The 72,089-nt window shown below is 44.7% G+C and overlaps 3 protein-coding genes across 3 annotated transcripts; 2 read left to right on the forward strand and 1 right to left on the reverse strand.

Annotated features, from left to right (window-relative positions):
* Positions 1,639–6,416, forward strand: LOC8060319 (kelch domain-containing protein 2). The gene is made up of 9 exons (XM_002455465.2): positions 1,639–2,004; positions 3,231–3,755; positions 4,323–4,388; positions 4,478–4,644; positions 4,748–4,895; positions 4,986–5,073; positions 5,180–5,535; positions 5,627–5,731; positions 5,829–6,416. The coding sequence occupies exons 1-9, from the start codon at positions 1,891–1,893 to the stop codon at positions 6,099–6,101; spliced, it is 1,842 nt and encodes a 613-aa protein (XP_002455510.1). The 5' UTR covers positions 1,639–1,890; the 3' UTR covers positions 6,102–6,416.
* LOC8060320 (pentatricopeptide repeat-containing protein At4g01990, mitochondrial) lies at positions 8,547–13,607 on the reverse strand. The gene is made up of 2 exons (XM_002457683.2): positions 13,183–13,607; positions 8,547–10,369 (listed from the first exon to the last, which is right to left on the reverse strand). Exons 1-2 carry the CDS (start codon positions 13,534–13,536, stop codon positions 9,131–9,133), a joined length of 1,593 nt encoding a protein of 530 aa, XP_002457728.1. The 5' UTR covers positions 13,537–13,607; the 3' UTR covers positions 8,547–9,130.
* On the forward strand, positions 35,389–38,581 carry LOC110433634. Its single transcript, XM_021456135.1, has 3 exons — positions 35,389–35,547; positions 37,466–37,724; positions 37,809–38,581. The coding sequence occupies exons 1-3, from the start codon at positions 35,389–35,391 to the stop codon at positions 38,579–38,581; spliced, it is 1,191 nt and encodes a 396-aa protein (XP_021311810.1).

The following is a 72,089-nucleotide window of genomic DNA, read 5'->3' on the forward strand; positions in this document are numbered from 1 at the left end:
TTCCTATATTGAAATGCTCACAAATTAATTAATTAAACTCAATTCATCTATTTTAAAGAAATAAAATTTTGGGTGTTACACTACAGTAGCCAAAAACTAAATTTTTTGCGAACTAAACAAGGTCTTAGATGTGAAAACTTTTTGGATTTCGCTATTGTAACACTTTCGTTTGTTTGTGGCAAATATTGTCCAATCATAGACTAACTAGAGTCAAAAGATTCGTCACACGATTTATAGGTAAACTGTGTAATTAGTTTTTTATTTTTGTCTATATTTAGTGCTGCATACATGTGCGAATGTACCGTAAAATTTGATGTGACGAAGAATCTTAAATTTTTTTTGATTTTGGTGAGAACTAAACCAAAAAATTTTCAAGATTCCTTGTCACATCGAATCTTGCAGCACATACATGGAGCACTAAATATAGACAAAAATAAAAACTAATTGCACAGTTTACCTGTAAATCGCGAGATGAATCTTTTAAGCCTAATTACTTCATAATTGGACAATGTTTGTTAAATAAAAACGAAAGTGCTATAGTCCTAAAACCAAAAGATTTTCGGAACTAAGGCCTCATTTAGTTCTAAAAAATTTTGAAAAATATTATCTAGATTTAATATTCCATGCATACGTCTAAAATTATTTCGTTTGTATTTGACAAATATTGTCTAATCACGAACTAACTAGGCTTAAAAGATTTGTTTCGTCGATTCCGACCAAACTGTGCAATTAGGTTTTATTTTTATCTAGATTTAATATTTTATGCATACGTCTAAAAATTCGATGCGACAAAAAAATCTGAAAAATTTTGCAAATTTTTTTTTGACAACTAAACAAGTCGCCGTATTTTCATAGCTGCAGTAGCATGCTGCCACTGTGCCTGGGCGTGCGAAAACCTGTACTAGTACATGGTCAGACCACATAGCGTAGCTGCCGCTGCCTTTGCATCGCGAGGTCACTCGTGTCCCCTCGCCTCCGTCCCCTCCTAGCAGCAGCAGGCAGCAGCTGTGTGTGTGCCGGTCGCCAGTATTGAGGCCTTGTTTAGTTCCAAAAATTTTGCAAAATATGAATAGTACCACTTTCGTTTGTATTTGACAAATATTATCTAATCATGTACTAACTGGACTCAAAAGATTTGTCTCGTCAATTTCAACCAAACTGTGCAATTAGTTTTTATTTTCCTCTATATTTAATACTCCATGCATACGTTTAAAAATTTGATGTGACGGGAAATCTGAAAAATTTTGCAAAATTTTTCGGGAACTAAACAAGGCCTCAGGCTTTGTTTAGTTCGTAAAAATTTTTAAGATTCCCCATCACATCGAATCTTTGGTCGTATACATGGAGCATTAAATATAGACGAAAATAAAAACTAATTGTACAGTTTATCTGTAATTTGTGAGATGAATCTTTTGAGCCTAATTACTCCATAATTGGACAATGTTTGTCAAATAAAAACGAAATGCTACGGTATCAAAAACGAAAAATTTTGCGAACTAAATGAGGCCTTTAGTTCCGAAAATCTCACCGTGCTGGTGGTAGGGCGGGCGACCCGCCGCGACTGCAGAGAACCAACCTGGGACATGAGTTGAGAGGCCCTATCTTTTCATGTCCACGTCCATCGAGCGGCCGAGCCAGCGACCGATTGATTGATGTGTGATGCCTCACTAGCTGTGGCAAATCTCATCAGCAACAGAGACGGCTGGTGTGACACCTTGTGAAAACGCTCGCTCGCCGCTCCGTCTCTCTCCCTCCTCCCTCCATTCTTTCCTTTGCCGCTTGCTGCTGTCTCCCTCCTCGTCCTCATCAGTCTCCACCACCCTGCTTCCTTCTTTCTCCTCCTCAGAGAGAGAGAAAGAGAGAGAGAAACTACAAGGAACCGAGAGAGGTATGGAGCGGCGGAGGAAGGCAATGTGGCTGTACCCCAAGGTGGTCGGCTTCAACCCGCCGGAGAGGTGGGGCCACTCCGCCTGCTTCTTCGAAGGCGTCGTCTACGTCTTCGGGGTATGTTTCCTAATCATCATTCATCAACCGCCGCGGGTTCTGTTTCACTTCATCCTCTTGATCCCTCCTTGTCTTCTCCGACCATGTTTGTTTTCGCTCTGAATTCTTCCACAAATTTCGCATCTTTCTTTAATTTGATTGATCCTTGCTATCCTAGTAGAGCTATACTTATATATCGCCTATATAATATGGAAGCTTAATGCTCAGAGATGGTAGCTGCGAACTACTAGTTCATCAAGAAGACGCATGCTCTGACCCCGCCTCTCCCGGCTGAGGGGAGGGCAGATTCTTTGTTCTTTTGGAGAAAAAGTTGTATCTTTTCTGGTGTTCGTCCTCTTGGAGCTGTGTTTTGTCCCGTTGCTCCTCCCACTGATGAGTAGCAACAAGTGAACAAGCAAAATGTTGTGCAGCTTTCACCAAAAGTGAGGTCCATGCTTGCTGTAATATTCCTCCATAATGAAAAAGTAGCAGCGGTAGCAAAGCAAAAGTACCTTCGCCTTTCGTTGAATTATTACTGTCAACAGGTCCGTTTGTTTGTCACCACCCCACCACACCTGCAATCCAGTTTGCTGCTACATTAGAATCTTGAGGCCTTACATCACAACAACTTGTTAATTTGAACTGAGATTCAGTGGTTTAGCGCCAAACGTACTGCAGCAGGACAGGACTAGGACGAAGAGCGGATGCCAAAAAAAAAAAAGAAGAGCCTTTTCGCTCTTGTTTCTCTTTCCCCTGTCCGCTTGGGTTTGGGAGGGTTGCAGTTGGAGCAGCTAGGACCACTCCGTCCCGCGTTTAAGCTTCCCCCTGATTGGTATGCGCTGCCTGCTGCTATGATGGTCAGTGGTCACGCAAAGAGAAAATGCATCCATGTTTAAATGCCAGCAAGCAACACTGACACCCGGCTCCGCCTCGCACCTCACATCTTGGATCGGTGCCTACTTACTGCACCGACCCAGACGCCGTCCTCGACGATCCGATCCATGGAGGAACGAACTCGCCAGTACACGACACATGGTTCCACTTGCACAGTGATCTTGATCAGATCGAACGAACAATCATCCATTCATTCTGCAATCTGTTTCTTTCTTTGTTCATTCATGTCGTCACTTTTCTTTCTAAGGTGGTAGCTAGCGCTAGCAGTAACTGAGTACTGGTGATTCGTCGCTGTGTCGCCGGAGTTGTACTGTCTGTAATGCGATTAACTAATTCTTGGGTGATCCCTCCAGGGATGCTGCGGCGGCCTGCACTTCAGCGACGTGCTGACGCTCAACGTGGAGACCATGGCGTGGAGCTCCCTGGCCACGACGGGGCAGCGCCCGGGCACGCGGGACAGCCACGGCGCCGCGCTGGTGGGCCACCGGATGCTCGTCTTCGGGGGCACCAACGGCGGCAAGAAGGTGAACGACCTGCACGTGCTGGACCTACGCACCAGGGAGTGGACCCGCCCGCAGTGCAAGGGCGCGCCGCCGTCGCCGCGGGAGAGCCACACCGTCACCGTCGTCGGGGGCGACCGACTCGTCGTCTTCGGCGGGAGCGGGGAAGGGGAGGGCAACTACCTCAGCGACGTGCACGTGCTGGACGTGCCCACCATGACGTGGTCCACGCCGGAGGTCAAGGCGCCGCCCGCGCCCAGGGACAGCCACAGCGCCGTGGCCGTCGGCAGCAGGCTCTTCGTCTTCGGCGGGGACTGCGGCGACCGGTACCACGGCGAGGTGGACGTGCTCGACGTCGACACCATGACGTGGTCAAGGGTAAGCGCCATGTCCTTGTCATGTAGGGTGGCCCCTCAAATTTGACAGCTCTGCCAGATGCACATGTTTCCGGACCTTAGATTGATTGCCATTATCTTTCGCTCTCCATTCCAAATGTGATGCTGACTTGCTAGGTTACATCTCTCAGTCACAGAGTAACGAGTACTCATCTGTTGATGCTGACTGCCACGATGCATGTTTAACTTAGGCAACTGTGCGTCTTTCACCTTGAAAAAAGAAGGGACATTCAGCCGGCACAAGAAATTTCTCAACCAGAGGCCTTGTTTAGATGCAAAAATTTTTTAGATTTTGACACTGTAGCATTTTCGTTTCTATTTGACAAACATTGTCTAATCATAGAGTAACTAGGCTTAAAAGATTCGTCTCGTGATTTACAGGTAAACTATGCAATTAGTTATTTTTTTATTTATATTTAATACTTCATGCATATACCGCAAGATTCGATGTGACAGGGAATCTTGTAAAGTTTTGAGTTTTTTGGGTGTATCTAAACAAGGCCAGAGTATCATCGTGTGTTGCTAACTTAACTTCAATGATTATTCGCAGTTTCCGGTTAAGGGTGCGTCGCCTGGTGTCAGAGCAGGTCATGCAGCTATGAGTGTTGGTTCTAAGGTAAGCATCATCAGCTATTTGAAATAAAAAGGAACAACTTTTGCGAGGAAATGCGTTTACTGGATCCTGAACAAAGCTCGTCTATGTAGGTCTATATTATTGGAGGAGTTGGTGACAAGCAATACTACAGCGATGTCTGGGTTCTTGATGTCACAAACCGTTCGTGGAGTCAGCTTGAAGTATGCGGGCAGCAACCGCAGGGACGGTTTTCTCATACCGCAGTAGTCATGAATACTGACATTGCAGTCTATGGAGGGTAAGTTTGCAGGGACAAATTTTTGTTCCTAGTAGATTCGAGATTATCAAAACACAAAAATTATAGTTGGCTAACAATTTTGTATACCTTGGAAATTTTAAAGATGTGGTGAAGATGAACGTCCCCTGAATGAGCTTCTCATTCTGCAATTGGGTTCTGAGCATCCAAATGGCCGTTACAACATTTCAATGTGCAAGGTTCTTAGCAACCATTGGAGCCAAGAGAAGAGGAAATTTCTCAGATCAGAAACTGTAAGTAGCTTAATTTACCTTGAGTACTGTTGATCTTAATTTGTTACACAAACACCAGTATATATGACTCATCATAAGACAACATGGCAGAAAGATGCTAGTGTGAGCAATGGAAAAATGGTTCAGAAACCTCGAGAAGCAGAAATCGAGCAAAGAAATCCATTCCTGCGTGGCCTAGGTAAGTAGTGAATGAAAATAATGAAAAGAAAAAAAACAAGATTTCTATTTTGCCGATGCTATATTTGTGACACATGTATGCATTGCTACATTGTTGGTATCTCCAGAGAATGGCCGTGCGAAACGAAGGAAAACCGGTGAAGTTCGCCCAAATGAGCCTGAATCAGAGCAAGAGGAGCACTCACTGTCTCTCTCCCAGCATTCGTCGCCGTCACAGTCAGATCAAGAGCAGAATGGAGCTCACAAACTCTCAGCCTCTCCCAACACATCGATTTCAGCCCTGCAACCATTTGTTCGTCTCAAGGCTAATGGCACTCTGAGGGCTCCTGGACCCGGAGGCATTTCTTCAAGGCCTCTGAAGACGGACCAGTTTCTCCGCACCATCGCACCACAACATCGGCAGGAAGTGCAGTTCCTTTCCTCCGATCATAAGCCTCAGCCCCGACCTCCTGGCCCACCCCTTGTATGCCATTCTTCACACACTAATTCATTCATCAGGAACAATGTGCAGGTGTTGATCATGCTTCTTAATAGCCACTGCTTTGCATCTGCAGATTGGCGCCGAGGTTCATGGGACAGTCGATGGAGCTTTCGATTCTGGATACCTCATGACCGCCGTCGTGAATGGGCAGCTCTTCAGGGGCGTTCTATTTGCTCCTGTAAGCAAACCATCCAGAAACAAAACATAGATGATAACAGGGCTCCCTCCATACTCGGTGTGTTGTTGATGTTTCTTGCCTTTGGCTCTCCTCTCAGGGGCCTGGAGTCACAGCTCCGAGACCGACGGTGCATCACCAGATCCTGACGAGCTCAGCCGTGCCTCCCCAGCAACAACGGCCACTGCTGGCGCACGCCATCCCTGTCCACACCCGGCCGGTGCCGCAGGCAACCGGCTTCGTGCTGCCGGACTGTGCCCACCACGCGAGGCAAGGGTTCCCGGCAAAGGCCGTCAAGTCGGAGCCGGAGCGAGGCAGCAGCGACCTGCACGATGTTGTGCTCACGCTGGGAGGGCCTGGAGGGGGCAAGTGAGCCCCTCAGCCTCACGGAAGGCCTCAAGAACGGTCGTGGTCCTGGCCTACTACTGCTGTTTGCCTCTTCTCTTGGATTGCTCTGTAAATTAGATGTTCTGGTTGAGGGAAAAATAAGAGTAGTAGTTTTCTGTCATCTTTCCCGGGTGATTCTAGGGTTCCTTAACCTGTGACTTTACATATATGAATATAGTGTTAGCTTCATGCAGCTAGTTTTGTTTTCAGCAGTTGGTGTGACGTGTTAGTATTTTCTGATGACACTACACGAATCGGCTTCAGCCTCTTGGAAAGGAACACTTTGCTTGAATTTCATCGATATCCGTTTGACAAGTCAAATTGAAAGTCCGGTGCACCAACTTAATCTGAAAAGACAGGAAAAGCCACGAGCAAGGTCCGATGTCTGTCACAAAGGGGAAAAAAAAACGTGTTGTCTGTTAACTGATCAGTAATCCACACCAGTTGGATCGGACATAGGCTGACACCATACATGTGCTTACGCCCCTTATACCTACTTATCTAAAAGTGACAAGAAAACCCATAGCTTTGATGTGTATCTTATATACGATAATATAGTAACACGAGGAAATTTTGTGACATCATGACATACATAAGGCTGTCTCCAATAGGAGACCTATTTGGGAACCCAAACCCAAAATAGGTTTCCAACACAATACCTATAGCCTCCAACAGAGTACCCATACAGAAGACCTATTTTAGGTATCAGAAGAGGCATAACCCAAATTGGGTATCCTCTCTCCTCGAGACCTATTTGCAAAGAGTGTTGTCTTTTAGGTCTTGTTGTTGGAGAAGACTAAAAATAGGTATAGAACCTTTTACCTGTAGCGCTACCCAAAGGACAAATGGGTCTTGTATTTTAAGTGACCATTGTTGGAGATAGTCTAAGAACACAACAAATTTACACATCTCTTGTCTAACATGGAAGAGAAATAAAGACGCCAACCCTAAAAAAGATAGGGCAATTTAAATATTTACCCTCGGTTCCTCCTCACTTACCTCTCTTATAAGTACAATTAAAGATTTGCTCCAAGTATTTCTTCAGTCCTACAGATTTGCTCATTTTAGCTATGTGGCAGTCCAATTCATTATACCAGCTTAGATCGGCTACGGAAAAAGACCGCATTGCCCCTCCCTTATGTGTATCGTGCGCGGGCGCGTTCGAGGACGAACCGCGGCGCTGGGCCGCGACACAAGGCGCAACCAAGACTGGCGAGCGCGATTGGCGGCGGCGACCTCCGGCTACGCGCGACCGGCGATGGCCATCTTCGGCCTCCCTCCACATCCGTCTGCCCCGGCTCCAGTTGCCTGCGCCCCCTTCTCTCTCCCCGTCCGCCCTCGGCTCCAGGTGCCCGGCGACAAGAAGAAGAGGCCTGGGGGATAGTGGCCGGCGACAAGAAGAAGAGGCCCGAGGGACAGTGGCTAGGAAGCTGTTCCTGTTGTCGATTTGTGGTAGAACCGTAGAACTTCTCTTCGCCCCATTTCGCATATTCTCTGGTATTGGTATTATAACTTTCCTTTTTTTAGAATTGTTTACTCCTGGATGCATGAATTATGAGAGAGGGGCAATACGGTCTTTTTCCGTAGCCAAACCAAGCTGGCATGATGAGGAGGACTGCCACATAACTAAAATGGATAAATTTATAGGACTGAAGAGATACCTAGAGCAAGTCTTTAGTTACACTTGGCCAAGTGAGAAGGAGCCATCCGTAAGAGAGGCAAATGTGCATGCCGACCACAGTAGCGACACATGTGGGAGTACTGGGGGATGGTGCAGGTGTATGAGACAGGGTAACGAGGATTACAAACATGCAAAAGCAACGAAGATTGAAGCGCATGGTGCAATTATAGAAAAGCCTTCGAGCCACAAGTTATCCAAATAACGATGGAATAAACATGCAAAAGCTATTTGAAATTCCTTTGTATACAAGTAAAACTCTTCTCCACGCCTACAAAAAAAAAAAGAGGAAGTATATCCGCTGTAATGTATGGACATATTCATTAGTGTAATAAAATATAATTATATCCACAACAGATAAAAGAACATTCAACAAAGGTCAATTTGGATACACATGAGTACATGACTAGTTACTAGTTTGGGCTAAATATTAACTCAAATTAGCTAAGGACCGCTAGCTAGGTGATTACCGACTAGTTGTACACAACTAGCTAAGGACGGCTCCTGTTTGAATGCACTGCTGTTGTCTTGGGTAGGTCACATGATTGTCGGATCCTCAATGTCGACAGCATATATTAGTCTAGTATAAACTGACAACATGCAAAATTGTTTTACGAAAACCATTCCTCATCTTTCAAAACCCCGCATAGTCGTAAGGATGTTCATGATAGTATATTTGACAACAAATGGTCACATGACAAAAGATGACACAATATAACTACTGTAAGTAGACTAACACGTTCAGCAACCGTATGCCTGTACCACCAAAAGAAAAAATCTCGATTTCAGGTTTCACCATTTTCACGGTTTGACACGACACAAGCCTAGGCACACCAGTAGACAGCTTTGGACCACCGTCCTGAAGGCAATTATTTCCAGCACGAATGGCTGCTCTGTTCACAGAGACCTATCCACACTACACTTCTCGCGAGCGTGCACAGATCACTGTCAGGACATCAACCTGATGGCACACTGACCACAAGACAGAGAAAGAGAAGCGGTTCTGTAGTAGGATTCGTGCTGTAACAGCAATTTCATTGACAAGAAGAAAAGTAGAACAAAGGAGTATCTCAAAAAAGCCTAGCTAGATAAGACCTCACGTTGCACTTGCAAGAATCTTATTGTTCCCCACTGCTTTTTGCAAGGGCACCAAAAGCTGGAAGGGCACCAGCCCAGGCATGAGCCATCCTTTACATGGAACAACGAAAGAACTGATATGTTTCCAATGCAGACACCCAAACCGTTGATCTACATTTGATTTCTGATGCTCATGGAAGGGATCAACAGAATTAACCACTCAAGCAAATTGGAATGAAGATAAGTACGTATCTGGTATCTCATCGCTCGTCGCCCAACCTCTTGAGTAGCTTCCCAATGTCGTAGCAGATCTCAATCTTATCATTCTTTATCTGTTGACGGAGTGAACAGCTTTTCTTACCGGCTGCCAAGTATGTGCGCAAGAGGGACTCATATGCTTTCCCGTCAATACACCCTAGCATCCTCAGGCAGTTGCAGAACCTCTCGGCACTGTCAGCATCCTTGTGTTCTTCAAAATACTTCTGGAACTTGTAGATCCTGTCCTGATCGAGTTTCCCTGCTTTCTTGGGGAGTTTGGTCATGTTCTCTACCCAGTTGAGTGCTGAGTTCATGTCACCCTTGCCCATGTAGTGATCAAGAAACAACTCACATGTTTTGGAGTCAAACTCCACACCTTTTTCCTTGGCCTTCTCCCTCAACGTTTCTGCTTCTTCGCTCATGCCAAGCCTCAGATGGCCACGAATCATCATATTTGTCAGTCTTACATCATAGGTTTGATAATTAGATTCCCACTCCATATAAATCTGCTTCATGCGGTCAATATCATTGAGCTTGTAAAGAGCATGAAGCATGCCGAGGTAGCTTATGTTGGTTACCGTGGAGAATTTGGCCTTTATCACATCCCATACCCTATTGATCTCGCTCAAATTGCCTAGTGAAGCATATAGGCTCATAAGGAAATCAAAAGGTTGCCTGCCATCTTCAGCACCAATAAGCCCCTCGAGTTTCTTCAGAGCAGATTCTGCTTTTTCAACCTGTCCGGCATTTACATAGATAGAAGCAAGTGTGCTATATGCAGACCACCCAAGAGACACATCTTTTTCTACCATTTCTTTAAGAAGTTCTTCAATGGCATCTATCTTGTTCGATGCTGCATAGCTGGTCATCAAAATGCAGCATGTGAGGCTATCTGGTTTAATATTCTTCACTTTCATCTCCTCAAAGAGACTATCAACCTTCCTATGCTGGTCTAACTTCATGTAAAGGGACATCAGATTATTGATGGGTAGTGTGCCGGACCAGAAGCCAAGTTCATCCATCTGGCGGTAGAGATATGTTGCTTTCTCTTCCATTTTTGCTGAGCAATAACAACTAAGAAGGGCACCATAAGTTCGATGGTTCTTGGCTGGATCAGGGAGGTTAGCAAAATAATTCTCAGCTGCCTCAAGGCCACGCACTTTATAGATGAGATCCAGACGTATTGCATGGTTAGTGATTGACATGTTCATACCCCTTGCATTGACCATCCAATCCATCACCTGCATGAAAACGATGGCACATTATAGATCAAGTAATACCAACCATAACTTAAGCATCAATAGTAGATGTACAAAGAAGAGCAATTGCATATTTGCTACTACTCTGACTCTCTAACTTGAACTGACACTCACTGTTATCGAATTATCTGATGAATCCTAGTCTCTAAGGCACCGACCAAATGATTAGTTGTCAACCAGCTCAATTACTTGAGCCTAGTCGTCCTGCATATACCACGACTGATATGATATATAGTATATAGTACAAAGCAAGCTGCAATAGTACAAAAACACCAGAACAGTAGATTCTTGAGAGATTTAATAGCTAGTAGAGCTAGAGCTGCTGCAGCAGTAGAGCAAGAGGCAAAGAGCAGCAACGGAGCTAGAAAAGGCAGGGTTGCGGATCAGAAATTAAAGTAGAGCAGATGTAGCAAGAAGATGGAGGACTGGAGGACAGAAGCTTCATCTTCAGGAAGGAAGAAGGGACCCAGTGGAAGAATCTGGTGGCGCTTGGCTGCTGCAGTGGTTGAGGGATGGGAACCTGTGGTGCTTGAGGAAGGGTGCTTGGCAGGAGCTGGTGGTGGCTTGAGGAAGGGATCCGGCGCAGGCAGCAAGGAAAGCGGACAGAGGCAACTGTGTGACAGCCAATGTTACAAAAGCCGTTAAGCGTTCTCTAGGCGGTTAAAGCCTAGGAGCACCTAAGCGAACCTAGTTGTTTGTATTATTCTATATACACACATATATGTTTAAAAAAGAAAAGAAAAATAGGAAATGAGTGGACCTCATTAAAGATAAAGGCCCATCAGACAGCCCAAAGCCCAAGTCTGAACTACTCCCACCCACCAAGACCCATCCCTATGTATTCTCCTTGCTCTGCTCGGCCTCTCCCACGTATCAGCCACCGCCGCCTGTTCCTCTCCCTCTCCTGCATCTCTCTCTCTCCATGCTGCCATCGCCGGTTCCTCTCCCTCCTACATCTCTCTCTCTCTCTCAGGCCATGCTCACCATCGCTGGTTCCTGTCCCTCTCCCTCATATCTCAGTCTGTGCCCGTCGCCGCCGCCCGACGCTCCTTCTCGCTCACCGGTGACCTCTGCCTGACGCCCCTTTCTCCTCCACTGCCACCAATGTTAGCGTCGCCTACAAGAGTGGATCTGAACGCATCTGTCGCCGCGGGGCTGGCACAGCCTATGGTACCGCCTACCCCCATAGGCAAGGCGATACCCTTCCACCCAGCACAGAGACGCGCCTAGGCAAGCACGAAAGAGTGCCTTTTTGAACGCTGGAGACAGCACGAGCTCGGGGAGACAAGAGCACTCCCGTCTGGCGTCTCCTCCCCGGACAGTGGAAGTCTGGAAGACTGGAGCCCATGTATAGGCCTAACACTAATGGGCCAATTTGGCAGCCCAAAAGCCCTCGCAGCCCACATGCACAGGCCCACCCAACACCGGTTATGCAACAATTAATCAGACAACTCAAAAGCTACTTGACCAAATCAGGTAAGTGGAACTAACAGGAGGCAGGGGACCGACCAGGCTGATTAATCATGATTTCGAGGGAATGCCACTTGAGGAGGACACACAGCCCCTAGCTGACCAGGTCATGTTCGGGGTTGCTGTTGTATCCAGAGGACCTGCATATGTATTGTTCAATGAAATGTCTCCCAAGGAAATGGCCACAACACATTTATATCAGGCTGCCTTCATGCCACCGATGATGTCTGATGGTGACGACCCCTAAGGTGTTGGCTGAAATTTCTGGATACGTTGTGTGGGATGAAATACCAGCTGACATTGGCACACAGCACGTTTTACTGCAGCAATTAACTCAAAGTGAAGATTAATTTGATGAAGAGAGGAAAGTACTGAACCAGCCATCAACGACTTGCTCACTCATGCCAATGACCATTTTTATATGTTGGCTATTGGTGTGGATTCTATGCATGATATGTTGCCGGGCGTCCATGAATATCAGGAGCAAGTGGAGTCTAAAACTGCAGCCATGATGAGCAGAAAATGCGCCAATCTGGACAAGCAGAAAATGAGTGGACCGAACAAGTGCAAGAAATTGCATTGTCTTGGCAATAGTGAGGTGTTAGCTCAAATGTATAGCAGAGTTGTGCGGGATTCCAAGATGCAATCTGACATGGACAGATATGAAGGTCGGTTACAACTTACAACGGCTAGCCTTTGGTGTGGATATCAAGAAGGCAATGTGCATAGTCGAGATCAATGCCCATGTATGGGCCCAGTTATCATGGGCTTTGGACCTTGTGGTTTTTAGCTGGCAGAACCGAGCGGTAGCTATATAGGAGAGAAGCTGGAGACAGAGAGGGCAACAAGAAAGAATTGAGAAGCAGAAGAGAGAAAGGGAGCCGGACTCCCTCCTCACATTATCAGGATCATCTGCTTATCTGTGATTTGCTGACGTCCATGTTTCGATCTCACTATGGGCAACGCGGGTGGTGACAATGCAGCAATTGCACCAACACCGCCTCCCGTCAATTGCCTAATTATCTTGCCAGCCACGCTGCCTCCCATCAATTGCCTATTTATCTTGCCAGCCAGCGCGCCACTGCCGTCCATCACAGAACCTACTGGCCCTCGGAAGCGAAGATAAACAGGGCTGGCAAACCCCAAGCCATGATTCCACCACCGCCATCATTGATCTGCAGTAACCACCGCCGGAGAGGAAAGGGTCCCTAACTAACGGCAAGTCTTCCTAAACCACAAATTGCCTAACCCTAGCTAACCAGAACTCGAATCGAATGGGCGCGCTTGGTTGGTACTTGGAAGGCAAGGCGGAGCCAGGCGTATACCTCGAGGGCGTGGGCGTGGCGCTTGTACTTGCGGAGCTCCTTGACATGCTTGACGAGTTCCTCGCTTCGCGGCGCGCCGCCCTCCCGCACCCACTTGTTCAGCACCCGCGACACACTCCCCTCCCCGGCTATTCCAAGCGCCGACAGACGACGGTAGAGGAGCTTCGGGTCCTTCTTCGCCGGTTTCGCGGCGGCGGCAGAGGCACTGGGAGTGGCGGCAGCGGTGGGCGCAGCGACACCGGAGGCGGCGGCAGGGGCGGTGGGCGCAGTTGTCTCCGCCGCTGCTTCGGTAACCGTAGAGAGCAGGCGGCGGAGTAGGAGGCGGGCGCCGGCGGAATGGGCCGGCGGCGCCATGGTTTAGGGTTTTGGGGTTTGATTGCTGGAGAGAAAGAGAGGGGACAAATCAGGGGTGTTGCGGGTACGGGATGCAAAATTTCACCGCTTCGATCGAATTCCAGCGAGGGCCCATTTCTCCCTGCTGGTAGACCTAGATTTTGCCGCGGTCTTGGGCCACGACCTGCGCCGACGAGCTCATTCAACAGGTCTGAGCGGGCCAAACCAACAGCAGCGGGAGCAGGGAGAAACAGGCCTGACTGCTCACCCTCCAGTCCATTCCTCCAAGGCCGAGCCCAGCGCAACGCAACCTAACCCAAGACTGGAATGGAGTATGACCTACTCAGTTTCCCTAAATAACAGCACAATCTTAGGCGCTAAACAAATGTCGACTACTATATCAAACTAGTATCTTGCCCGTGCTAATAATATGATAATATTAAAAAAAAGTTATAAAACAAAAACAAATTTTATAAAAGATAAAGCGATGTCTATAAATTTTCACATATTTACACGTTGAGATGGAAACACATTTGTTCGAGTTATGTCAAATTTCTAACTGCTTGTTCCTCGCCCTCCTCTCTAGAAATAATGGAAGGCTAAAAGAAACTCTAAATCATTGACATTATATTCAAAACATCTAAAAAAGGTTGAAAGAAACACTGAATGAATGATAGGCATCCATGAACGATCAGCAACTAAAGCATAAATTGTGGTGTGAAAAAATGTATATACTCCGAATTCTTAGCGAGCAAATGCCTAACTCAAACTAGGGGCGGATCTATAGTAGTAGCATAAGAGTATAGCTGCCCCCCTCCTTTTTTTTAAAAAAAACATCTAGTATATATACCCTTTAATAACATGTACATACATAATACATTGATATATATAATTGCTAGTGTGCTCAGCTCATATAATAACCTCGATACTCTACATTCACAACTATTTTATCACCATTTAGTAATCTAATTATATTTCAACTATGTTGATAAACTATATCGTTTTCATCTGTACTCCTATGATTAAAATCCTAAATCCACCGCTGACATTGACACAATCTATTACGCTTGGGGTGTCGTACGTTCTCTTGATCGTTATTAGGCATGGCATGCAGCCGCCGTTACGTGACTGATGCTCTGCCGGCCGTCCGCCACCCACTTGGCCACTTGTCGATTTTATTATCTCTCCCCTACCAGAACGTGCCGTGCCTTTTCTGATTCGCGCTGTCCTTTCCATATCCTTCCGTTGCCATCCATCACCAAATATTGTATTGGCCTTTCTACTTTAGGCAAGATCTAGAGCGATTTCTGCCAAGTAAGTCTGACACTAATGATAGTATCCGCTGAACCAAAACCACACCACTCGTCGTCACACACCTTTTTGGCGCCTTAAACAAATCTCATCCCCACTAATCATTTGACCAAGCAGTACGTTTGGATTGTGGACGCAGAGATCGCAACATCCTGTGGCGGAAAGGGACATTCTAAGGACACGTACGCCCCCCAAGTTACCATTGCTGTTAACCTCGGTCTTGTGTTTTGACCATTACTTTTAACCAGTGCACGGTCATCAAGTTGATCTATTTTTTTCTTGCATGAAACCATCAAAGTGCCCTCATAAATGTTTTATAGGAGGACGCTCACATAAGTCTCTTTGGATCCCATGATTTTTGAAACTAATATCTAGAAAATGCTTCTCATTTTATTATTAGATTATTTTTTTCAGTTCAATTACCACACTAGAATCACTTCAAAATCAATTCTCACCTCTCCGCTCTACTCCCACGAATCACTCTATCACTATCAAAGAATTAAGTGAAGCTAAAAAATCAGGAAGGAGAGCTTTGCCAACTGGTCCTTAATATAACTTCCTAATTATTTTTTAGAAAAAAACATTAATAGTTACTCCCTCCATACTTATAAAGAAAGTCGTTTTGGATAAAGTTTGGATCAAACGTTGAGAATATAAATCATGAGTAACTTTTAAGTTCTTGAGTTTGAAAATGTGAAAACCATATAAATAGATTTATCTTGAAAAATACTTTCATAAAAATAATACATATACCATTTCTTTTGATAAATATTTTTATATAAAAACAAAGAGTCAAAGTTAGGCTTTAGAGACTATGTCAATATCCTAAATAACTTTCTTTATATATATGGAGGGAGTATGTATCTAGACTTGGCAAAAAACAAACGCTTGGTAAATGTCACACCCATATTTTAAGAACAAAATAGGATGCATAAAAGACTCATATGTGCCCCAGAAAACAGTCGCACACATAAGTAGACAAATCTCAAATGTACCATTGCAGTGTTTATTACATAGCGGAATATAAAATATCACATAGTCTCATACAAAGATGATAACATAAAGTAAACAACGCTCTCGACGGAAGCTCCACACAGGGACAACATTGACTGGGTGACTCCAAACCTAGTACTCATAACGGTAATCCTCATTCCAGTCATCTTCATTATCATATCCTGAGGTGTTGGAAAATTGCAAGAGTGAGCACATATCGTACTCAACAAGTATAACCAGGGTTCATGAGGCTCAAATAGCTGACACTGGTTTGACTGCATTTAGCTTTTAATAGTGGATAGCATGTTCATAATTAATGAGCAATTGTCAAGGTAGCATAACTAATCCATTAATCACATGATCAAGTGTAAGCATAATTAATTCTTAGCACAAACGATAATCAAATGAACATAACAACTTAATAAGCTCATCGTCGTCGCAGCAAGAACCTCCAAGGCTGCTCATAACCGTGAGCACGGCTAGTATACTAGTTTTAACACTCTGCAGAGGTTGTACATCTTTACGCACGAGTCATGATTTACCCTTTCGCCCGAGGTAGCTAATCTCTTAACCCCCATCCAGGGAGGTCGGCAGGGATCACTATGAAGCCTTTCAAAAGTTTGTCTAACATGTTAGGGCCGCAAGGTTTCCTTTGCGCGCAGATATAGATACCCCCCTTCCGAATGGCACAATGACACGCAGCCTATACACATAGGGACAGGGGCTCGCACTATACCCAAAACGGTTCAGCCCCTCCGCCCTTTCGGATAACCTCTAACAAGCTAGAAAAGGGCTTCATACTGAGCTAAAGCCAGAGCCATTATAGCCCTCATGGTTGCACTGTTGTCCCGGTGATCACTTCCAGACAAGATCTCATATAGTTATTTGTCATCTTTTAACGTTCATTGCATAGCTATTAATCATCTTACAAGATCATGGATTATATCAAGCACTAGCACATCTACACCAAATGCATATCAAGTAGGTAACAAGGAATCCAGGTAACAATCATCTATGATTTTGCTAAGGTCATCAAGGTGATAGCATGCATATGATATATATGTAGTTATAAGTGACTAGGTAACAAAGATGATCCCAGGTTATACTTGCCTTGATCAAAGCTCTCCGAACCTGCTGGTCCTCAAAGGCTTGGTCTTGATCACCAACGTACGGCTCACCGTCTATTCCCAAACATCAATCAACAACACGCAATCCAATAGAGACAATCATACACAAAGCAAACAAGATATAATTAGAACATTACACCAAACAGTGGTAAAACAAATATAAAAGTTGATGAAAATATTCTACGCAGCGCTACGATCATACAGATGTAAAGTTCACGAAAATCGGAATTAGAACGAAGAAGTTATGCATTTTCTAAGATTTCCTATAGAGAAATAATTAATTAAATGTTACTACAGAATTAAAAAGTTTCAAAACAGTAAACTAATACTTCTAACATGTAGAGCTCATTGAAACGAATCTAACGAAATTTGGATGGACAAAAACGGAGTTAAAATGAGCATTTTATGGCCTAAACAAACTCAATGGCATTTTTGTAAATTCTGGAAAGCGCCTTTTCACCTAAACCGAACCAGAATACGTTTTTTTGAAAATGAAAGCGTAAATCAGAAAATACGCAAAGGGACCGCGGGTTGGTTTCTTAGATCCTGGGGGTCTCTTTAGCAAAAGCTACCCCGAAGGGGTATCTTCTAATCCTATCCTTTCATCCTCGATCGGACGGTCCACATTCGCTAGGGGAAAGCCAGCGGCGGCCGGCCGCCGGAGATCAGGCGCGGCGCGGCGGCGCCATGGACAGGCTCCCTGGAGCTCACCGTCCCTTGGATTCCGAGCACGAAAATAGGAAACAAAACCACTAGGCGGTGGAAAAACTCACCACGAACTCACCTAAACGCCTTGCTCGCACCGAGAGAGGACAGGGGAGGCTCACGGCGACAGAGAGTGCCCCCAAACTCGGCGAGATCCGACGGCGGCACTGCGGACTCGTTTAGGGCCCTAGCTTGCAGTAGATGCAAAACGAAACCTAGGTGGCGCACTTGGGTTTTATAAAGGCGTTCAACGCGCGCGCGAGGGCAACAAATCCTATCTAAAACGGGGAAGATTTGCTCGGATCGCGTGGGGATGTCCTGCTCGAACACGGCTTGAGGTAGGGGATGAATCGGCTGACATGTGGGCCCGGAGATCAGTGAGACAAGGAGGAAAGGAGGGGAGGCGCGCGCTGGGCTGGTCTGGTGGGCCGGAGAAAAACAGGCCGCGGGAGATGGATGCGGGTGGGAGCGTGGGCCACGGCCTGGTTCCAGGGAGGCTTTCTCCCCCCGTTTTTTTTCTTTTCTTTTTATTTTCTTTTTCAAAGAGAATTTTGAACATAAAGAAATGAGATAAAAACAGAAACAACAACAACACAAGAATAAATGCTATTCTCAGCATGAATGCAAAAGCATGTTGCTACCCTTATGATGAATTTTATTCTCCACAAAATAATTTATTTGCTAAATTCAATGCCCATAAAAATACTTAAATAAATCCAATTAAATCCTATTAATTGAAATTCAAATTTTGGGTGTTACAAACTCTACCCCCTTAATAGAATCTCGCCCTAGAGATTGAGGAGAACTTACTCAAACAAATATGAATATGATTTTCTCAGATCATCCTCTCTTTTCCAAGTTGCTTCCGCTTGTGAATATCGATTCCATTGCACTTTGCACATTCTAATAACCCGACTTCTGGTGACTCTCTCAGCTGTCTCCAATATTCTGACCGGATACTCTTCATAAGTGAGATCACCTTTAACAGAAAGCTCTTCCAATGGTATTTGCTCCTCAGATACACGCAAACACTTCTTAAGTTGTGACACATGGAACACATCATGCACACCAGATAAACTTTCAGGCAACTCTAACTGATACGCTACTTCTCCACACCTTTGCAAAACTTTAAACGGACCAACATACCTTAGAGCTAGCTTTTCTTTCATATTAAACCTCTTCACACTCCGCATAGGTGACACTTTCAGATAGACATAATCACCTTCCTCGAAAGCTAGTTCTCTCCTACGTGTATCTGCATAACTTTTCTGACGAGACTGAGCAACTCTCAGATTATCCCGGATAGCCCGCACTTGTTGCTCTGCATGTCTAAGCACATCCGTACCAAACACCTGAGTCTCCCCAGTTTGATTCCAAAACAAAGGTGTTCTACACCTACGACCATATAATGCTTCAAACGGTGCCATTTTAAGACTTTGCTGATAACTGTTGTTGTAAGAAAACTCTGCATATGGCAAACTCTTATCCCAACTGGTTCCATACTGCAAAGCACAAGCTCTCAACATATCTTCTAGTATCTGATTGATCCGCTCAGTCTGTCCATCTGTCCGTGGATGATATGCTGTACTAAAATTCAACTTCGTCCCCAAGGAATCATGCACTGCTTTCCAAAAAGTAGAGGTAAACTGAGTGCCTCTATCAGATACAATCTTCTTAGGCACTCCATGCAAACAAACTATCCGCTCCATATACAACTCTGCTAGTCGAGCTCCTAAATTAGTGGTTTTGACTGGCAAGAAGTGAGCAACTTTAGTCAATCGATCCACTATTACCCATATTGAATCATATCCTCTCTGTGTACGAGGTAAACCCACTATGAAGTCCATGCCTACTTCTTCCCACTTCCATTCAGGAATCTTCATTGGTTGCAACAGTCTAGCTGGCCTCTGATGTTCAGCTTTCACTCGCTGACAAGTATCACACAAAGCAACATACTCAGCTACATCTCTCTTTAAACCATACCACCAGTACTTCTGTTTCAGATCTAGATGCATCTTAGTGCTACCAGGATGAATGAAATATGTTGATTCATGAGCCTCTCTTAGAATCATATCACGGATAGGCTTCACTTTAGGAACACATATCCTTTTTCCAAACCACAATACACCATTGTCATCTATTCTGAATCCTGGTGCTTTGCCTAGTACCACATTCTGTGCTATCTCCTTCAGTTTCTCATCTTCCAACTGTCCTTTCAATATCTCTTCCTCTAGAGTAGGAGTGACCTCAATTTCCATAGCATTCACTACAATCCCCAAGTTTAAATATGCAAATTCAGCACACAGCTCCTCAGATTCAGGTGTCGCCCGAAGCTCATTAGCATATTTCTTTCTGCTAAGTGCATCAGCTACGACGTTCGCCTTTCCAGGATGGTAATGCACTTCCAAATCATAATCCTTTATCAGTTCCAACCATCTTCGTTGCCTCAAATTCAAATCTGTCTAGGTGAAGATATACTTCAAACTCTTATGATCAGTGTATATGTCACTCTTATGCCCAATCAAATAGTGTCTCCAAATCTTCAATGCATGAACCACAGCTGCTAACTCTAGATCATGAGTAGGATAATTCAGTTCATGTTTCCTCAACTGTCTAGATGCATAAGCAACAACTCTACCTTCTTGCATAAGGACACAACCCAAACCCAGACGAGAAGCATCACAATAGATAGAAAAACTCTTACTCAGATCTGGCAATACCAACACAGGTGCAGTAGTCAATCTCTTCTTAAACTCCTCAAAACTAGCTTGACACTTATCAGACCATACAAACTTAGCATTCTTCTCCAACAGAGCAGTCATAGGCTTTGCAAGTTTTGAGAACCCTTCAATGAATCTACGGTAATAACCAGCTAAACCAAGAAAACTGCGAATTTCACTTACATCTATAGGCGGTTTCCAATTCAGCACATCTTTCACCTTACTAGGATCCACTGCAATACCACCATTAGAAACAACATGACCAAGACAAGAAACTTCTTCCAACCTAAACTCACATTTACTACGCTTAGCATACAGCTTATGTTCTCTAAGTTTCTGTAAGACCAATCTCAGATGTTCAGCATGTTCTTCCTTGGTTTTAGAGAATACCAGAATATCAACAATAAAGACCACCACAAACTTATCAAGATACTCCATAAATACTTTATTCATCATGCACATAAAGTAAGCTGGTGCATTGGTCAAACCAAAAGACATAACTGTATACTCATACAACCCATACCTCGTTGTGAAAGCTGTCTTTGGTATATCTGATTTCCGAATCTTCAATTGATGATAACCAGAACGCAAATCAATCTTAGAGAACACACAAGCACCTCTTAGCTGATCAAATAAGTCATCAATCCTAGGCAAGGGATATTTATTCTTGATAGTGACCTCATTAAGTGATCGATAATCAACACACATCCTCTGACTACCATCCTTCTTATCAACAAAGAGAATTGGTGCACCCCATGGTGAAGAACTAGGACGAATGAACCCTTTATCTTGCAATTCCTTAATTTGTTTCTTAAGTTCTTCTAGTTCATTAACCCCCATTCTATATGGTCTTTTAGCTATGGGTGCAGTACTAGGTAGTAATTCAATAATAAATTCAATGTCTCGGTCAGGTGACATACCTGGCAATTCATCAGGAAAGACATCTGGAAACTCATCTGAAAGCCCAAGTTTGGTTTTGGTAATTAATGACGCCAAGTTGCTAATGCCTTGTGTTTAAGTGATTTGAGTTAGGCATAGCAACACATGTGATGAAGATGCATGGTGGCATGGAAAGGTGGCCACATGACTACAAAGAGATGAAGCTTGATGTGGAGATCATGATGATAGACAAGGAGCAATGTTATCAAGGCAAAGGTATAAACATAGGGTTTTACTTTTGCCGGTCTAAGATGAGTAGAGAAGTGATTGACCGGGTTTAGGATAGATAGCCGACTATCAAGAGGGGAAATCACGGTCATCTCTCGAATCAAGTGCTACTAGGTCCATATCTTAAGCATATGCATTAGGATCTAGTAAAGTGCTATCTTAACTCCTTTGGTGAAAATGTTTGTGAAAAGCTAACAAACATGCACTTTGGTGGTGGACACTTGTTGGTGTTAGCACTTTTACAAAGGAGGTGGAGTCCCTAGGGTTGAGAGGGGTGTGGGTTCCTGCGCTTTTGAGAAAAATAAGTGTATATTTTCTATTGCGCCGGTGGGAAATTTGGAGAAGTCGCGGGAGTGTTTTCTCACTAAGAAACACTCACCGAACGCTGAGTGCGGAGGCACCGGACGCTGGCCTCAGAGTCCGGTGTGCTTGACCCTGCTAGGGTTGAGCACCGGACGCACTCTGAGAGCGTCCGGTGGTTAGCGCCCGGTGTGCGGGTGTTTTGCGACCCTCTCTACGCATGGGTCCGGTGAGCACCGGACGCTACCGGTGCTTAGCGTCTGGTGACCCGCAGGTTTGCGGAACTCTCTGCGCATGAGTCCGGTGTGCACCGGACGCGTCCGGTGTGGACCTGCAGAGCGTATGGTGATCCGCAGGTGACCGTTAGAATCTGACACGCGAGATTCAGGACGGACTGTGGCCAACTCCAGTGCACCGGACGCAGGGAGTCGAGCGTCCGGTGCTCACTTAGTAGTGTCCGGTGCCCCCGTTTTTAGCCCAGTGAAAACAGCCAACGACTAGTTTCTTTGAGGGGCTTATAAATAGAAGGTGGCCGGCATTGGGAGGTTATCTCTTGCACATTTGATTACTTGAGACATACATTGAGCTAGAGAACACTCCTTCCACTCATCTCCTTGCTTGATTGCTCATCCTAGTGAGATTGAGTGAGATTCAAGTGCATTGCTTTGAGAGTTGCATTTAGTGGCACTTGATTCTCGAGTTTGCTGCGGATTTCTTGTTACTCTTGGGTGTTTCCCGACGCCCTAGACGGCTTGGAGCAGCGGTGGTGTTGAGCTCGTGATTGGAGATTGTTTCGAGCCTCACCAAGTGATTTGTGAGGGGTTCTTGAGCCTTCCCCGTGGGAGATCACAATTGGCTACTCTAGTGGATTGCTCGTGGCTTGGAGGATCCCCATCTTGTGAGTGGATGTGCGGAACCCGCTGAGGGTTTGGCTTTGGATTGCCAATTAGCTCGTGATCCATCAAGTGGGTGTATCGCCACAGCGAGGAGTAGCTTGCCGAGAAGCAAGTGAACCTCGGTAAAAAATATTGTGTCATCTCTTGCCGAGGTCTCTCTTGTGACTGTGTACGTGATTGATTGGATATATCTCATCTCTACAACGTCGGTATAACAATCACTCTCCTCTCTTTACATACTTGCCTACCTTGTTAGTTTAGCTTGTGTAGCTTAGTTCTTATTAGTATAGAGTTGTTGTGTTTTAGTGTGTAGCCTTCTTGCTAGACTTGTTTAGGTGGCTTGCAATAGCTTAGTTGTGCTAGTGCTAGAATAGCTTCGCCACTTATTTTACTAACTCACTTGTTTAGTAAAGTTTGTAGAATTTTAAATAGGCTATTCACCCCCCTCTAGCCATTTGGACCTTTCATCATCCACTACCAGATTCTAAGGATCAACATCATCATTTAGTTGGTTCACTTTAGCTGTGAGTGGTGCTTGCACTGCTACATCAACACTTATTCGTTCTCCCTTTGGTGTTGTCAGAGCCACTACTCTCTCCTTGCACTTAATATCTGTGTCATATTGCTTCATCCAATCCAAACCCAAGATCACATCTATGCCTGAAGTTCTCATAACCTTGGGACTGATAGGAAAATCTACCCCCTTAAAGAAAGACTTGCTGAGGGGCAACATAAAGAAACTGGTATAGTCCCACCCGGTGAATTTACTAGGATAGGGGTTTTCATTGCAACTAGTGGAAAGCTATGAACTCTAACAAATGCTTGTGATATGAATGTATGCGAAGCTCCAGAATCAAATAAAACTGTAGCAGGGACAGAGTTGATGCTGAACGTACCCATCATAATCTCTGGTCCCTCCTGAACTGTCTCCGTAGCCACAATATTCACTGTTGCCGCATAAGCAGTAGACTTCTGGTTGCTGTTCGGCTTGTTGAGCTTCTCCGGGCAATCATATGACATGTGTCCCTCTTTCCCACAATGGAAACACCTTGTAGGAGTGTTAGAAGCACTTCTTTTCATGGAGGTGGCATTTGAGTTCCCTGAGCGAGGTGTTTGCTGACCATGCTACTGTTGATTATGGTTACGTTGCTAGAATGGAGGACGTTGGTTCCCACTCTGTGATTGATTCTGGAAACGCTGAGGTTGCTGGTTGCGGTTCCACTGACTAACTGGTCCCTGGAACCTCTGCTGATAGCCTTGATGAGAACTGAAATGCTGACGGTTGTTGCTCCCAGAACATTGTGCCAGCATCCTTCTCTTCTTATCCTGACCCTTACGCATATTATCTAGCACGATAACACGATTCACCAGGGCTTGAAAGGTAGGATAAGTGTTTCCTGCCAGCGGTAACCTGAGCTCGCAGTAAAGACCTTTTCTGAACAGACGCTGCTTATCAGCATCTTCCCTAACATCGTTCGGAGCATAGCGAGCCAACTGTTCAAATGTGTCATGATATTCTGCCACAGTCATGGAGCCCATCCTGAGAGATCTGAATTCTTCTTGTTTGAGCTCCATCATTCCTTCATTTATATGTCGAGCTCTGAAGTCTCTACAAAATTCCAGCCATGTGATAGGAGGAGCATTGTTGGGACGAGCAGCTTGATATGACTCCCACCATGTCTGAGCTGCCCCTGAAGCTGTCCAGAAGCATACAACACCTTCTCCAAGTCATTGCACTGTGCTATGTCAATTGCCTCTCTACAGCACGTAACCAATCATCTGCCTCCATGGGATCAGCTGAGTGTGTAAATACCGGAGGTCTTCCCTTCATAAACTCCCCACGCTTATCTCTCACATGAACAGGTGGTGGTGTTGGTGGAGGTTGCTGCTGTAGGTGCTGCATGAAAACGTGCATCATCTCCTTTTGGGTTTGCATGAGTTCCTCCACAGTAATTGGGGCATTGCCACCATTGCCACTGCCACGGCCTCTGCCTCTGCCTCTTTCCCTTGCTGCCATCTGCATTCCAAGATATATAAACACATCTTAGTAATGTCCAACATGACAATTACAATAGTTAACGGAATCTAAAATTTTCTGGGTAACATCCAACATCAGCAGATTAGAAAATCAGTCATATCTCAAGTTCCAGAATTCAAAAGGATACATGCTGTACACCGTTGGAAAGATAAAGAAATTTTCTACAACTTTCATTTAGATCATATTAACAGATTCCAAAGTTAGGTTAATCAAAAACTGGGTACAACCAAAACTGTTCCAGAATTCCAGACTGCGCAGAAACCTCAACTTTAAACAGTCATAACTCACAGCTTATAATAGATAATATGGTCATTCTTGCGGCATTGGAAAGATATGAAAGTCTACTTGTTCCCAGAAAAATTTGATGAACATTGCACTGACAGAATTTGATTTATACCAGAATCTTTGCAGACTGCTCCAGAAAACAGCAAAGGACAGAAAGAGGATATGACCCCAAACCACTATTTATTCATGTTCTTACTTAAGGTTGGAACTTGTGGATATGCCCACAAGATTCCAGCACTCATTACAAAAATCCAAATCAAGCATAAGCATAATAACAAACCAAACCAAGCATCAAAAGTTCACACTTCAAGCATTGACTCAACTTGCGGTGCTAACGTTCTCTTCCTATTAAGGGTAAAGATCCTATAACTCCTATTTCAATGACGTTAGAAGGTGATGAGAAAAGTTCTAATAGCATATCAAACAAGAAGTGAGGATGAGAACATGTTTTTAAAATAAGCATCAAGGTGAAGATGAATAGCAATGAAAAGGATATAGTATAGGAGAAAATATCAAGGTTTATAGAACAAGGATTTTATAGCAATTTCAAAACCTTAAGACGGCCAATTTCTAACTAGGCTTGCGTCCGACAGTCGACAAAGCTTTGGTACCAATTTGTCACACCCATATTTTAAGAACAAAATAGGATGCATAAAAGACTCATATGTGCCCCAGAAAACAGTCGCACACATAAGTAGACAAATCTCAAATATACCATTGCAGTGTTTATTACATAGCGGAATATAAAATATCACATAGTCTCATACAAAGATGATAACATAAAGTAAACAACGCTCTCGATGGAAGCTCCACATAGGGACAACATTGACTGGGTGACTCCAAACCTAGTACTCATAACGGTAATCCTCATTCCAGTCATCTTCATTATCATATCCTAAGGTGTTGGGAAATTACAAGAGTGAGCACATATCGTACTCAACAAGTATAACCAGGGGTTCATGAGGCTTAAATAGCTGACACTGGTTTGACTGCATTTAACTTTTAATAGTGGATAACATGTCCATAATTAATGAGCAATTGTCAAGGTAGCATAACTAATCCATTAATCACATGATCAAGTATAAGCATAATTAATTCTTAGCACAAACGATAATCAAATGAACATAACAACTTAATAAGCTCATCGTCGTCGCAGCAAGAACCCCCAAGGCCGCTCATAACCGTGAGCACGACTAGTATACTAGTTTTAACACTCTACAGAGGTTGTACATCTTTACCCACGAGTCATGATTTACCCTTTCGCCCGAGGTAGCTAATCTCTTAACCCCCTTCCCAGAAAGGTCGGCAGGGATCACTGTGAAGCCTTTCAAAAGTTCGTCTAACATGTTAGGGCCGCAAGGTTTCCTTTGCGCGCAGATATAGATACCCCCCTTCCGAATGGCACAATGACGCGCAGCCTATACACATAGGGACAGGGGCTCGCACTATACCCAAAACGGTTCAGCCCCTCCGCCCTTTCGGGTAACCTCTAACAAGCTAGAAAAGGGCTTCATACTGAGCTAAAGCCAGAGCCATTATAGCCCTCATGGTTGCACTGTTGTCCCGGTGATCACTTAAAGACAAGATCTCATATAGTTATTTGTCATCTTTTAACGTTCATTGCATAGCTATTAATCATCTTACAAGATCATGGATTATATCAAGCACTAGCACATCTACACCAAATGCATATCAAGTAGGTAACAAGGAATCCAGGTAACAATCATCTACGATTTTGCTAAGGTCATCAAGGTGATAGCATGCATATGATATATATGTAGTTATAAGTGACTAGGTAACAAAGATGATCCCAAGTTATACTTGCCTTGATCAAAGCTCTCTGGAGCCTGCTGGTCCTCAAAGGCTTGGTCTTGATCACCAACGTACGGCTCACCGTCTATTCCCAAACATCAATCAACAACACGCAATCCAATAGAGACAATCATACACAAATCAAACAAGATATAATTAAAACATTACACCAAACAGTGGTAAAACAAAGATAAAAGTTGATGAAAATATTCTACGCAGCGCTACGATCATACAAACGTAAAGTTCACGAAAATCGGAATTAGAACGAAGAAGTTATGCATTTTCTAAGATTTCCTATAGAGAAATAATTAATTAAATGTTACTGTAGAATTAAAAAGTTTCAAAACAGTAAACTAATACTTCTAACATGTAGAGCTCGTTGAAACGAATCTAACGAAATTTGGATGGACAAAAACGGAGTTAAAATGAGCATTTTATGTCCTAAACAAACTTAATGGCATTTTTGTAAATTCTGAAAAGCGCCTTTTCACCTAAACCGAACCAGAATACGTTTTTTTGAAAATGAAAGCGTAAATCGGAAAATACGCAAAGGGACCGCGGGTTGGTTTCTTAGATCCTGGGGGTCTCTTTAGCAAAAGCTACCCCGAAGGGGTATCTTCTAATCCTATCCTTTCATCCTCGATCGGACGGTCCACATTCGCCAGGGGAAAGCCAGCGGCGGCCGGCCGCCGGAGATCAGGCGCGGCGCGGCGGCGCCATGGACAGGTTCCCCGGAGCTCACCGTCCCTTGGATTCCGAGCACGAAAATAGGAAACAAAACCACCAGGCGGTGGAGAAACTCAGCACGAACTCACCTAAACGCCTTGCTCGCACCGAGAGAGGACAGGGGAGGCTCACGGCGACAGAGATTGCCCCCAAACTCGGCGAGATCCGACGGCGGCGCTGCGGACTCGTTTAGGGCCCTAGCTTGCAGTAGATGCAAAACGAAACCTAGGTGGCGCACTCGGGTTTTATAGAGGCGTTCAACGCGCGCGCGAGGGCAACAAATCCCGTCCAAAACGGGGAAGATTTGCTCGGATCGCGTGGGGATGTCCTGCTCGAACACGGCTTGAGGTAGGGGATGAATCGGCTGACATGTGGGCCCGAAGATAGTGAGACAAGGAGGAAAGGAGGGGAGGCGCGCGCTGGGCTGGTCTGGTGGGCCGGAGAAAAACGGGCCGCGGGAGATGGATGCGGGTGGGAGCCTGGGCCACGGCCTGGTTCCAGGGAGGCTTTCTCCCCCCTTTTTTTCTTTTCTTTTTATTTCCTTTTGCAAATCTTTTCCAAAGAGAATTTTGAACATAAACAAATGAGATAAAAACAGAAACAACAACACAAGAATAAATGCTATTCTCAGCATGAATGCAAAAGCATGTTGCTACCCTTATGATGAATTTTATTCTCCACAAAATAATTTATTTGCTAAATTCAATGCCTATAAAAATACTTAAATAAATCCAATTAAATCCTATTAATTGAAATTCAAATTTTGGGTGTCTTACTCTTAATTCACAAGTATGCTCATGGGTTTTGCGTTTACTATCGGTTCGAATTAGCCCCCGCCGCTATGGTCCTCTTATTTTCCCTCCTCTTGCCACTTTTTAAGTTTTAGGAAACTAACTATTTGAGACCATAGGAGAAAAGGAAAAAAAATAGAAATCCCTATTTTTTGTGCTCACTTGACATGTTCATTAATTTACCAATTATTCTTAAAAATCTTTTTAGAGATACTCTAACCTTCTTTATGTAGATAAGATAGGCTCACCACAAAATCTAGGAGCTCCTCTGCTTCCAGAATCCCTCTTATATCTAGGCAGTATATCCAAGGATACTAAAAAATAACATATACTTATAGGGGTTAAAAACTATAATTCAAAAAAATATAGGCCATGTGTTTATGATTTTGAAAATTGAATCGATTCCTCTAAAGTTTCTACATAATTTATTTAAAAATTCTCTATCCAATTAGACTCATATAGATAAAAGATACAGAAACACTCTAATGTAGGCGACTGAGGATATGCTTATTCGTCAGTCACCCATGTTAAAACCCTCGTCCCCGCGTCAAAGCCTTGTCCTCCTCTCTCTCTCTCTCTCTACACAGTGACCAGATCTCCTTCCCATGCTCACTCTCTCTCTCTCCCCGGTGCCCGACAACCTCTTCCCTGCACGCTCCCATGCCATGGATGGCGGCTTCGGGGGGGATCCGATGAGTTAGCCTTCCTCCTACTAGATCTCGGAGTTAGGGTTTCAGCGAGCTCTCCCTCCCTTCTTCTCAAATTCTAACAGCCTTAAAAAGGAAAGAGGTTTCGGGAGGAAGACTAGCCATGCGGTGGGGATGTCGACGAGCGGTTTAGGAGCCTTGGTGACGACGGATGGCGGTCGGGCTAGGTCGGGGCGGTGTGCAGGAGGGTAAGAAGGCGGTGGTGTGGGGGGTAAGAAGGCAGTGTTGTGGGTGAGCTAGGGTTTTGTGGAAGCTCTACGGTTGTGGAGTTCTGGCAAAACCCTTCCTCACCGCGGCGGGGCGGTGGGTGGCAGCAAAGGCAAGGAGAAAGTCGGTGCAGACCCATGGCAAGAGAAGGAAGACCGTGCATCGCTGGACAGCTAGAGGAAGAAGAAGAGAAGGCACGTGCCATTGGATGGGCATCAGACGGCTCCCATCAGTGCTTAAGCAGGTGGTCAGGCACCAGCTGTGGAGAGAGACCCTAAAAGACATATATTGAAAACCATGCAAATCAATTATGACAAGTATTTTTTCTATAAAAGGTAGTATCATGCAAAGAACATGGAGATTGGTCAAAATTAAAGATTATGGTTCGACCTCTTCACCTCCACAACCCATTAACATTCGACCTCTTCACCTCCTCGCCTCCTCGCCAAGCTCTCCATCTGAGTGTCTGACCTCCATAACCTAGCCGCCACCACCAGTCTCTAGTCCAGACTCTAGAGATCGAGAGCCGACAGTCCAGACGAACTGACGGAGCGCGGGCGTGGGCATGTGGCCACGCGTGAGGGTGACGCCAACGCCACGACCTCAAGTCCTCGACTCCACCCTTACTCCCTCATCCACCTTTGTCCTCTACGGTCAGCCAGCGGCCCCCTGTCCCTCACTGAGCACCGCCGTTATAGGGACCCTTAGTCGCCCCGCTGGAAGATTGAAGGACGGTAGCCACATCAGAGTCGTCATGCAATGTATGTATTCCTAAATCCCTAACCCTATTCCCCTTAGTTTATTTTTTATTTGTGTAGTGTAGATGAAAGATGAATGATGAGTGCATATCTGCTATTTATCTATTCGATTTGGTCTGTGATTTAGTTCATAATATGGTGACACACTGACACTGAGTTGTTGACAATATGGTGATTTATTTATACTAGTATATTGCCCGTGCTAACGCTACGGAAACATTTTGTACATACACATCAAAATTAACCAAATGACTTCTTTCAATGAAATGATAAGCAGCTCCCTGCGTATTGGAGAAAAAAAAACTAACCAAATGACAATTGTGTTTCCATAGTTTAGAATAATTTAGTATAAAATGGAACATATAAGATTCATTATTGTTACATCATTGATGCCATCTTTTTTTCCTTTCTACAGTATTGTTACATTACCAATTTTAAACAAAAAAATAATAGGAAGTATGGATCCTGAATTCTATACAAATACAATAAATATTATCAAATTAGTTGTTTCTCTTACCTATCCTTTTGCCAGGAGCCAATTGTGCTTCTTGACTTCAACAAAAACTAAAGTATAGCACAACTAAACCATGAACTGCACTAAAGAAGTAAAGAATTAAGCTGGAAAGACAAAGTTACATAGATTTTAATTAAAAGTACTAAAGGATGTGATATCTGCAAGCCCAGTACCTTCACTACAAGGAAGAAAAAAAATCTCCTTTTCCATCACGGCCTATTAGAAAGTTCTGGATTTTATCAGTCCACAGCCCAGTACCTTTTTAACATTACTTTGCTCTCAAATCTTCACCATCTTTCCAATGTACGTTACAAATCACCACACTTGAAGCAAAGTGTGTTCTCATTTTTTTCCAATATATTTTATTTTATTTCTTAATTTGGCGTGTTTCCTAGAGTTTTCACTGTATCACCAATATATTCACTATGCTTCTGAAAAGGCGATTCAGTTGTGCAATTGATTAAAAATTGAAACTAAAGAAAATGTACATGTTTATTTGCAGCTATACCAGTTCCCCAGCATGTTATATCTATAGAGTATCCTTCTTTTATGGTCTGAATCACTGGTCCTAGAATCACATCAATGTCTCGAATACTTTGAGAAGAAAGGAAGTGTAATTGCCTAAATATATGAATACGTAGGAGGATCTAAACTCAGTCTCGAATGCTTGATCTCTTGCCAACTGTAAACTGAGAAGTGGAATTACAAGGAAAAGAGCCCCACATGGTAGGAAGGGTTATAACATCATGGTGTAGATCCTACTCTAAGGCTCACCGAAAGGCAAGTAGTCAGATGCCGCTCAAAGATCATTGCAATAGACCCGCAGGAAGCACGCATATATTTAGGATTGCATCGATAAATGCTTCACTATAGTTTTGAACCCTGAAAATAATTGTAGTTCAATGCGACGTACTTTTACGATTTACCATATATCCACACCTGATGAAATAGCATATCTGCTACTGGTGTTTGCAAAAAAAAAAGGCCACCCATTAGAAAGGAAAATAGTTCTATATATATACAACACAAAATTAAAGGAAATATTTGATTTTGTTTTGCCAAGTCCCAATAATGAACTCAGTTTACATCGATTTTGGCAAAATGTGAACCATTTGTTGAAGAAATAATTTAAATATTATTATGATAGACCCAACAACTTTAGCTTACCTTACCAAATTATTAGACATCCCTTGCTGTGTAAGTGACTGCACCTTTGCTGAGACATTGTCGGGATAGATATTATGTTTTGCTATTTTACCTAAGCTTAAAGACAGAACCTAAGGAGTTCTTCTAAAGGAAAGTTGTGGTGAATTTCATAAGTTTTCTAACGGTATAATCTAAAACTCTATTGGATTAATAGAACAAGAGTTATGTCTATTTTACTACACTGGTGGTTTTCATATCACGAGAAAATTTTAGGATACCTGTTTGTTCTCTTGCACATAAGTTCTTTGGGATATCAGAAGATTTTAAATGCTAGTTAACTTGTCTGAAAGAAAGTATAAGCTACCCTTCTTGTGTCCCCTAGTTGACCTTTTCTTAAGGGGGGGTAGCCTAGTTAAAGGAGTCACAAGGAGAAGTATTGGTTAATGTTGGATCATCTATAAGGACATCAAATGTTTGATATGCTTGGTTTTGTTTCAATATATCATCCACTTGGAGAATATCAATGGAGGTATATGTCATGGCTGATACTCATAGATTGAGAGTTGTGCTTATGAGGATCATATGACACCAAAGTCTACAGTGTTATATGTACAATGTGAGAGTGAAGCAACTTAACTGTGATAAAGGTACTAATAGTTGGAACTTAGTGATGAAGCCAACCTTGGATCAAGAGACTCGGTACAACGAATTTAAAAGACTATATGATGTGTAGTGTCTAAAAAGGTTATGAAGACTAGTCTCTAGTGTCCCCCAATCCATCTCGTCTTAAGGGGGGTAGTACCTTGATATCACCGGATGATGCGTTTTTAATTTATCTTGAAGTTAGAGTTGTCTCTTGAGATATTCTATGGTTATGATCATCTATCCTTGCCGTGTTACTGACGTTGGTCACTTGATGACAGGGAGTGTAGTGTCCCATGGATCAGGAGCCCAATATGATGCCTCTCATGGATATGTGGGAAGAACATAATTATTCTGCCTTTGAAAGATGTTATGAGTATGATAAAGCTGAGTATTATCAAAATAATAATATTGAAGATCGAGTTGACATTGAATCAAATCAGAACCCACAACGTCGGAAGTGCAAAAGGAAAGGCCGTAAGAAGCCTGCTCATGGAAGTAAGGTGCAATGAAACTATATGTTGGCGACGCTTATTATATAAAAATAAATATCTTTTTATAAATAAAAATAAATAGAAAATAGGGCTTTGATCTAATCTTTCCACGAGTTTTGGTATATATGCTATTTTCAGGTATGACACGTGGAAAAATGCAAAAGATACAAGAAATGCGCAATGCAAGAATTCGTATTTAGAAAAGACGCAAACCATCTCCAGTAGAGAAAAGCCCACAAAAGATGAACTGGACCCATCCGTAACCACGAGGAGGATCAGGGCCCAGAGCACAACCGACCACACAAAGGTGGTGGCCAGGGGGGCCCACCCAGGTTGCGGGCGCAACCAGGTGCGGGCGCAACCCTGGTGGCGGTTCCCCGGCCCCACCTTCTTCTGGCGGTTGCATGTCGGCATGCATAGGACGGTTTCACCTACTACTATATTTAGATCCCGCAAACCGTCCTAGTTGAGCTATAAATAGATGGCTCCCCTCTCATTTGTAACACACACCATCATTTGGAGCAACACACCTCACATTCTACACTTGTTCTCTTTAGTTTAGTACTAGTAGTAGAGCAAGGCAAAGCTAGCAAGGAGAGCTTGTCTCCTTGGAGGATCAAGAGTGTCTTGGTATGAATACAATTATGCCTTCCTCCATGAGCAAGTTCTTATATTCTTTATACAGTTATGCTTTTGATCTAGAGTATAGTCTTGTTCATATCCTGATCATAGTTTATGAGCTAGTTCATAGTTCTAGCTCTATGTTCTTGATATGTTCATCACAGTTCTTCATCGTTCATCAAGTTAATATGAATAGAGGAAGAACTAGGGATGAGATAATGGTTCTCTAGGCTGTAATGGTCACCCTTAGCCGAGCCTGTCAATCCGAAGGGTTGGGGTCCCGAGAGGCTAGGGGGTGTTTCCAAGTACACGGGCATGGTGCTCGGGTATGCAGAGACCCGAGGATATGCGGGTATCCCACGGGCAGAGGGGTAGGTGGCAGGGTGGTGACATCCCTGTCATCCTTCGTATTCCTCCATGTTCGGATATTCAGTAGGAGTCATGTAAAGTCTCTATTTGCTGGCAGACCAGCTATGGAGATCTCCCCAGTATCTCAGACTTAGCTCTAACTTGTTCTTATTAGCTAGATGACCTGCTAACAGATCTGTTGTATAACTTGTATACGACCATGCCTACTCGCGTAGTTGTTCTTTTATTCTTTGTTTCCCCTTAATTTATTCCTTGAGGTTGCTCCGATGTGTGTCCGCTATCAAATCAACTACATACTTACCCCTATTTATACTATGTCTACCATGCATTTCAATAAGTAATCATGTTTATAACCAAAGCTAGATACGTTCACAATGCCTTCCTACGTGAAATTATAAATACGACACCCCTGAATACTCACGGGTTGAAATGCTACAATGATAGTTCTGTGCGCTTGCAGAGTAATTTATTCCTATAACTGAGCTATCGATTGGCGTACCTAAGTACCTTTACTTAAGATTGTAATCCTTGTGCACCCACACGGCGCCGGGCCACAACTTTGCATATCGTAAGTAAGGATGGTTAGGAAGGCCAATCTGGCAATTCTAATCATCAGTACCATACTACACTGCCTAGGCCAGCACCGTAAAAGGCCTTGGTTTATCTTTCTGAAGTGATGGTGGTTAGGATATGCCAAGAACGTTTCTAGTGTTATTATTAAGGATGGACTAAAACTCTATCTTTAATAGTTTCGCTAAGAAACGCCAACAAGCATTTCTGGCGCCGTTGCCGGGGAAGGCAATTGAAAATGCAAAAGCATCTAGCATTGGCATAAACATTGATTACATAATAAGCATTGGTAGCCATAGTTTAAACAGGCTAATTTTGCTGTTTTCTTCCTCCTTTTTATATGGAACGAAAACAGATAGTGTATGAGCGATTTCAACCTGCCGGAAAATTTCACCGACAATCCAGAAGGACGCCTAAGGAAGAAGAACAAGAAGAAATTTGTTTCTTCCTCCGCTACTTCTCCGATAGAAGAACCGGTCACTTCTGCACCATCCACTTCAATCGTCATGGCCAAGTCACTCCGCGAGTACTCCACCCCCGCTGTTGCCAACGTGCCCGTTGGGCCCGCTGTCAATATCGGGACTGGAAACTTTGAACTCCGCACTGGCCTGCTGACAATGGTGCAGGCGAACCAATTCTGTGGCTCGCCAAGTGAGGACGTGAACGCACACCTGCAGAAATTCCTTGAGCTATGCGAAACCATCATCATTAAGGATGTCGCACCTGACAGCGTCAAGCTCCGTTTGGTTCCTTTCTCCCTCTTGGGGAAAGCGAAGCAATGGTTCTATCAAAGTAAGGAAGCAGTCGACACATGGAACAAATGCGCCGCAGCGTTCCTCGCCAAGTTCTTCCCCATGAGCAAAACAAATGCTCTTAGGGGAAAGATATCAAACTTCTAGCAATCTTCACTCGAGTCCATTCCTGAGGCTTGGGAAAGGCTCCGGGAATATATCTGGGCTTGCCCTCACCACGGAATGGAAGGATGGCTCGTGCTGCAGAACTTCTATGAAGGCCTCACGGCCATGTGCAAGGGGCACGTCGATGCCGTAGCTGGAGGTGCATTCCTCTCCCTTACCATCACTGAGGCCACAGCCCTCATCGAGAAGATGGTGGCTAACCAGAGTTGCGGAGAGGTGAAAGGTCCTAATATGGCTAGAGGGGGGGGGGTGAATAGCCTATTTAAAAATTCTACAAACTCACTAGAGCAAGAGGTTAGTAAATAACAAAGCGAGGCTTTTTGCTCTAGCTCTAAAAAGTGGTGTTTGCAAGCCACCTATCCAACAATTCTAGTTGTTAAGATCACTAGGCACACAAGAGCTATGTCACTACTTACACTAGAGAGCTACCTAAAGTTTCTATATAAGTAAGTAAGCTACTCTAGTTTGCGGGAATGTAAGAGAGAAGGTTTGATCTTTATACCACCGCGTATAGGGGATGAACCAATCAATAAAATGAAGTCCAATCACCGGGAGAAATCCAATGAACAAACACAATGGAGACAAGCAATTTTTCTCCCAAGGTTCACGTGCTTGCCGGCACGCTACGTCCCCGTTGTGTCGACCAACACTTGGTGGTTCGGTGGCTAAGAGGTGTAGCACGAACCTCGTCCTCACTAGGACACCACAAGAACCTACCCACAAGTGAGGTAGCTCAATGACACGAGCAATCCACTAATGTTGCCTTTGGCTCTCCGCCGAGGTAGGCACAAACCTCTCACAATCACCGGGAGATGGCCACGAACAATCACCAACTCGTGCCAATCCTCCTCCGCTGCTCCAAGCCGTCTAGGTGGCGGCAACCACCAAGAGTAACAAGAAAACCGCAGCTAGAACGATCCCCAAGTTCCACTAGATGCAATCACTCAAGCAAATGCACTTGGAATCACTCCCAATCTCACAAAGATGTATAATCTATGAAGGAGATGAGTGGGAGGTGTTTGCTTAGGCTCACAAGGATGTCTAGTAGTCAAGAATGCCAAGGGAGTGAGCCCCAAGCCGGCCAAACACGTATTTATAGTCCCTCAAACAAAATAGAGCCGTTGGCTCTTTCACTGGGCGAAAAACGGGGTCACCGGACGCTCAACACCAGCGTCCGGTGCTCCAACGTTAGCCGCGTGTCAGAGTCTAACGGTAACCTGCAGTGCACCGGACGCTGAGCAAGTTAGCACTGGACGCGTCCGGTGTACACCGGACTCATGCGCAGAGAGCTCCGCAAACTCGCACGGTCACCGGACGCACCCTGAGCGTCCGGTGCTCACCGGACTCATGCGCAGAGAGGGTTGCTAAACGCCCTCACACCGGACGCTAACCACCGGATGCTCAAGCCAGCGTCCGGTGCCTATCGTCCGGTGCCTTACCCTAGCTGGGACAGGCACTGTCTGCACCGGACGCTCAGACGCAGCGTCCGGTGCTCCAGAAGCCAGCGTCCGGTGAGTGTTCCTCAGCGAGAAACACTCCCGCAACTTATCCAAATTTCCCACCGGCGCAATAGAAAATATGCACTTCATTTTCTCGAAAAGCGCCGAATCCCGCCTCGCAAGCTCGGCGGGAGGGAGAGAGGAACCCATTCTCTCTCTGCCTTTGAAACTCCACCTCCTTCTCAAAGTGTGCCAACACCACAACATGTGTACCAACAAGTGCACGTGTGTTAGCATTTTCACAAACATTTTCTTTGAAGGAGTTAAGTTAGCTCACTAGGTTCTAAATGCATGCACATGAACAATGACACCTAGTGGCACTTGATAACCGCTTAGCCAAAGAATTCCCCTCTTTATAGTACGGCTATCTATCCTAAATGTGATCACACCCTCTATGGTGTCTTGATCACCAAAACCAAAACCCTAAGCAATACCTTTGCCTTGATCTCCATAAGGTTTTGTTTTTCTCTTTCTTCTTTTCCAAGTTGAGCACTTGATCATCTTGTAGTCATCACCTTCATCACCATGATCATCACTTGCTCCATCACTTGGCATGTACCAACCTCATTAAGTCTACACACACTTAGTATAGAGGTTAGTACTAGGGTTTCATCAACTATCCAAAACCAAACTAGGGCTTTCAAGAGGGACGCAAGACACAAAAAGGCATGCATACCGTCAAGGAGATGGATTTGCTTGCTGCAAAAATAGATATACTCATGAAGAGGTTGGAAGGACGTGCCACCGATCCAGCTACCAGCACTGTCCAGGCCATAGACTCACACATAACGTGTGAGGACTGTGGAAATGTTGGCCACATGGGGAACAATTGTCCTGAATCCCATGAAGATGCTGCATTCATCAACAACGGGTTTCGCCAACAACAACAGCAAGGTAATGGGTGGAACAACCAAAATCGCCCCCAAGGTAATTCCTCTTTTTACTTAGGCTTTAGTTCTTCCCAGCCTTCGCTTAAAGATCTTGTTCTTGGTCAGGCCAAGATAAATGAAAACCTTGTTAAAAAGCTTTCCTTTAATGATAAAATGTTTGAAAACATAAACACCAAGCTTGATGGCCTGACCACCTCGTTTAAAGAACAAGTGTCTTTCAATAAAAGAGTAATGTCTCAGATAGATCAACTTGGTTCTGCTGCTAAATCTGCTGCTGGTGTTGAAAATGTTAGTTCGGTGACCACGAGAGGGGGTAAGACCACTCGTGATCCACCAAACCCTAACCATGGTACAGCTAAGACTCCGTGTCAACAAGAACAAACATCTGCTGAGCCGGTTGATCCTCAAGACGAATCATCAGATGAGGAACCGACTCTAGAAGTTTATGGGGACACCACGATGCTTCCTTTCCCCACCAGGTGGAGGAAGAAGAAGAAGGACGGAGAAGAGCAATTTCTCCGCTTTGTGGAAATGGTCGAGAAGACAAACATCAGCGTCCCGCTGATGGATGTCTTGCACATACCATCCTATGCTAAGTTTATCAAGGATATCATCAACAACAAGCGACCATTACCCTCCGCAGAAGTCGTCAAGCTGACAGTAGAGTGTAGCGCAGCTATACTCAACCATCTACCTGAGAATAAGCAAGATCCTGGGTGCCCCACAATTACATGCTCAATAGGCACCCAACATTTTGATCATGCCTTATGTGATCTTGGGGCGAGTGTGAGCGTCATGCCGAAATCAGTCTTTGATAGGCTAAACTTCACCAACTTGGAACCAACCAACATGACACTCTAGGTAGCGGACTCGTCAGTTCGGTACCCAGCAGGGATTGCCCAAGACATCCCTGTCAAGATCAGAGGATATTACGTCCCCGTGGATTTTGTGGTGTTAAATATGGAACTCACCAAGGAGACACCACTAATCCTGGGAAGGCCATTCTTGAGCACGGCAAAAGCACAAATTGATGTGGGAGCCGGAGAAATTTGCTTCAATATTAATGGCCAAGAAGAGAAGTTCGAATCCAGGCCATGCCGTCAAGAATCCTGCAACATGATACGCATCCGCTACGGGCCAAATCCCCGAGGCATCAGGGGAGTTGAGATCCAGCCCCAACTTCTGAAAAACTTATCAAAAATATCAAAACAAAAGCCGGAGCTGAAGCTAAATGCGGCTCCTAAAAAGAATAAAAAGGAGTAGAAAAAGAAAGAAGCTCCCGAAAAGAAAATCCAAGAAAAGAGGGACGAAGTCCCCAAACCCTCACAAAAGAAGACAATGTGGAAGGTAAAAGAAAAAGTTGAACAAACCGCCACACTGCCCAAGGTGATCCACCTAGAATGGAAGCCCAAGAAGGTCCAACCATCTCCTCCTCCCAAGACGGATGAGCCATCATCAAGCAAACTGTGATGGGAGAAAAGTTCGGCTCCACGGACTATAAAGATGAGCCCTTGCCAAAGGTAAATCGGTATTTATCCCTTTTGTTTTCTAATAAATGTTTTTAATAAATCTTGTCCATCACATGTCTCTCAATATATATATATATATTTATATATATACTTAATAATAATAAAGATGGAGGCACGCTGATGGAAGTAAGGTAAAGAAAAGGTAAAAGTTTATCTTTGTTTTCTTTTGAATAAATAAAATAAAATGCCTTGCTGCATTTATGATATGACCATAGTGCCCCCATGTTTCATGCTGTTTGAATCCAAAATCCTTCATGATCATGGAAAATATTTTATCATAAATGCAAGATAGTGTGAATTTTGAATGTTTTCCTCTTTTCACACACACTATCACTCTGATACACTGTGAATCAAAATTGATCGTAAGTGGAATTGAAATCCACTTTGTCCAGAAAGAACTTGCCAAAAAGACACGGGCTGACTGGTGGGACCTAGGGTGCGGGCGCAACCCTGGCCCGACCAATTAGGCCTAATCTTTTTTTGAAAAGTTTCCTTTTTGTTCAAATATCAATTCCCCGCCTACAATCAAGTTTGTTTTTGTTTTTATGACCTCGGTAGAACCTATTTAAACAGCCCATGGCTCTGTCTTTTCTTCACACCAAGACTCTCTCTTCTCCCTTGTGCAAAAGTTTGCTAAGCTCTCCCATTCCCAAGTGCTAATCATCGCTAGCTACGCCCTCTCGCTGATCAACGCACCCAAGACCGTAGCAAACCTAGATATAGCACCCTACCAAGAGAATTCTTCTTAGGAGAAAGTCTGTCAGGAAAAGAGAAATCCTTTGGCCGCCCTACCAGCAAACCACAAAGCACCCATCAATAGTGCCACAAACATAACCACTGCTGCCCGTTCCACCATGTTGATGGTCCTTAAGTACCAAATATAATCATCAAATAAATAAAGAAAAGGATCCAAATGCAACCAACACCCAGACTTAGGGTTTTATCTGACAGAATTCCACGAGTTTTGGTGTTTGTCTATTTCTGCAGGGGGTTATCAGGAAATATGGAAGAAAGGCCCACACGTCGGGTTTACATAGAGATATTAACGTGCCGCGCAATTTTCTATCATCTAGAAGAGTCCAGAAGCCACGGGAACGAACGGGAAGGTGATCGGGCCCGGGGGCAGGGCGCCCGCCCTGACCTGGAGTCCAATCAGGACTCTCTTCAGGGATTATGCTCCACCGACCTAAAGGATCAAGGATAACCATTCAATCAATGTCGGTTTGATCCGACGGCCCATATTCACTTGGAAGGACTATATAACCAGACCCCCTGGCCCCTGGAGGAGAACAAGTTCATCATAGAGTTGAGAGGAGCCCTCGAAGGAATACCTCTCCTCTAAATAGACTTAGGGCTTAGCATCCAATGTGAGTAGAATTAGATCTTCTAGTTTCTACTAGATTGAGAGAGATAGAGTAGAGGTGTAGATCGGAGGAAGCCCGGCCTGTCGGTGTGTACTTCGAGGTTGTACATGCGGGATCAAGTTCTCCTAACCCGAGGCTTGCTCCTAGGATTCTTCAGTAATTCGACTTCTAAATTCTAGTAATTTCTTGTTTTATTGTTCTTTGGTTTATGAGGTTACTTTAATCTCTTCTGGTTGAGTTTAGAGTAATCATTGCTAGCGTAAACTTGGTGTTTGGGCTAGGGTGCTCATAGATATCCCCTGACTAGCTGGATCGTGGTAGTAGTGAGGAACGTGACATTTCTGAGTTACCTTTGAAGACCATATCCCGTTAGTAGGATCGATAGGGTTTATAGGTGCGGGTTGAACATCCTCTGTGGTGTCTAGATTCCGTAAGCTTCCCCAATAGAACAGTAGATCATCCTTACCAAGGTTAGAACGAGACTATGGTTGTAGTCTTCTCTATACATCGCTCACAGCGAATCACATTCTTTGTAGCCTAAAGGGTAGTAGCAATAGATTTGGTTAGTCAGATGCACGCTTTCTTCCAGTGGTAAAAATATAAATACGATACTCTGGATAACCTCCCGGGTGAAGTGCTCACCGATATCCATGCACTTGCGGATCATTTCCTGTTGGCGTTAACAAATATCAACAAGCATTTCTGGCGCCGTTGCCGGAGAGAAAGACGGTTTGCTGAGGTAACTTTTAGTCTTGCTATTATCTTGTATTATACTTTTATACTTTTATTCTTTTATCTTTTTATTTTTTCCATCTTTATGGATAACTCAAATTCCACACCTATTATTGAATTATTTGCACCTTCGGAGACCAGCCATAGACCATGGGAGTCAACAAGTCCTTTCTTTGCCCCTAATTATGATCTGTGTCCAGAGTTGATTGCAATAGGTCAAAACCAACCCTTTTCTATAGCTGAGGTCCTATCTTTTAATCAAGAAGATAATGAACTTTTAGCTACACCTAGGGAATCTTTTAATTTTTCTATAAATTCTGGTTTAAACCTAGCCCTACAAGACCATGTTTTTTCTCGATATTTTCACATTGGTCTTAATCATATAACCTTTAGTAGGGTTTTTCTTTCTTTATCTGTTAGTAAAGCAAGGTATGTCTTCATCCGTGGACATCCTTCTTGCACTAGTCTTCATAGAAAAATCCTAGAGAAGGAATCATCTCCCAGACAAGGAAAGGAAGTTTCAATAGCCGATTTCCAAACATTTCAATCCCCTGATTCGGCTATCCAACCCAAACTTGTAGTGCTTCAAAATCATCTTAGGGAAGAAGAAATTCTACCTTTGCAAATTCATTTTGGGATGAGCTTAAACTTCCTGCTCCATAAGAGACCTTTGAGGGCATATAGTCTGAACCTTCCTAAGAAGGGATCTCTTAGAAAGCATCTCAAATCCAATCCCTTTGATGGACATCTAGAAAGACTCAAGGATGGCATCTTAAGTGATGCAATAGAAGGAGAGCAAAGCCATTTGGAAAACAATCTCATCTTCTCCCCTTCTACGTGCACTTTTGATGACTCATTCGAACCTATCTTTAAACCCATCCTTGAGCCTAATAATTTCTACTCTTCTCTTTCTCTTGAACCTCCCGATGATCCTATGAATCTCTCTAAACATCCCATGCATAAGAGTCACCAAGACCACCAGGAGGATCGAGAAGAGCAACATCAATGGCTAGAGGGCATTAAAAATCCATGTGCTATCACCATTGAGTGGATGGACAAGGAAGAAGCCTTAATGGATTCTGACTTTGGCTCAATTTCAAATGGTGAGTTCTTGACTCCCTTTGAAGATGAGATTCATCCTACTACAGAAGAGGACATAGGCGAGACCAATCTAGGAGAAACTCCGAACATTCATATTGGAGACGAAGATAACATTAATGAGCATGGAATTTATTTCATAGCCACTTCGTTTACTCCATGCTCATATGCAACACCTTCCCAATCTATTGGTCTCTCCAACATCACCACATTTGAGATCTCCAACCCCCTCTTCCTTTTTTATAAAAACTTTAAAAGGGCGGTTGTCGATGTATATGTCTATAATAAATATTGCAGATCTTGTTGAGTTGATCTTGATGAAGGTCAGCGTTGGAGGGGAAACCACTTCGCCGACATAAATTGATGGTTTCCCAAGGACAAGCTTAGCGTCCTAAAACAAGCACTTATCAGATCATAACATGAATTTCTAACTATTTGCAACATTGCCTTGTGTATTGAGCATATAAAGATAATTTTAGAAAAATTCCGTCGGGTATTCGTGTCACTAACCTTTCTAGGATTGGAGCAAGAAGATCTGAGGAATGACAAGCGCAAGGTATGCCCAACCAATCATCATGCAACATTGAATTAAATTCATCCAATCTTGAATTTTGCAAAATTCAAGCTTGGGGGAGTACTTTACATAAAAACATCATTTGCCATGTTGCTATGTTGGTTGTCCTTACCTTTGAGACATGCTTAATTTGTTAAATACTAATCACACTACTTCATCTCCACTTGAGTAGATTTCTATAAATGCTCTCATGCTACCTTTATTTGCTTTAGTATATGTCTAGGTTTGGAGTAGTTTCATTTATCTCTTAATTAAGCATGGTGCTTAGTTTAGGAAAGATGATCTTACTTCCAAAGGATTTTTAAATTAAGCATGATGCTTAGGTTAAAATGCCCTCCTAAATCAAATTAGACATGGTGTCTAGGTTGATTTTTGAGCCGATAGTATGCTATAGTAGATATGGGATATTTTGCTGGACTAACCCCTACAGGAAAACTTTCAATATCAACCTGGGAAGTCCTGAGATACAAACTCATTGGAGATAAAGGAGACACATGAAGTTTAACAATTTGCACAAAAAGGACATAGCTCATTCATCATAAAGAGATGATCTATGGAGGGTGCCACAAACACGATGCACAACCGCTAAGAAAGGAAAGCTTCCACAAGGTGATACTGTACCATCACTCTTCAAGTAAGGTAACACCTTAAGGTACTTGACTATCACTTTTATAAGCTTCTCCTTGGTTCTAGCATACACATGAATAAAATAGACAAACATGTATGATTTGTAGCTCTAAATTAACCAACCCAATTAATTCAACATGTTTAGTCCTTTAATCTTTGTTCTTAGTACTACCTTCGTGATCTCACACTCCTAATCATATAAGCTAAAGTATTGCACATTTGATCTTTGGGAAGATATAAAGAAATACATATACATAGATAGATTATCTTTCCATAAGGTTGAGCCATCTGATCTGACAAATGTTTCAAATGCTACACTCATGATTCATCAACTTTGTCTTGCTCACTATGCTTAAGGATAGAGAAGAACAAATACACTTTTGGTTCTGTTGGTGTTTTGCACCAACAGGGCCCATGCACTTGATCTCTGCCTTGTCTCTATGAACAGGTACACTTCAAGCAAAACATGGAGGAGTTTTACAACTCCCAGACTCCACCAAGTGAAGGACCTGGATCTATGAGCACAAACACACTGAGCAAGATATTGCCAACACCGCACTTCGAACTGCTGGACAAACGAAGAACATGGGTGACTCCGTATCAAAAGGTGCAGACATCAAGGTCCACACCTAATCAAATGATGCACCTAAAGGATGAAGACGGTGAGAAGTCTTGTCCAGAAGACTTAAAACATTGGATCCTTGTCGGAGGAGGTCAAGATCGTTGACTCAAGTCGCCTTTCCTGATCAAGAAGGACGACCCTGGTGTTCCAAGAATCGAGTGCACAATCAATGGATACTCTCTTCAGAAAACACTCTACGACACCAGATCTGACGACAACATAATGGCCGCGGTCACTTATCAGCTCCTGCATGGAACCATGCCTCTACAACCAATATACATTCAGCTCCAGATGATTTTCAGGTCATTGACATGGGAGAAGACGAGTACGATCCACCCACCATCCTTGGAAGACCGTTCCTCAGCACCGTTAAAGCAATCAACTATATTGGAACCAGAAAAGTCCACATACACTTCCCCTCTGAGAAGGTACGCCGCTGTTTTACTGACCCTAACTATATAGTTGAAAACTCTAAGCAGGTCAGGACAAGAAGAAGACAACGCAACTGCAACCAGAGGAGGCAAATCATCAAGGACGGATGGGCAGACTATGAAGGAGAAGTGGTAAGGTCTGAAGACATACAGCTTTAACAGAACTGTCCTGAGGAGACCGTAGCACCGAGTCAGGTGTAAAGAGAGAAGATAGTTATACATGAAGAGGAGGCGCCGCCGGAACCACCGACTACGCCATCCAGCGAATCCCAGGACGACTAAGGAAACGAAGAGTCCCGTTCGGAGGACTTAAAAACACCGAACGCCTTGCCAAGAGGTAAACTTGGTAGTTATCCTTTTCCCTTCAATTATTTAAAAATAGTTTGCTTAGTTAATCAGGTTCATATCATCTCGAAAAGAAAATAAAAATGTTAAAAATAGTAAGCTCCATGTGAGTATGCTCATGGCATAAAACCCATAGGTACATTCACTATGGTGGCATAAAATAAATATGTTTTCATCTTACAATAAAAATATAAAAATAATAAGTGCATGATCCTACTAAATAAATAACATTTATTGAGGAGGCTCAACATGATAAAGGCTAGATATTTATGCTAACACTTAACCAGTTCCACAAAGCTTTGTTGTCTATTTGAGCTCCACAGAATTCAAGGATCAAAGAAGGCTTGCAGACGGAGGACATCCTAATCGCTGTCAGGGTGCTGCCAACATTCAAATACACCTTCGTCACTTGCTAGCTACATTAGAAGAAATTACGTCAAAATCCAGCTTGGCGGAGAGCATCCCCATTTATCCAGCTAAGAGTTTCTACTCACGTTTATACTTTACTCAAATAATAAAAAGATGCATAAGCATAAAAACCCAAATAAAGATTTTGTGCTTGTATATATATCTTTGCTTAGTTTGCTAAATAAATAAATAAATAAAGTGTCTAGTCCAAACTGAACTTAAATGATAAGCTCTCACATGGAAATGATGAATAGTTGCTCTGCCATGACTAGTTCTTAAAATTGAAATCTCTCTCAAGTTTAGGCATAACTGTTATAATTTAAACCTGCTCTAAACCTGATCTTGTGGGAAGAGTACTTGATCTGAAGTCTAAGTTGTTAACGGATATGATATAGGAAGGTTGAGCTGCTGTTTATCTGTTCCTAGAGATGCTAGAATTCTGGAGAATTTTATCTTTGAAAATCTTTAAAATAACACATGATGTGTTCCTGTATGATGAGAGTTTAAATTCCTACCACAACCATATATACATGCTTATTAGACTATGAACCATATATTTACTTTTTACTGCTTATGAGCATTGAGTGTGGTCAAGCTGTGTAGACCCTTAGGAGCTTGTCATGCGGTTAAAATCAAGATCCACTTGCACGTTCACTCATATATGCTACTTCTACTCCGGAAGTACGCATCCACATACATCCACTCATTTCCATCTCCAGATTCACCCAAAATTATTCTACTCCTATCCAGGAGAGAATAGCCAAAAACATTATCCTATCCTTGTTATTCCCCATGAAATAAATGCTCAAGATATTTTGGTTACTACCACTTGCCACATTATTCTAGGAGGATGAGTGCTCTAAAAAAAAGTGAAAGAATACGAGGAAATAAAAAGGGGCAAGTGCCCGGAACCTCGAAGCAAAGAAAAAGTGAGACAAGAGGTAAAAATGGACAAGTGTCCGACAGTAGAATTAGGGGTACAAGATACCCACCTGAGAGGAAAGAAAAAGAAAATATAGAGCATCTCATTCTCCTCAAAAAGTTTCAGAAGAGCAAGAAAGGTATGTATCCCCTTAAAAGAGCAAAAATTAGAATTAGACTTTCACCATTGTTTTCACCATTATCACCATACACCATTTCATTCGCCACACATGCACATCTTGATTTGACTTATTGACTTGTTCTCCTAGATCCATGGTTTGACTATGCAATAAATGTCTTGTAAGTATGTATTATCTGTCTCCCACCTATGGGCTCCAGATATCAAAACCTTATTAGAGTAGGGTGAGAGAGAAGGCAATATCACTATGCCTCATACAAAAAATACCACATACTTTGAGAGAAGGCATATACCATTACTGCCTTGAAAAGGATCCAGAAATACCACAAAAGAGAGATTTGAGAGAGTTTTACAAGGAATCTCTGAGTTTTATTTGAAAACCTGCAAAAACTCCAGAGGTATAGCTGATCAAGAATAAGAGACATGGTGCTTGTCTAGACTGTTCTATCTTTTAACTGCTCAAGACACAAGTGACGGTTGCAAGCCCCATGGTGAAAGGTGACATGAGTAAGTTTTAAGTCTTAACAGTTTATTCTAACTCAGAGATGAGATCTTGCTTGAACGCATGTGTACTCTTAAGGCATGAAACCACTGCAGAAACTCTTAAGTCCATCCTTGCTTAGGGACGAGCAAGAGGTAAGCTTGGGGGAGTTGTTGACGGTCCTTAAGTACCAAATATAATCATCAAATAAATAAAGAAAAGGATCCAAATGCAACCAACACCCAGACTTAGGGTTTTATCTGACAGAATTCCATGAGTTTTGGTGTTTGTCTATTTCTGCAGGGGGTTATCAGGAAATATGGAGGAAAGGCCCACACGTCGGGTTTACATAGAGATATGAACGTGCCGTGCAATTTTCTATCATCTAGAAGAGTCCAGAAGCCATGGGAACGAACGGGAAGGTGATCGGGCCCGGGGGCAGGGCGCCCGCCCTCCACCCTAGGGCGCCCGCCCTGACCTGGAGTCCAATCAGGACTGTCTTCAGGGATTACGCTCCACCAACCTAAAGGATCAAGGATAACCGTTCAATCAATGTCGGTTTGATCCGACGGCCCATATTCACTTGGAAGGACTATATAACCAGACCCCCTGGCCCTTGGAGGAGAACAAGTTCATCATAGAGTTGAGAGGAGCCCTCGAAGGAATACCTCTCCTCTAAATAGACTTAGGGCTTAGCATCCAATGTGAGTAGAATTACATCTTCTAGTTTCTACTAGATTGAGAGAGATAGAGTGGAGGTGTAGATTGGAGGAAGCCCGGCCTGTCGGTGTCTACACCGAGGTTGTACCTGCGGGATCAAGTTCTCTTAACCCGAGGCTTGCTCCTAGGATTCTTCAGTAATTCGACTTCTAAATTCTAGTAAGTTCTTATTTTATTGTTCTTTGGTTTATGAGTTTACTTTAATCTCTTCTGGTTGAGTTTAGAGTAATCATTGCTAGCGTAGACGTGGTGTTTGGGCTAGGGTGCTGATAGATATCCCCTGACTAGCTGGACCGTGGTAGTAGCGAGGAACGTGACATTTCCGAGTTACCTTTGAAGACCATATCCCGTTAGTAGGATCGATAGGGTTTATAGGTGCGGGTTGAACATCCTCTATGGTGTCTAGATTCCGTAAGCTTCCCCAATAGAACAGTAGATCATCCTTACCAAGGTTAGAACGAGACTACGGTTGTAGTCTTCTCTATACATCGCTCATATCGAATCACATTCTTTGTAGCCTAAAGGGTAGTAGCAATAGATTTGGTTAGTCAGATGCACGCTTTCTTCCAGTGGTAAAAATATAAATACGATACTCTGGATAACCTCCCGGGTGAAGTGCTCACCGATATCCGTGCGCTTGCGGATCATTTCTTGATGGCGTTAACAAATATCAACACACCACAAATAACATAGAGCGCAAGAAGAAAAATCCTAGTGGTGAAGGATCTAGCAGTCGTGCTGGTAGCCGAATGGCTGGCAAATCAAAGGAGGCCGAATCCTCCAGTGCTCTCCCTAGGATTAGGAGGCATTTGCCCCGGCCATCCATCAAGCGTCGTACAGGACAGTACGAGAGCAGCGATGAGGAGGATGATCTTAGTATCCTTGCTGATCTTAAATCCGAGCAAGCTAGCCTTCGCTCTGTCCTAAGGGTTTTAGAAGACGACCTAGAAGAGAAGCATACTGAGATTAGGAACCTCAGCGACGATATCAATAGGTTTCGTTTCAGGTTCAACAATAAGCTGAGGAAGGTCGCTGAAAACCTAGGTGTTGGTCGCCTCATGGAAAATCTTTAGACCACATCTGCTGCACGCTTCTCTTTGTTTAGGCACAAGCATGATCTTCTTTGTTGCTTAATTTATTTCCCTTCAATAATGTAATGTGCCTTTTCAAAGTTATCAATAATATTTCTAAGTTATCATGAGCACTTGTTTTCTTTATATATTATGACTAACCATGACAGAGAAGAAAACAAGTGTGGGAGAGGGAATCTTCGAGAACTCGGTTTGCACAACCTTCTCCTGTCGACGAAAGCTAGTCGGCAGTCTACCTTGGGGTATACCCACGGTAGTAGTTTATCGGTAGACGGTGCACAAACTACGAACTCGATGGTAACACAAGACACGGACAAGGTTTTTATAAAGGTTCGGCCGCCGTGTGGGCGTAATACCTACGTCCTGCGTCTGGTTGTATTGAATTGTGTTGAGATAATCTGTCCTAGGGGGGGTCCCTTGCCTCTCCTTATATAGTCCAGAGGGCAGGGTAACAGATCTGGAAACTAATCCTAGTCGGTTACAATCGCCATAGATAGCACAATATCAATTCCTATTCTAACCGACTAGAATCCAGCTTGATCTCCATATCTTGTTTTCTTGTGCGAAACACCGAGCAGTTGGATCAAGCCTCAGACTGTCTTCGTGATGGGCCAAGCCTCCTAGCCCAAGTCTAGCCGTGAGGGTATAGGGGTTTATACCCCCACGCTTAGTCCCCGAGCACCATGTATTGTGATGTAACATGCCGTCTTGAGCTTCTTCGACCAGCAAGACTTGACATCTTTGACAATCAGGAAAGTCACTCGAACAATTTGACCAATCTTGAAAACCAGTTGACCAACATTAACATCGAAGAAGGAGGTTATTCGAAGAATGCATGGTAGTCTTAATCAAAAAAAATTTCTTTCCTGATGAAGTGTGCCCACTTTACTTTTCTAAGAAGTATAGTCTTTCAAAAAGCAAGCAAATTCACTGCAAAGTGAAGTGTGCCCACTTAGTCCCCGAGCCTAGTAGTAGGTGACATAGGCACGTGGTGCCAGGGTCTAAAGAGAAAAAACCACATAGAAAATCTGATACTGAAATGCATCGCCAGATGCATCGTACCGATGTAGTCTCCGAGCTTGCTGGAAGGCGAAGTATGAGCCTTGTAGCAAGGTCTAAAAATTAAAATTATCCAGTCCAATTCATATGTAACTAAGAAAATCAGTCCCCAAGTTGTGGTTGGAGAGTAATCGAAGCAAGTCTCGAGCATAGCGTAGGGAGTGATTGATGAGTCCTCGAGCACGGTTGGTAGTCAGCACAGTCCCTGGGCATGCCATAGAGCATGATCGACCAGTCCCCGACCATGGTTGGGAATCTTAACGTACTCGGTACAGTCCCCAGACCTTCAAACGAGTGTACTAATCGGCCAGTCCCCGAACATACCACATACGGTGGTCGGTACAATCAATCGAGATATCAGATTTAGCAGACTGATCAATCAGTCCCCGAGCATGTCATGCTCGGTGGTTGGTGTAGTCAAACGAATTGTCGAACGAACAGACTGGTCGACCAGTCTCCGAGCATGTTATGCTCGGTGGTCGGTGCTTTCAACCGAATTGTCGAAAGAACAGACTGGTCGACCAGTCCCCGAGCATGTTATGCTCGGTGGTCGGTGCAGTCAACCGAATTGTTGAAAGAACAGACTGGTCGACCAGTCCACGAGCATATTATGCTCGGTGGTCGGTGCAGTCAACCGAATTGTCGAAAGAACATACTGGTCGACCAGTCCCCGAGCATGTTATGCTCGTTCCTCCAACAGACCCACTTGTTTTTGAAAAAAGCATATCACCGCATTAATGCGCGATTGGTGAGGTCGTTGTCCCAATCTTCATGACGTAGGATAACTAGCTGAAGATCAGCCGATAACTTGCTGCAAGCAGCGAGGATAACTAGTGCAACCTGACGACACGCACAAGGAGCCAACCACCGTCTCTATACGGCAGCCTGAACCAAGGATTCGTCCAACCACACTCTTAAAGAGCCAACCTACGCAACCTGAACTCGAGGATTAGGAGCACGGATTGGGTGCCGATGACGCGGCCGCTTCTGTAATCTCCGCGAAGGAAAACACAAGAGCAAAGGGGTAGAGATCTCTCTCTGAATTTGTTAGCACACAGCTGAACAAAGTGGTTTGTATTCTCAATATCATAAGTCTCAGATTACAATGAGTCTTAGGGGGTATTTATACTAGCAACAGCCCTGCTAGATAGGTATGAAAACGAAATAGAGTTTCTGAGGGAAGGCAATGTGAAAGGTCCCCTCGAAATGGATTCCCGAAGTGGCTTCGCGTGACTGTTGGCCTCCAGAGCAGTTTCCAATAAACTGACCATAACTTTTTATTAGGAAGTCCAAATGACGTGCAGTTTGTTGCAACGGAAAGTTAACTTGATAAGCTTTCACTCCATGTGCAGCATGTACCACGAAACCTGGTAGATTGGTACAGTTTTGCACGGAAACTTGAACTTCATACAGACTGATGACTCGATGACCAGTGTCGACTAAAACAGGTCGGCAGCTTTACTGGCGTCACCAAACAGGTCGGCACCAGTGGCATTAGAAAGTACACTCGAAGAGCTTTCCAACAAGTGCTCATGGGCCTTCATAGCATCTCGGAAGTGAAAGTTATGATCTTTTCTTTCAACATGTCCGTTCTGCACCGCACTGGTCCGATCTGCCCTTCTTTCAACTTGTCCGTTCTACACCGTGTTGTTCCAATCCTTGCGGGTCACCTCCCTCATCATGTGTATACTTAAGCACAACCAAAGTAGAACACTTAGGTAATATAATATTCTCATTAACATTAATAGAACTCTCACAAAGTAGCGCGTTCACCTCTTGTTGTAGCTTCTTGGCTCGACTACGTGTAATTGCTCCATCAATGGCTTGGGCTGGTGCCGGCGTAGTCGGTGTAGAGGTTGGCGTGGAATTAGAGGGAGCATGCTTGGTTGGGATGTCCTCATCATCCTCCCCCTCTTGAAAAGGAGTCGACCTCGACTCTGATTCTTCTAATCCGAAGAATGGTGTTAAGTCAGCAACATTGAAGGTTGTGCTAACACCATAATCTTCCGGAAGCTCAATCTTGTAGGCATTATCATTGATCCTGGACAGCACTCTGAATGGACCATCTCCCCGTGGCATCAACTTGGATTTACGCTTCTCAGGAAAGTGGTCTTTGCGAAGATGTACCCACACTAAATCTTCGGGCTCAAATATCACCTTCTTGCGATGCTTGTTTGCCCAATCAACATAGTACTTGGACCTTCTTTCGATTGCTTCTTTGGTCTTCTCATGAATCTTCTTGACATATGATGCACGCTTGGATGCTTCCATGTTAATCCTTTCCTGCAATGGTAGAGGCAACAAATCGATCGGAGCAAGGGGTTTGAATCCATACACAACTTCAAAAGGACACATATTAGTTGTAGAATGTACTGCCCTGTTGTAAGCGAATTCCACATGTGGCAAGCACTCTTCCCACTCCTTCAGGTTCTTCTTTACCAGCAAGGGGGCTTCGGATAGCCTCTTCTTCAATTCTTGGAATGCTCTCTCTTGTGGTTCACCCCATTGGAAGGCAATACCTTTCTTTGTTAACTCATTCAACGGAGCAGCTATGGTGCTGAAATCTTTCACAAATCTCCTATAAAAACCAGCAAGTCCATGAAAACTTCTCACCTGACTCACATTTTTAGGAGTTGGCCAATCCTTGATTGCTTTCACCTTTGATTCATCAACCTGAATTCCTGAACCTGAAACAACAAAACCAAGAAACACAACCTGATCTGTACAAAATGTGCACTTCTCAAGGTTAGCAAATAATTTTTCTTTTCTTAGCACATCCAAAACTTGCTTAATATGATCAACATGTTCCTCCAATGTCTTGCTGTAAGTTAGAATATCATCAAAGTAAACAACAACAAACTTTCCAATGAATGCTCGCAAGACATGGTTCATCAATCTCATGAACGTACTAGGGGCATTGGTCAAACCAAAAGGCATAACTAACCATTCATACAGCCCAAACTTTGTTTTAAAAGCAGTTTTCCATTCATCTCCAATCTTCATTCTAATTTGATGGTAACCACTTCTCAAATCAATTTTAGAAAACATCATACAACCACTCAATTCATCAAGCATATCATCTAGCCTAGGAATAGGATGACGATAACGAACGGTGATGTTGTTTATGGCTCTACAATCTACACACATCCTCCAAGAACCATCTTTCTTTGGCACCAAAATCACAAGAACAGCACAAGGACTTAAACTTTCTCGCACAAATCCTTTATCTAAAAGTTCTTGTACTTGCCTTTGAATCTCCTTGGTTTCTTCCGGATTGGTGCGGTACGCCGGACGGTTTGGAAGTGCAGCTCCAGGGATGAGATCAATTTGATGTTCAATACCGCGCAAAGGAGGAAGTCCAGCAGGTGTTTCCTTTGGAAAAACATCGTCGTAGTCCTACAAAACACGTGCAACAACACTAGAGACAGATGTTAAGTCATTAGCTGAAAGCAATGTGTCCTTGCACACAAGTACAAATAGTACTTGATCTGGGTTTTTCCTCACATCTTTCATTTCAGATTTGGTGGCTATCATCACGAAGTTCTCTCCCTCTCTTTTTCTATCATCTCTCATGTTTGGCTTGTGGCTCTCACTCACTGATTTGTGGAGGGCACTCAAATTATTTTTCTTTCCTTCTTTTGCACTCTCATTCCTCACTTCAGAGCTCTTTTGCAAGAGCTCAGCTAGGATTTGCTGCGGTGTCATGGGTTTAAGAATCAACTCCTTGTTCTTCCACTTGATGGTGTATTGATTGGTTCTACCACAATGTAGAGACGATCGATCATATTGCCATGGTCTTCCCAACAACATGTGGCACACTGTCATAGGCGCCACATCACACTCTATAGTGTCAATATATTCACCAATCTTGAATGGAACTTTCACTCTTTGTGCAATCTTAATAGAACCTGAATTATTAAGCCATTGCACATGATATGGATGGGGATGTTTCAGCAGCTTCAACCCAAGCTTTTCAACCATTTCTTTGCTTGCAAGATTGTGGCAACTGCCACCATCAATGATCACTTTGACAACCTTATCTTGCACATTAGCTCTCGTCTGAAAAAGATTGTGCCGCTGTCCATTTTCAGCATCGCTCATTTGTACACTCAAAATCTAAGTTACAACAAGAGCAGCACCAGATTCAAATTCATAGATGTCCTTCTCAAGATTACTCTCACTTCCACTATCTTCTTGTTCTTCCTCACTAGCAGATTCATACTCCCCTTGATCATTCACAATGATGGTTCTAGCGTTTGGACACTCTCTTGCAACATGACCACAACCACCACACTTGAAGCACTGAATTCCACTACTCTTGCTGGAAGAACCCACTGAGTTTGCTGATTTGAATTTCTCATTTTGAGCAGCCAACTCTTTGCTACTAGAAGAACCAAGGTTGCTAGATCGTGCACCACCGTTTGAGCTGGAAAATGTACCTTTACTTCCACTTCCTTTGGGTGCAAATTTACTTCCACTTGCTGCACTCTTTGTGCTGAAAGATACTCCTCTAGTGGACTTCATATCCTGCTGCAATTGCCGCTCAGCTTTGCTAGCTTGATGCACCAATTCAACAAGATTACGATATTGCTAAAATTCAACAATGCGCTAAATATTCCGATACAGCCCTGACATAAATCTTGCAATTGTTTGCTCTTCATCTTCAATTACATTGGCTCTAATCATCGCCTTCTCCATCTCTTTATAATACTCATCAACACTGAGGCTTCCTTGCTTCAGATTCTGTAGCTTATCAAATAAATCACGGCGATAATGTTTGGGGACAAATCTTGCTCTCAATTCTCTCTTCATTTCAGCCCATGAACGAACATCACCTTGACCAGCTTCTTCTCTTTCATTCAACATTTGCTCCCACCAGATTAGAGCATACCCATCGAACTCAAGAGCAGCCATGGCAACCTTCTTTCTCTCAGAATAATTATGCACACGAAAAATTTTATTCACCTTCAACTCCCATGTAAGATATGCTTCAGGATCAGATCCTCCTTCAAACTGGGGCATGGTGAATTTTCACTTGCCAAACCTCTCTTCATTGTGCTGATTACGCCTACGATTTCTTCGGTGACGATGATCATCATAATGGGGTTGTTCATCCTCTTCTTCAGTTTCACTTTCTTCCAATCCAATACCTCTCCCATGTCCATGACCAGCACCTCTACCACCATGATCACATCGTGGAAAAGGAGGTCTTCTTGCATGGGCAGCAGCTCGCTCTCTATGCCGTTCCCTTGCACGACGAGCAGCTTCTCCTTCGCTTTCTTCAACTTCATCTTCATGGTGACTGCCATTTGCATTATCATGAAGATGAATTTGCAACCAGTTCATGAGTGCTTGAACATTGTTTGTTAGCGTCTCCATGCTTTGTTTCATCTCATTGAATTGTGCCATGGTGACACAATCATCAATCTCCGGATGCTCAGACATCTTGCTGTAAAAAATTAGTGAAGGCAAAGCAACAATATATGTAGAATAGGGAATTATATGTGGAATCTCACAATCTCATCTCTCTTACCAACCAAAGCTCATGTGAGTTCCCCGCAGATTACAACGGCCAATGCGAGGTGGTAACCGAGAATGATGGTTGGGAGAATCCAGGATCAGTATTTTCCTATGACGGTGGGTTATTTGTGGAGCTTGGTGGGGATATATTTCACAAGGAATGCAGTCTGAATTCTTGATATTGTAAAGTTAAACCATAATCCAAACTAGAAGTTCAATGCCTAGTGCTGACCACAAGATATGAGTGATGTAAATAGATCAAACACACGCGCAAAGATAATTCAGATTTGATGCAAACAAGGAGTATGCCTAGGATGCAAGTGTTGCAATCAAACCCAAGCAAAATTTTGCACCAAAGATGGATAATGACTGATTGTGTGACTTGATATAAAATTCAGAACTTGAGCACATAAACAGAGTGAACTTTCTACTCTTTCTTCACAACTTTTCTTCCTCAACTCTCTTTTTTTTTCACTTTCCTTTTTTTTGATACTTTGTTTTTTTATAACTAAGAACAAGAGCAGATATAACACATACATAGACTTCTTTTGAAACAAGACACAACCGTCAGCGTTCTAACTTGATAGGCTCAAAGTTTACGCGAAGGATGATACCAGTTTCAGATTTTCTTTTGGGATTTGTAGATATAAAAGAGGCTCAAAGGACACACAAAGGATATGATGATCAGCAACTAAACAAAACTCTAATGGACTGAAACTTAACCAAACTCACAAGAAAAACAGATTGAAACAAAGGGCAAATGCAAATTTTTTTATGGCTTTTTGGTGGATAGGACAAACAAGATATATATATGTAGCTAAGGGTAAAAATCCTACCGTGGAAACTTGAGCTTTGATACCAGATGGTGAGGTCGTTGTCCCAATCTTCACGACGTAGGATAACTAGCTGAAGATCAGCCGATAACTTGCTGCAAGCAGCGAGGATAACTAGTGTAACCTGACGACACGCACAAGGAGCCAACCACCGTCTCTATACGGCAGCCTGAACCAAGGATTCGCCTAACCACACTCTTAAAGAACCAACCTACGCAATCTGAACTCAAGCATCAGGAGCACGGATTGGGTGCCGATGACGCGGCCGCTTCTGTAATCTCCGCGAAGGAAAACACAAGAGCAAAGGGGTAGAGATCTCTCTCTGAATTTGTTAGCACACAGCTGAACAAAGTGGTTTGTATTCTCAATATCATAAGTCTCAGATTACAATGAGTCTTAGGGGGTATTTATACTAGCAACAGCCCTGCTAGATAGGTATGAAAACGAAATAGAGTTTCTGAGGGAAGGCAATGTGAAAGGTCCCCACGAAATGGATTTCCGAAGTGGCTTCGCGTGACTGTTGGCCTCCAGAGCAGTTTCCAATAAACTGAGCATAACTTTTTATTGGGAAGTCCAAATGACGTGCGGTTTATTGCAACGGAAAGTTAACTTGATAAGCTTTCACTCTGTGTGCAGCATGTACCACGAAACCTGGTAGATTGGTACAGTTTTGCACGACAACTTGAACTTCATGCAGATTGATGACTCGATGACCAGTGTCGACTAAAACAGGTCGGCAGCTTTACTGGCATTATCAAACAGGTCGGCACTGGTGGCATTAGAAAGTAGACTCGAAGAGCTTTCCACAAGTGTTCATGGGCCTTCATAGCATCTCGGAAGTGAAAGTTATGATCTTTTCTTTCAACTGGTCCGTTCTGCACCGCACTGGTCCGATCTGCCCTTCTTTCAACTAGTCCGTTCTGCACCGTGTTGTTCCAATCCTTGCGGTCCAGGTCACCTCCCTCATCATGTGTATACCTAAGCACAACCAAAGTAGAACACTTAGGTAGTATAATATTCTCTGTAACATTAATAGAACTCTCACAAAGTAGCGCGTTCACCTCTTGTTGTAGCTTCTTGGCTCGACTACGTGTAATTGCTCCATCAATGGCTTGGGCTGGTGCCGGCGTAGTCGGTGTAGAGGTTGGCATGGAATTAGAGGGAGCATGCTTGGTTGGGATGTCCTCATCAGCGATGTGACAGAACATCCTAACACACTTTCAGGCTGTTGCGTAAAAAGGTGCGCCTGGTAACTGTGCAGCCGCTCTTTGCGCGGTTCAAGAAAAGGAAACCACCAATTATACAGAAAAGCCACCATATTAATTGACGGTAATTATTGAAAACCGAAACGCTGCATCCGCCGCAGGATCCGCCCACTTCCCTAGAATGCGGGAAGTGGTAGAGGCGAGGCTGTTGTTATAAGGTCGTATCCTTGTTTTTTACCCAGCAGTTGCATACTATTGCTAAGCCTCCATCTTTCTCAACACCTTTGAACCTCAAAGCCGAGCTCGAGACTTTTTGAGAGTTGAGATGGCGAAGAGTGATGCCAAGAAGAGGGCCGAGATGATGGCCAAGGAATGGAAGAAGTCCCGGAGCAACACACGGTCCTTCAATGACCTCGTCGAAAAGGGGCTCCTGCATAATCAGGAACTCGGAGGATGGAGGGGACCGGATGGGGAGAGCTACCCCGACCCCCGCGCCGGTGAGATTGTAGTCTTCGAGGATTTCTTTAAAAGGGGTTTTGGGATTCGCGTGCATCCTTTTCTCTAAGGTCTTCTCCTCTACTATGAGATCGGGATTTGCAATTTGCACCCAAACTCTATTCTTCTTATCTCCACATTCATCCATCTGTGCGAGGCCTATGTTAGAATAGAGCCGCACTTCGATCTTTTCCGCTATCTTTTCTATCTGAGGAAGAAAGGAGCAGTTGGAGGCTCCAAGATTGTAGGTGGAGTATACCTCAATCTGCGCGACGGGATGAAGAACCGGTACCTCAGCTGCCCATGGAACACTTCTCTCACCGAATGGTACAAGAAGTGGTTCTACATCAGGGAGGAGCCGGGCAGCGCCACGTTCTACGACGTGGGCTACATCCCCGAGAAGAGGGTCAGCTGGACAGACCGTCCAGAATTCACTGGGCAAGTGGCAGATCTGATGAGCCTGATCGACTGGTCCCGCTTAGACGGGCCAGGAGTGGTCGGGAACTTCCTTGTGCGTCGGGTGATGCCTTGCTAGAGGAGGATACACTCGGGTACGAGTACGCGGGGAGCCAAGACCCGACCAGGATGTGCCCGGATGGTCTGGAGAAAGCAGAAGTCCAGCAGCTGATGAACGAGTTATTCAACTTGTCGGATGATAACTTCGTTCGAAGTGACGATCGGATGCATGCCTTCAAGCTGGGGCAACCAGCTCCTAAGGTAAACAAGTACCTTTTTTGATTTGCATTGTCACGCAAACAATGTAGTCTCTTTATTGATGACTTGCCTTTTACTCTATTGTAGATAGGAGACGTGGACCGGTGCGCAGTGTACGTGTCACTGGCACCTGGGTTGGAGAATCTCGCAGGGCTGGACCCGCCGGAGGAGGATGCTGCTCGGTGTCCTCAATACACCAGTAGTGAGGAGGAACAAAATCGCCCCGCGCCGACCACTGAGGACAGGGTAGCGGGGAAGAGGCCGATGGCCGTAGAGCCATCCCGAACGGAGGCACTGCCGGCAGAGACCAGCCAGGCCCCAAAGCGGCGTCAGCTCGTGAGGATCTCCGACGACGAGGAAGAAGAGGACGAAGCTGCTCCATCTCTGGTCCGAAGGCCGCGCAGTCAGCCTGACGTCGCGCCGATCGATACTGGTCGGGTGACCAGTGATCCCCCTGCCCCGCACACCGAGCTGACCCGACTTGGAGGAGCAGAGGCGGCGGCGACTGGTAGGACCAGGAGGAGGTTCTTCGCAGCGACACATAGGAGCTCCGACCTGTAAGTTCCACAACTTGGCTTCTGCACTTCCTTCCGTCTTGTTTTTTTGCGAGTTTTGACGTCAGTATAATGTCTTATTTTACCAGCGCGACGTCAGATGTTGATTTGGGCAACATCGCCTGTCATAGAACGGCCGAGCCGACGGTTGTCATTGAAAACGCCACCGAGCAGACCACCCAGGAGCAAACCGAGGAGCAGCCCGCGGTTGTGACTGTGGCGGAGACTGCCGAGGACAACCCGGCTCAGACGAGGACCGGGACGAGCACCCCGACAAGGGATGATGAGGCTGCGAGGACGCCTCGCCCGACTTCCCCGCCAGCTGGAGAAAGGAGGACCCCGACTCCACCCCGAGCAGAAGCCTCTTCGCCAAAGGGCTCCCCTAGCCGGGGTAAGGGTCCAGTGATACCCGTGACCACGGCTGAGGGTAGCGCAGAGGGCGAGGAGACCCAGGCAGCCTCCGATGACGAAGTGGAAGAAATCCAGGGTCGCCCCCATGATGGTCGCCAGCATGTTTACGTGGGAACTGTAACACCCTAGGTGTTAAGCATGCATTTAGTCCCCTCACAACATGCATAAGCATCCTCATCAATCATAAGCATCATGAGCATGACACTCTTGTCAAATTATGATTTTAGGTGCTTCATTTCATGTGTTTTAAATATGATAAAAATATGATACTTGCTTCTAAAATTGTGAGAATTTCAAATTAGGTTGATTTATGTGTGAGAAGAATTTAGAATATTTTTGTGCAATTTTTGGAGCTATGGAATTTGAGAAATGGAATTTATACAAAAATATCCAAAAAGAATTTAATTAAAACCTAGAACTGAGTTTTAACTTGTAATTCAAATTCTGTTTGGAATTTGGTTTTGCTTGTTAAAACAAAGTGGTAGAGTTTTTGTTTTGGAACAACTTTGTTTTTGGGAGCAAGAGGTGAAAATGATTTTAAATTGGTCCAAATGAATTTAGAAAGAATTTGGAGAAAAGAAATTTCAAAAAAAAAAAGGAAAGGGGGCAGGCGCTGCTGGGCCGACCCGCCTCCCTTCTGGCCCAGCTGGGCAGCGCGGCCCGCTCCCCCTCCCCTCTCTCCCGCGCGCGCGGCGCCCGCCTTGCTCCACCCGGCGCCGGCCACGTGGCGGCCGTACGCCGGCGTTGGACGCGCCGCGGCCGGCCTCCAACCCCCCCTGGTCGGGACGCCGGCGCTGGCTCCCAGGCCATTTCGTCCATCCTGTCTCCCCCGCTCCCTCCTTCTCCTTCCTCCGCTCAAACCGCGCCGTAGCAGCCGCTCCTCCGCGCGCCATTGCCGGAAAGGGCTCCGCCGCTCGTCGCCGGCCACACCAGAGCCTCAAGCTCAACGCCAAGAGCACCAGGACACTCGCCGTCGCTAGGGTAAGCTCGTGCGAACGTTCTACCGAGGTGAGAGTCCGTCGAGCGCCATGAATCGCTCGCCGGAGTTACCCCGAGCTCGCCGGAGTACTCCGCTGCGACGGATCTAGCGTTTCCCTGCGTCTTTTCGCTCGTTCTTTGTTGCGCTAGGTCGGTAGGAAGGTGAGGAAGCTCGGAGAGGCGTTTGCGCACGCTCTACCGCGCCGGAGCAGCCTGGCCACGGCGAGCAGCGCCGCCGTGCCGCCATGCATGCTCGCCGGAGGTGTTCCGGCCGTCCTCTGGTCGATCCAAGGGTACCGCTGGGTGCGTCTTGCTGCGGGGAGCACGTTGGTGCCCACCCCGTGGCCGGAGACCTCACCGCCGGCGAGATCCGCTCGTCGGAGGTGAGCTCCCTCTCGGTCTCGCTGACCGGTGGGGTCGGGGACCCACTGTCAGTCGCAGGGGTACCCCGGTGGGTGTAGATCTGGGTGAGCGTAGCGTTTTTCGTCGGTTTTCTTGAAAAAGTGTTTTCCAGAAATTGATTTAAAGTTTGTAAAATCTATATCTTGAGTTCTACAGCTCCAAATTGAATGAAATAAATTTTGGTGTGCTCTATATTTCCAGATCTACAGTTTGATGTAATTGCATGTCATGTTTGAGTAACTTCTCTGTGTAAGAATAATTAATCCATGTTTTTGTCAAACTTGGAAAATGCATAGTAAATGAAATATGGCTCAGAAAAATGTGAAACTTGTTTTGCTGACTCTGCATGTGTGTTTACTCACTGAGAAAATATTGTTACATATTATTTGGTGTATAAATGAATTTATGGTAATTTAAATGCTTGCATGGCAGTACTTTATGATTTTTAATAATTAATTGAGTCATGCAATAAATCTGGAAAATTTTGTGGGTATTTCTTATGATATTAGATAAATTGTAAAAATATGAAATCTGTTGTTTGACACTTATATCACAGTAGGGTGATTATACTTGCCTTATCCATTAATCTTGTGATTTTTGTGGCTCAAAATAAGTAACCAAAAATTATGAAAAATTTACAGTAGACTTTATGATTAGCTAGTAGTCTCCTGTAATTTTTCTGGAATTTATTGATGAACAGAATTGCATGTGATTTTTAATGGGCTTAGAAACGAATAACGAAAACTTTGAATGGTTGTGTATATAGGTTAAATGGAATAAGTTGGGTTTGGTGTATCTTTGAAGCATCATGTAGGTTGCTGATGTCATTTGAAAAATAATTATAGAAGAGATTGTAATAGATGTTTGATTCAATTATTTATTCTTGGATGATGTTGACTACCTTGTAATAAGCATGATCAAGTGCATTACCTATGCATCATAACATGACTCCTTTGGTACTCTCTCATATAAGCATCCACTCGGGCATCTCGCACTCCACTCATGAGCATATATGCATCATACAGGCTCGCAGGAGAACGGAGTGGGACCCGAGGAACCCGAGGAGATACAGGAGCAGGAACCTCCGGAAGCACAGGAAACCGGAGAGGAATTGCAAGAGTGTCCGGATCACCGACCCAGCACGTTTGAGAAAGGCAAGCCCCGGAGCATTCTAAGTCTCCCTATTCTCGCTAACTTATATAAAGTGCTATACTTATTCTACTATATTGCATATTACGTGATAGGAGTTGCCTGATACCGTTGCTGCATATGTACTCCTTGTTATCCCTACTCGTTATCTACCTTGTCCTATGTAGATAGGCGCGGAGTCTATGCTTAGCTTGCTTAGTCCGGTAGAAGTCGGGTGATGTCCTGTCACCTGCGAGATATAGGTGGATACCGGCTTGATTAAGCAGTGGTTGCTGGGGAAAGAAATAACCAAGTGTGGAAAGTAATTGGAGACCGGGCAGGGTCTTATGGTGGGTTGCCCATAGTGCCCCTGCCTGTGTCGATTAAGGACCGATCGTTGACGGCCCTCTTGTCATGTTGAACGCATGCCCCACACTTAGCTGGAAGGATAAGTCGTTCCGACCGCGAAGCCTGAACACTATCCGGGCCGGGAATCGAGCCGCCATGCGCTGTATTGGTGGTGGTTGAGGAGAACGACGAGGGCGCGGCGCGCAACCTTGGTATACCTTGGATACCTCGGTCGCCGGAATGGTCCTCGGATACTGGCGGTGCCTGCCGAACCCGCGAATTGGTCCTGGATAGTGTAATACGGTGATCTGTAGCTCACTTGATCAGTGAGTGTGGTTTGTGTGGGGAATACCTCGCCAGCTGGTTAGAAATCGATTCGAATCGCCATCGCTCCTGGATAGTGAGCACTTGACATGAGCTTCGTCCTCGTAGTAAGGACTATGGAACACTTGGGTTATAATGAAACGGGTTTATGACTGCTGTGATGAGGTACTATCATAGTCTCATACTTGCTTGTAATAGCACAGGAGCAAACCTAGATAATAGACAATGATACTTTCAACTTGAGCAGATTAAAAGAAGAAAAGAATTATGTAGGTTCGGATAATGAAACCTTGCGGTCTTTGCAAAATGGTTGTCAGCTACCCCACTAAATAGCCTTCATGATCCTTGATGAGTCTTTATTTTAAGTTTATGACGGGTAAGTCTAGCTGAGTACAATTCTCGTACTCAGGGTTCTATTCCCATGTTGTTTTGCAGATGGTCAAATGTACTATGGTTATTGCATCCTCTGTCTGTACCCAGCTATGGGTGATGACTAGACCAAGGGCGATGGTCACTCCGTCTCTTCTTTTGCTTTTGTGGGAATGACCGAACTATGGCACTGTATCAGACTTATCGTGTGTGTTGTATTTTCGAACTATGAAGCTTCCGCTACTTGAAGAACTTGGTTTGTAATAACTATTAAGCACTCCGATGTATTTATGAATGTTGTAATCTGGATGTGATTGTGGATGGCGACCGCTAAACTTATTACGATCTTGGCTGTATATGTGATGTGTGGTTTGAAATCCTTCGAGATTTCACGGACTACCGGGATTATATGGGCTTAAGCGTGATAGTTCGACTATGCAAATGGTCACTATTAGGCTTAATCTCTTATAATTTGGTCGGTTCTGTTACAGCTGGCATCGGAGCAAGGTTTAGCGAGTTACTGTTCATAAGTACGTTCTAAACCAAAGTCGAAACCGGTTTAATGAAAGATTTTAGTAATTAATAAAGATCAAGGTGTTAAACTAAGTTTTGGAAAACTATCTAGTGTGCCATGGTCATATCCTTTATGCCCAGTTAAGGACTCTAAGGTGGCTAGCTAAGTACTGACTTGGGGGTTAATGCATCATATTTTTATTTCGTCGCTCATACGGCGTGCAATAGTATGAGTGCCATTCATTTGAGTGGTAATGTATGGATCAATTCTTCCTCTACGCCATGGTAAGTGGGAGTTGTGAGAGCATGATCGGATACACTGCCGTTCTAGGGAAGTGTTGTCAGGTGCTGTGTCATGCACACATGTTGGTGTGTCTTGGGAACAGTACCGCATGCTGGGAATTCCGTCCTGAGAGGCGATGCCGTCAATAGGGCGATGATGTGGGTGGTGGCACGTCGCATGCATGGACGGGTGTCTGTGTATGTGAAGTGCATGGTTTTAAATTCTTGCTCTGCATGATCATATTGTGGGTGGGCTGAAATGAGTTTTCTGCAGGTACACTAACCACGTTCTCGCTTAGAACGCTAGTTACGTATGAGAGAACGTTGGGTGCCACCGCATATACCGCTTAGTGTTAACCTTTGTTTCAAAGTTTGTGAGATCATAAGTTCGTGCATGCATCATGTTCATTTCATATCATTGCTTACTTCCCCCTTAATTTAATCTGTCCCAATTCTAAACAAAATAATTAAAGGTAATCCTCGCTCTTACCCACGGTATTCCATTTGCAGCAGATGGCACGCACTAGGCTCACCGCTCGCAAGTCCACTGGTGGGCGGGCCCCTCGCCGTCCGTTGGCAGCTAGGAGCTCGCGACATAAGAGCAAGTTCCTAGAGGAGTTTGGGATGCCCACTTTGCTTTGGAGGGTGCTCAGTTCGATGGGGTATCCCGAAGGAAGGGAGCCTCGCTACTATTGGGATAAGGAGCCGCTTGGTGACGAGACCCTGGTGGGGATTGAGGCAGTTGTCCCTACCAGTGGAGGAGACCCTGCTTGGGGCGGCTGGGTGTACGAGTCCCGAGGTGTCACGCCTTTCCACGGTGCCAGCAGGGCAGCTTTCGCGGTTTTGAGGGACCTCATGGAGAGGTTTCCACAGGAGCTGGCCCACGCCTTCGCTGGGGTGTTTCCCCGGGGTGACCCTTACACTTCGGTGTGGGATCAGTCCGAAGTGAATGCTCTAGAGAGGAGTGCGGATGAGGACCAGCACAGTGACAGTGCAGCTATGAGTGCCATGTACGCGTTGATGAAGACCTATGGAGGCCTGGAGCGTTGTTTGGGTCGCTTGTCCGGGTCTCTTCTCACCGTCCAGGATGAGAAGCGTCAGTTGCAGCGTGAGTTTGACTCTGAGGTTGAGAGGCTACAGGCAGAGTTGGCTCGTGTGGCCAGAGAGAGAGACCAGGCAGTCCAGAAGAACAGTGAGCTGAGTCAGGACCTGCTTGCAGTACGGGAGCAGAAGGACAGGGTGACTACTGCTCACAGGAACTGCGAGCGCATGCTAGTCCATGTGCTTGGACAGAGAAATGAAGCCTGGCACGAGGAGGACACTTTGAGGGCCCGACAGCTAGAGCTAGAGCAGCAGCTAGCTAATGCCGAGGAGTACAATGAGAACTTGCATGAGGAGATCCACCAGCTGCATAACCAGCTCCACCCTCACCACCTACCTGGGGCCGCGGAGCTAGACTCTGAGGACGAGATGGACGCGGATCCCGAGATAGGAGCAGCTGCTAGTGGTGACGAGGATGAGGATGGCTCTGGCATGGACAGTGACCACAGCGAGTAGATGCTAGAGCTCTAGGGCTAGTCTTCCCTCTTTTGTGATGTATGTTTCGTGGCATGTCATGTACTTTTGGATCTGGGCTGTGTAAGACTTTATGAGTTGATACGGAAAGTCCAGTATATGTATGCTGGCAAGTTGGATGTACGCGAACCGTGTTGCGTGAATGATAAGTAACCTGTTAGTGATGTTGTGCGTGGATAATGAGTTGTTGTGCCTTTGTTTATTGTGTGAATTTATTCCTTCAGTAAATTCAGTATGGCACGATTTTACACATTTTCTACCGGTTGGTGGCAACTCCTAACGATTGCTTATCATTGGCGTATGCAGATGGTGCAAACACGTGGCGGGGGTAGCAGCAATCCGGGCCTTGGAACAGGTACATCCGGAGGTGGGTCTCAACGGATTGAGGACAGGGCACCAACACCGCCACCACCACCGCCTCCCCCGTACACTGCGGATGTGTTTTTCGCGCAGTTTCTGGGAAGCCAACGCAACATGGAACAGATGCAGCGCAATATGGAAGAAGCTTTGCGCAACATAGCTGACAACACCCGTCGTGGAGATAATCAGGGTGGTCGGGAGGTCAACCAGTACAGTTCGTTCAAGGACTTCATGGATACCAAGCCACCAATCTTTAAGGAGGCCTTGGAACCGCTCGAAGCAGATGAGTGGATCAACACCATGGAGCAGAAGTTTCGTCTTCTCCGAATGACAGAAGAACTCAAGGCTGAGTATGCGGCACATCAGTTGCAAGGACCCGCTGGGATTTGGTGGTCCCATCACCGCACCACCTACCCAGAGGGGACACCAATCACCTGGAACCGCTTCACCACCGCTTTCCGGGGAAATTACATTCCTCCTGGTGTGGTTGAAATGAAGGTTGGGGAGTTCATGAGGCTGTCCCAGGGGACGAAATCTGTGAAAGAGTATCTACATGCCTTCAATAATCTCGCTCGCTATGCCCCTGAGTTTGTGAACACGGAGGCCAAGAAGATTGCTAGTTTCCAGAGGGGCTTGAATCCAAAGATGCTGAAGACCATGGGTACAGGGGCCAGGGCTACTTTCAATGCTTACATCAGTGACTGTCTCACCCAGGAGAATAATAACAACAACTACAGTGCATCCAAGTCACGTAAAAGGGCTTTTGAAGCTGGATCATCCCAGTCCAGGGCACCAGTGACAGGGCGACAGCTGTATCGTCCCCCTGCCCCAGGTGCTAGGTTCCGACCGCCGCAGAGAAGGAACACCGGACATCCGACACAGCAGAAGCCGTACAAGGCGGCGATAGCTCCTGCCAAGCCAAGGGCAATTCAAGCCGCAGCACCTGCCGCCAACAATGCGCCCAAGGGTCCATGCTATAACTGCCACAAGATGGGGCACTTTGCTAAGGAATGTCCCTACCCCAAGAGGCAGCAGCCAACATATCCAGCTCGTGTGCATCATACCTCGATTGAGGAAATCCCGGAAGGAGAACCGGTAACAGCTGGTATGTTTTCTGTCAACCAACATCTTGCAGTTGTTTTGTTTGATTCTGGATCGTCGCATTCATTCATGAGCCAAGCATTTGCACAAAAGCATAATCAACCAGTTACAGATCTGGGCTATGGCTACCGCATCAGCTCAGCAGGGGCAGATGTGTTGACCAATAAAGTGGTCCGAGGGGCAACCCTGGATGTAAGTGGCCGAGTTTTTCGGGTAAATCTAGTGGTCATGCCTGGGTTAGTTTTGGATGTCATCATGGGCATGAAATGGATGAGAGAATGGGATGCGGTCATAGATACTGGAAGGAGGATGTTATCTCTCAGAGAACCACAGGGCAGTAACTCTTTTCAAGTACCTCTGCCCCGTCGTCTTGACTTTGCTAGCATCTCCTGTGCTACGCACGTGGTCCCTTTGCCACAGATCCCAGTAGTCTGTGAGTTTTCCGATGTGTTTCCCGAGGAATTACCAGGATTTCCCCCAGATAGGGAGGTGGAGTTTGTAATCGAATTGATACCAGGTACAGCACCAATATCTAGAAGGCCGTACCGGATGCCACCAAACGAACTCGCAGAGTTGAAGAAACAACTGAAGGAGTTACTAGAAAAAGGGTTCATCCGGCCCAGCTCGTCGGAATGGGGTTGTCCAGCGTTGTTTGTGAAAAAGAAGGATCAGTCGTTGCGCATGTGCGTGGACTATCGCCCACTCAATGCAGTGACAATCAAAAATAAGTATCCCTTGCCAAGGATTGATATCCTGTTTGATCAGTTATCCAAGGCCAGAGTGTTCTCTAAGATAGATTTGAGATCCGGGTATCACCAAATTAAGATTCGTCCGCAAGATATCCCGAAGACTGCTTTTTCCACCAGATATGGGTTGTACGAGTATCTTGTCATGTCCTTTGGGTTGACAAATGCTCCTGCATACTTTATGTATCTGATGAATTCAGTCTTTATGCCAGAATTGGATAAGTTTGTTGTAGTGTTTATCGATGATATTCTGGTGTATTCAGAGAATGAGCAAGATCACGCCGAACATCTGAGAATCGTGCTGACACGATTACGAGAGCATCAGTTATATGCCAAGTTCAGCAAGTGTGAGTTCTGGTTGAAGAAAGTTCCGTTCCTAGGGCACATTTTGTCTGAAGAAGGGATTGCCGTGGATCCATCAAAAGTGCAGGAAGTTATGGACTGGAAGGCACCAACTTCAGTCTCGGAAGTTAGAAGTTTTCTTGGTCTGGCCGGGTATTATCGTCGTTTTATACCTGACTTCTCCAAGATTGCTAAGCCAATGACAAGTTTGCTACAAAAGGATCATAAGTTCGTCTGGACGGAGGGGTGTGAGTTAGCCTTCCGCACCTTGCGAAAGTTGCTAACCACTGCTCCCGTTCTGGCACAACCTAATATAGAGAAGCCTTTTGATGTGTTTTGTGACGCATCGAAGAGTGGCCTGGGGTGTGTGTTGATGCAAGATGGCAGGGTGATAGCTTATGCTTCCCGACAGTTGAGGAAACATGAAGTCAACTATCCAACGCACGACCTTGAGTTAGCAGCTGTGGTGCATGCTTTGAAGATCTGGAGACATTATCTGCTAGGAAATAAGTGTCACATTTACACCGATCACAAGAGTTTGAAGTACATCTTCACGCAGTCCGAGCTGAATATGAGGCAACGACGGTGGTTAGAGCTAATCAAGGATTATGACCTGGAAGTTCACTATCATCCAGGCAAAGCTAATGTGGTCGCAGATGCTTTAAGTCGCAAACCGCACTATCAAATGGTTCAACCGTTGTTTGAAGATGGGTTCAATCTTATGCATCCTGAAGTCTTATGTCATATACAACTCAGTTGTTCCCTCGAGAGCCAAGTCATTGAAGGTCAGAAAACAGACAAGGGTATTTTCCACATCAAAGAGAAGATCAAAGATGACCCAAAGACTCAGTTTCGGGTTGATGAGAAGGGAGTACTGTGGTTTCAACAGCGGTTAGTGGTCCCGAAAGATCGGGAGTTGAAGAATCGCATCATGGATGAAGCCCATCTCTCTAAGCTTTCTATTCATCCTGGCAGCAGCAAAATGTATCAAGATCTAAGGCCCCACTTTTGGTGGACCAAGATGAAGAAAGAAATAGCCGCTTATGTGGCCCGTTGTGACACGTGTTGCAGAGTTAAGGCCATCCATATGAAACCTGCAGGTCTGTTACAACCGTTATCAGTTCCGGAGTGGAAATGGGAAGAGGTCAGTATGGACTTTATCACCGGCTTACTGACAACCAGGAAGGGGAATGACTCGATTTGGGTAATCATAGATCGATTAACCAAGTCGGCTCATTTCATTCCAGTCAAGAACACATACAGACCTCCCGAGTATGCTGATATATATATGGCTGAGATCGTCAAATTGCATGGTATTCCCAAAACTATCATATCGGATAGAGGACCGCAGTTCACTGCTCACTTCTGGGAGCGCATGCATAAGAGCTTGGGGACCAGCCTGATAAGAAGCACGGCGTATCATCCCCAGACTTCAGGTCAAACCGAGAGGCTAAATCAAGTGTTAGAAGATATGCTGAGGGCCTGTGTGCTATCATCCAAGGGATCATGGGAATCGTGGTTACCTTTGGCTGAATTCTCCTACAATAATAGTTATCAAGAGAGCATCAAGATGGCCCCGTTTGAAGCTTTGTATGGTCGAAGATGTCGAACTCCGTTAAACTGGGTTGAACCTGGTGAAAGAAGATACTATGGTATCGACTTTGTGAATGATGCCGAGAAAAAGGTGCAGATTATACAGCAACATATGCAAGCAGCGCAATCACGACAGAAGAGTTATGCTGATAAGAGAAGAAGGCCACTTGAATTCAACATCGGTGACTATGTGTACCTCAAGGTTACGCCAATGAAGAAAGTTCAACGTTTCCGAGTTCGAAGCAAGCTTGCACCCAGATATGTGGGACCGTACCAAGTGCTAGAGAGGAAAGGCCCAGTGGCCTATAAGATTCAATTACCTGAAGAGATGAGCTCGATCTTTCCGGTCTTCCATGTGTCGCAACTACGGAAATGTTTGAAAGTGCCTGAGCAAAGAGTTGAACCCCGAGGGATCAAAATAAAAGCAGACTTAGAGTATAAAGAGCAGCCAGTGGGAATCGTGGATACCAAGGAGCGAGTAACCCGAAACAGAATTGTCAGAACATATAAGGTGGTGTGGAGTCATCATGACGATAGGGATGCCACCTGGGAAACAGAGGATTACTTAAAAACAGTTTACCCAAAGTTTCATAAGAAATGGTTAGTAACCCAAAATCTCGGGACGAGATTTCCCTAAGGGGGGAAGGGCTGTAACACCCTAGGTGTTAAGCATGCATTTAGTCCCCTCACAACATGCATAAGCATCCTCATCAATCATAAGCATCATGAGCATGACACTCTTGTCAAATTATGATTTTAGGTGCTTCATTTCATGTGTTTTAAATATGATAAAAATATGATACTTGCTTCTAAAATTGTGAGAATTTCAAATTAGGTTGATTTATGTGTGAGAAGAATTTAGAATATTTTTGTGCAATTTTTGGAGCTATGGAATTTGAGAAATGGAATTTATACAAAAATATCCAAAAAGAATTTAATTAAAACCTAGAACTGAGTTTTAACTTGTAATTCAAATTCTGTTTGGAATTTGGTTTTGCTTGTTAAAACAAAGTGGTAGAGTTTTTGTTTTGGAACAACTTTGTTTTTGGGAGCAAGAGGTGAAAATGATTTTAAATTGGTCCAAATGAATTTAGAAAGAATTTGGAGAAAAGAAATTTCAAAAAAAAAAAGGAAAGGGGGCAGGCGCTGCTGGGCCGACCCGCCTCCCTTCTGGCCCAGCTGGGCAGCGCGGCCCGCTCCCCCTCCCCTCTCTCCCGCGCGCGCGGCGCCCGCCTTGCTCCACCCGGCGCCGGCCACGTGGCGGCCGTACGCCGGCGTTGGACGCGCCGCGGCCGGCCTCCAACCCCCCCTGGTCGGGACGCCGGCGCTGGCTCCCAGGCCATTTCGTCCATCCTGTCTCCCCCGCTCCCTCCTTCTCCTTCCTCCGCTCAAACCGCGCCGCAGCAGCCGCTCCTCCGCGCGCCATTGCCGGAAAGGGCTCCGCCGCTCGTCGCCGGCCACACCAGAGCCTCAAGCTCAACGCCAAGAGCACCAGGACACTCGCCGTCGCTAGGGTAAGCTCGTGCGAACGTTCTACCGAGGTGAGAGTCCGTCGAGTGCCATGAATCGCTCGCCGGAGTTACCCCGAGCTCGCCGGAGTACTCCGCTGCGACGGATCTAGCGTTTCCCTGCGTCTTTTCGCTCGTTCTTTGTTGCGCTAGGTCGGTAGGAAGGTGAGGAAGCTCGGAGAGGCGTTTGCGCACGCTCTACCGCGCCGGAGCAGCCTGGCCACGGCGAGCAGCGCCGCCGTGCCGCCATGCATGCTCGCCGGAGGTGTTCCGGCCGTCCTCTGGTCGATCCAAGGGTACCGCTGGGTGCGTCTTGCTGCGGGGAGCACGTTGGTGCCCACCCCGTGGCCGGAGACCTCACCGCCGGCGAGATCCGCTCGTCGGAGGTGAGCTCCCTCTCGGTCTCGCTGACCGGTGGGGTCGGGGACCCACTGTCAGTCGCAGGGGTACCCCGGTGGGTGTAGATCTGGGTGAGCGTAGCGTTTTTCGTCGGTTTTCTTGAAAAAGTGTTTTCGAGAAATTGATTTAAAGTTTGTAAAATCTATATCTTGAGTTCTACAGCTCCAAATTGAATGAAATAAATTTTGGTGTGCTCTATATTTCCAGATCTACAGTTTGATGTAATTGCATGTCATGTTTGAGTAACTTCTCTGTGTAAGAATAATTAATCCATGTTTTTGTCAAACTTGGAAAATGCATAGTAAATGAAATATGGCTCAGAAAAATGTGAAACTTGTTTTGCTGACTCTGCATGTGTGTTTACTCACTGAGAAAATATTGTTACATATTATTTGGTGTATAAATGAATTTATGGTAATTTAAATGCTTGCATGGCAGTACTTTATGATTTTTAATAATTAATTGAGTCATGCAATAAATCTGGAAAATTTTGTGGGTATTTCTTATGATATTAGATAAATTGTAAAA

The sequence above is a fragment of the Sorghum bicolor genome, chromosome 3 (assembly GCF_000003195.3).
Source record: "Sorghum bicolor cultivar BTx623 chromosome 3, Sorghum_bicolor_NCBIv3, whole genome shotgun sequence".
Classification (NCBI taxonomy): Eukaryota; Viridiplantae; Streptophyta; class Magnoliopsida; order Poales; family Poaceae; genus Sorghum; species Sorghum bicolor.

Excerpts from the sequence above, each read along its gene's own strand:
- LOC8060319 (XM_002455465.2), top strand. The coding sequence starts at position 1,891 with ATGGAGCGGCGGAGGAAGGCAATGTGGCTGTACCCCAAGGTGGTCGGC. Across the intron at positions 4,645-4,747 it reads GACATTGCAGTCTATGGAGG|ATGTGGTGAAGATGAACGTC; the intron begins GTAAGTTTGCAG and ends GAAATTTTAAAG. Across the intron at positions 5,536-5,626 it reads GACCTCCTGGCCCACCCCTT|ATTGGCGCCGAGGTTCATGG; the intron begins GTATGCCATTCT and ends TTGCATCTGCAG.
- LOC8060320 (XM_002457683.2), bottom strand. The coding sequence starts at position 13,536 with ATGGCGCCGCCGGCCCATTCCGCCGGCGCCCGCCTCCTACTCCGCCGC. Across the intron at positions 10,370-13,182 it reads GCCACGCCCACGCCCTCGAG|GTGATGGATTGGATGGTCAA; the intron begins GTATACGCCTGG and ends GTTTTCATGCAG.
- LOC110433634 (XM_021456135.1), top strand. The coding sequence starts at position 35,389 with ATGGAAGGATGGCTCGTGCTGCAGAACTTCTATGAAGGCCTCACGGCC. Across the intron at positions 35,548-37,465 it reads CTAACCAGAGTTGCGGAGAG|GGCTTTCAAGAGGGACGCAA; the intron begins GTGAAAGGTCCT and ends AAACCAAACTAG. Across the intron at positions 37,725-37,808 it reads TCGCCAACAACAACAGCAAG|ATCTTGTTCTTGGTCAGGCC; the intron begins GTAATGGGTGGA and ends CTTCGCTTAAAG.